The sequence below is a fragment of the Electrona antarctica genome (genome assembly GCF_951216825.1).
Source record: "Electrona antarctica genome assembly, chromosome: 7".
NCBI classification, from domain to species: domain Eukaryota; kingdom Metazoa; phylum Chordata; class Actinopteri; order Myctophiformes; family Myctophidae; genus Electrona; species Electrona antarctica.
In genome coordinates, this window is record NC_136812.1 from 54,812,219 (window position 1) to 54,884,307 (window position 72,089).

General features: G+C 42.2%; 1 protein-coding gene, 1 long non-coding RNA gene and 1 pseudogene across 3 annotated transcripts; 2 read left to right on the forward strand and 1 right to left on the reverse strand.

The window, feature by feature from the left end:
• Positions 1-5,516: 5,516 nt before the first annotated feature.
• LOC306926361 (uncharacterized protein) lies at positions 5,517-34,450 on the forward strand (the record flags this gene model as incomplete). Its single annotated transcript, XM_079505627.1, has 4 exons — positions 5,517-5,780; positions 20,030-20,206; positions 22,116-22,292; positions 34,209-34,450. The coding sequence occupies exons 1-4, from the start codon at positions 5,615-5,617 to the stop codon at positions 34,448-34,450; spliced, it is 762 nt and encodes a 253-aa protein (XP_079361753.1). The 5' UTR covers positions 5,517-5,614.
• A 1,709-nt stretch (positions 34,451-36,159) lies between these two features.
• Positions 36,160-37,688, forward strand: LOC306927200. Its single transcript, XR_013790501.1, has 3 exons — positions 36,160-36,281; positions 36,368-36,478; positions 36,766-37,688. It is a non-coding gene; the product is annotated as an uncharacterized lncRNA (long non-coding RNA).
• Positions 37,689-70,241: 32,553 nt separating this feature from the next.
• On the reverse strand, positions 70,242-71,125 carry LOC306926362 (mitochondrial dicarboxylate carrier-like; annotated as a pseudogene). Its single transcript has one exon. The product of its transcript is annotated as a mitochondrial dicarboxylate carrier-like (transcript).
• Between the last annotated feature and the right edge of the window lie 964 nt (positions 71,126-72,089).

Genomic DNA, 72,089 nt, shown 5'->3' on the forward strand with positions numbered 1-72,089 from the left:
CCCACGTACAAGAAGAAGTACCCCTTCACGCAACCCTATTGGGGTTTTGAATGATTCCAGAACACAACGTGGTTTTGCCTGTCGCTCGCTGCCGGCTTTCTATAGAGGGTATGCGCGTGACATCATCATCAAACCAGGAAGTTATGCAGGAACGCCTACTGAGTGGCTGTTGCTTTGCCACTCGATGTGCCATTCACTTTAAGCATGCGCATACTCTCTATTACGCATCGAGGTGACAGACAGGCTGACAGCCAGCCCAGTCCCAGAGCAGGCAGGCAGAGCGCGCCACGGGATGGTTATATATTTTATAATACATTAGGCTACATAAACGCTAGCGCCGCAAGGCTTTTTATTTACACCATGGTTTTACATTCACCATCGCTGATGAGCAGCGCTTTGTAGGCGAGGAGGGAGGCTTGTTCAGGAACTCCATTATATCATATATGGCTCTGCATTAATGTAATAAACATACCGGTATAAGCTGTGAGCCACCGTGAGCCATGATGTCATAAGTTTTGCGGATTCACCGTTTTGCCTGTTTACACGGAGAAGGGATAAAACGGCGTTCTCAAAGATTTCCACTCTGGAAGGTGGTTTCACTTTGTTGCGTTTTCACCTCCGGAAAACACCGTTCTCGTCTAAAGGGGACACCAGCAAACGATACTTTACCGTTTTCTATGAACACCGTTCTCGTGTAAAGACCACCTTATCCTCTCGGACCCAAAACCTTGAATATTTTGTTGTCGTTGGATATTATTTTGTCCACAATTCCATGCTGTAGGCTATATGTTGGTACCATAGGAGTGATAACAGGCAAATGTTGATCAAGATAACAATTCTTCCACATTCTCTAATTGTGTAGACTTCTTGTAAATTAAGTAATGTAGATGTTTAACAATAATTTAACTCTTGAGAACGTAAAATGAAACCAAATAGACCCGTATGGGTTCATTTGGATTAATTTTACGCTCTCAAGAGTTAAAGATGAAGTTACCTACTCTCCATCATTTAGCTGGGGACCACCTGGATCCCCCTCAAGGACCACTGGTGGTCCCCGGACCACTGGTTGAAAACCACTGCTCTATAGCAATGATTACTATCACAATATAGAGTTAGTAAATACTTATTTTAACATAACAAAACATTTTGCGGAGTCGTGGAGTAAAAATACAATATCTGAGATGTAGAATTGTACTTAAGTGACTTTACACCACTGCTGTGCAGTGATACATTATGTGTGTATATTATAAACAAACTGTTATACATAATGCTATGTGAGTTCATATGTACAGTATGTGTGGGAGCAGGTATCTGAAAACACATATTTACTTACTGTACCTGTGATTTGTGAGAATTGTTTATTTGCAATTTTTGTATGGAAATGTTTATAATGGTTTGTATTTTCCAGTGTTTGTGCAACTTTCTGTTAGTAGTAGAGTTGGGCATAATTGATCTGTGCAAGGATCTGCTTTGATCAGCTGTGTCAATTGAGAACAGGTGTTGAGTATAGGCCTGTATAATGAGCCAGGGTCACAGTGACTTCTTTCTGTAGTGACTTATGGCAGTACAAGTTTGGTTCTCAGTGGAAAGACAGCTCTGAGGTTAGACCAGAAACAATTATTTTACCGTTTTGTTTGAGTTTACACACTTTGGGAAAAAAAATTGGTTTTAATAAATGAAGAAACTGTACGTTGGAAGTGGACTTTAATCCTTTTGAAACGCGTAAGATACATTTTTGGGATTTTGGCACCTACAGTATGGAAACCTGATATGTCCAAAACTGTTACTTTTCAGCAGGGCTGTAGCTAACATTTTGGTTGCCCTACTCACAACTAGCTGTAGGTTATCCCCCCTGGCCCCCGCACGTGTTTGTTTTTCAGATTTTGATTGAAGGGACAGCCCCTTGAGATGCAGCATCTCATTTTCAAGAGGGACCCATAAACAAAATACAGAAAAGCATACTGTACAGTGTACACAAATACACAACATGCAGTACACAGATACAAACAGATATACAAATACATACATATATACACAAATAGCTTGCTCACCCTCTTCCACCTACACCACCAACCACGACCACATAATACACAATGGAGATAAGGTCACAGTGCAAATATTTCAGTGTCATACTTGGTTACAGTCAGGTTAGAAGCATAGACAAGTTGAGTCTAGATGAATGTAAGGTGAATGTAAGGAGGTCCTGAAGCTACTAAAATAACTAAATGATGAGATGGATCTAAGAGATAGAGGGAGGTTGTTCCAATCGAATGGGGCTTTGTTGCAGAAAGACCTCCGCATTGACAGTCATGCCGAAGCAGGGTCTCACTGGAAACTGTTGGCGGGGCAGAGTGAATGGATAGATGATGTCGGTTGGACACAGGGTGATGTGTGGACTGAGTGTGCAAATTTGACACCAACCACAGATCTTGCAGCTTTAGGCGTGCATCTCGTGCTTTGTCTGACTCAGCTCTCCGTGCACGTTGTTGTGCGTCACGCATCCGGTTGCGGTAGGCTCGGGTACCTTTGGGCATATTGGCATGTAAAAAAGGTGATCTGTAACTGCCATCTATTAGCCAATTTAATATTCTGTTGAGATGGTGATGTCAGAAGTGATGTCAGCGGTATCACCTTTTATCTTTGTCAGGCATGCCCAAATATGGGGTCTATGCAGATGTCAGAAGTCGGTGGGACAAACCCGTATTTAGGCATGCCCAAATATGGAGTTGCAGAGGCCTTGTGATGTCAGCTGTGGCCCGGGCAGAGGCCTTTTGTGGCGGTTCTGGACAACCATGGGTCCGACCAACTCGACACTGGGCACTGCACACTCAACTAGGGAAGTTTCATCACTAGTTCTTATTTTTTTTCATCCTATTCACCCATCATGTATATAGGTGAAAATAACAAAATGTGTGATAAATATGAAAAAGCTGCTCCTGTGGAAGTGTTATCATATATTAATTTACTTATATTGACCTTCTAAACAATTTAATATAGGTATGGTTTTGCCAACTCATTTCGTAATGAAAACTTTTCCGGCTCATGGACTAATTGATGTGTGTCAGTTCTGGCTTTGACCAGTAAAGTACTATAAACCTGAGCTCCCTTCTCCAGTGTTTTATTTCCTTATTAGTTGTGTTCATAGGCCACATACACAACAAAAACAAAATACTTTAACTTCAAGGTCTAATCTTCTTTTCAAGAAGATAGGCCTACTTTATTGTCATTTGACAAATAAGAAAAACAGTATTGACAATATTAAAGTGTTGCTGTAATGAAGACTCTGACTAGGACGTTGGGCTATATGACATATGACATGTCTAGTATGACAATCCCTATATTTGGCCGGTGCCGACCTAGTGCTGATATCAGATGATAGATGTGGTAGAACCATATATGGATAGATCTAACTGGCTTAGTCATAGTGACAAGCATAGTCGGAGAATATATAACAAGGGTCGGCTTCAGGGAGAAGGCAGAAGTCGAAGCATCCTGGTTTAAGTTCTAATCGGACACCACTGCGGGGGTCCTAACCTAAGTAATCAGAAATAGAGCCTTGAGCTATTTTATAGCTGCACTTGCTACTATTATTGAACATACAGTAGTACAAAGTTTTGTTTTTGTTTTGTTTTTACTGTCTTGTTTTTCCCTGTTGTTTGTATATGGACCCATTGTGTCTGAAATATAGTTTTCAATCAAAAGTTTTCAATCAATCACAAAACTGGAGAAAACACTTCAAAGGCACTGGCAAAGTATATTGCACTATGGAATAGTCTCAGGCATTTTTCTACATTTTACAGAGTCACCCGTCTACATTTCCTGGCTGCAAAATCATTAATTAGATGACAAATCCTGAGAAAGCTCTGCATTGATGCTGATGACAGCAAGACCACTTAAACGTTCCTCTCCCATTGATGAACGCAAGTATGTTTTAATGAGTTTGAGTTTTGAAAAACTACGCTCAGCAGAGGCAACCGTTACTGGAATAGTGCAATGCGTAGAGCAATGCAGAGGTTTGGATAATGTTGTTATCATACATATGAGAGTGAGACATATGAAGGACCGGGAAGTCTGGCATAATATTGTGAAATCCATGATCTCGACCGCGGTCGAAGAATGATGATGATGACTTCATATACCTACTACTACTACTACTACTACTACTACTACTACTACTACTACTACTACTACTACTACTACTACTACTACTAATAATAATAATAAATAAACTAAAGTTTTTAAATTGTTATTTTCATAATGGATTTAAATTTGGGTCCCGGGGAGATGACCAATTTTGTCTTTTGGTTCTCATCTTAAAATAGTTGGTATAAATTGTAGGCTCATTTATACCATATTTAACAGTAATCCAGACTAGGCTACTTTATGAAAGAATACTTTCAGTTTATTGATTGACATTGTTACTGCAGACAAACATACATTGAATCAGTTTACACACCACGGACTCAACCCACCACTACTTGAAGCTTGTTCTGATGCATGTGTGTGTTGCAACATGAAGTGTCTTTATTTGAGTCTATACTGTACTCCCATCTAGTGGTCACACTCTGTAAATGTCACCATGTGAAGTTAATTTGCAAAATGACTTCCACACAGACGCACACACGGTCACGGAGACCCCCACATGCATTATGTATTGTGCTGTCATGATTTCTCACAAGCTTTCAAGATTTGTCATGTCTGTGTTGTCACTGCTGTTGTATCCTACTGACTCACCTGCCAGTGAGGAGCCCCCACCACCAACAGTCCTTGAGGAGGTTCCAGCAAAATACAGTAAATACAACTTAACCCCTTTAACCCTATTAGGACAGCCTATTTAATAATAATAATAATAATAATAATAATAATAATAATAATAATAATAATAATAATAATAATAATAATGATTATCATGAACCTTTTTTTACCTAGAAATTGTGAATACTTTTTAATAGTATTTTTTTACACTAATAGGGCCCTATTTTGTGCCACCCCTTATCCCTAAACTTTTTTTTGCCTTTTTATTTTACGATTTTTAAACTTTTTAAAATAGTTCAACTAGCCAATAATCTACTTCGACACGTTGTCAGCTTGTAGATCAGCTATTTGAACTATTTTAAAATAGTACAAAATTGCACATAAGTTTAGGGATAAGGGGTGGCGCAAGATATAGCCATACGAGCACGACAGGCTCACACAGAACAACACAACAAATAAGTTATAGGCCTATCACTCTAGTAAGGGATCATATTTCCCTACTTGTTGCTTTTTATCAAGAGTAATTACATTACAAGTCATAGGAGCTATCTTCATTGTCGCCTCCCAGTTTTACACATACACAACACACAATATTATAATATTACTCAATAATTAATTAAATTATAAACCAAAATCTGCGAGCTCCATTGATGATGGTGGAATGGTGGATCCATGGAGCTGTACACGTCTTCTCCAGTAGGGGGCGGCAGGCGTCACCTTTACAACTTGGACCTGACGTGTTTGACCCGGAAGTCAATTCGTAGCTGCATTGTTTACGTTTTCCAGTCGCACGCAGCTCACTCGGAGCTACCGTTAATCGTTGTTCTCTTGTTGTTTTGAGTCTAATTCGACTTTTAATATGACTTCGCTACAAACAATGAGGTGTCTGATCAGCCAGCGGCTGTGCGTCGCCGCCGAAGAGATCTTTGTGATGGTGGAGAGGATTCTGACAGAATACGAGGAGCTGCACTTTAGGTCCAAACAGCAACAGACTGAACAACCAATTATGCAACCACACACCGCAGGTTGGTACAACCAATACAAAGGCACGTGTTTGTCTAGCTGAGGGAAAGGGGCTTGCTTTATGTAGCTACGGTAGACATAATAATGTAATAATACACACGGTCGGTCAAGTGCCACCGTTCTATGTATTGTTGTATCTAGTTTCCCTCCCTCCCCCCCTATAGCGTGTGCCAACGTGTACGTCACCAAGAGGGGGGCGGCGTCTAAAAGGCTAGGGACGGCCCCCTGGTGGGCATTAAATTCTAGCCCGCATCACTCAGAATAGAATGACGGTGGTATGTTTTTATAAATATTGAGCTCGTTCTTGGCGATAACATAGTGAACAAACACCAGGATGGATAGAAAGAACGTCGGGCCCAAATACATTACAAGGACAAGGAAAATGTTGTGAACAAACACGGCTGTGCTTAGATACTTTGTTGAACGTTATGTCTCTGCGCCCGTGCGCCGATCCAAGTCATTCTACGTCTTTTTGTAAACTCGTCAATCTGGGTTCCTTGATGCTGTCTCCATGCTGGAAAGCTGAACATCTAATTCCGTTTTCTGGCTCATTTCCTCGACGCGACCTGCTGTGGCACTTATTTACTGAGCAAGTCTGCACCATTGTGAGGTCAGTTTAGAAAAAGAACGTATACAAGCATACGGATGGTCGCTCAATGTAAACAAACCAGACAAGCCAGCAAGTATGGCGGAAGCTACCACGTGACACATATGTTGACGCCCCCTCCAGGAGATTTTGGTACACCCTATATATCTCTCTCTCTCTCTCTCTAATAGGCCAAACCTCATTTGAAAGAATATATTCATATAGTATATGACAGCCCTTTAAAATGTTTATAATATAAATTTACACAGCTGTGCTACCAATCAAAAAGTATTACATCATGTCAGTCTGTTTGCACGAATCTGGGTCAATTCAATTAAGCTTAAGCAGCAGGAGCTGCCTATAAACTCTATAAAGACAAAATACTTTGCCTGCTTTTTGATTGATTGATTGAAGAATTTATTAACAGTTTGCAGAATTACAGTACATTTCAAGCACAAACTCAATACAAAGGCTGTTAACTGTGAGTGGACGACCCAATTAAGCATTACACTTGTTTCCAATAGGGTCCACCATGTTCAAATCATCAAAACATTTAGAGACGTACAAATAGACACTTCTATAGACAGAACAGGAATTCATCATAAAGGAGGTAAAAAGGGAAAAGAAACATATACAGTGAGGGAAAAAAAAGAGGTGGGCGGTGGGGGGGATTCACGTTCAGCTCCGTTAATTTGTTTGTTTTCCTTGGAGGAGCTGCGTTGGGTCCCCAAGTCGGCTCCGTGGCCGTACCTTGAGTTGGCTGTGTGGCCGTCTCTTGTGTTGTCCTTGCGTTGGGTCCCCAAGTCGGCTCAGTGGCCATACCTTGAGTTGGCTGTGTGGCCGCGACCGTCTCTTTGTTGTCCTTGCGTTCGTGTTTGAGGGATTCCGATTTTACAGGGGCCAGTTTCGAATTGCAGTCGTCCGTAGGTGCCCTTTGAGAGCGGTTTTGAAGGAGTCAAGGGATTCGCATGTCTTAATGACAGTTGGTAGGGCGTTCCACATTTTGGTGGCATAGGAGCGAAAATAATTTAGTCCCTTGTTTGTGCTGAATCTGGGTTGTACATGGTTCGTTGCACTCCCTCTGGTGTTGTGGGTGTGGACTTCGTTAACATTAAGGAAGTATCTAGACAGGTACATGGGTATCTTGGTGGTGTATCGAATCTTGTGGACCAGACCCATTGCAAGATGCTGTACTCTGTCGTCGACCCTAAGCCATTCCAGCCTGTCGAAGTGGGCAGGGGTGAGGTGGGTTCGGGGGGCGAGGTCAAGTAGGAGCCTGACCAGTTTGTTTTGGGAAGTCTGGAGCCTGGTTTTAAGGGCCTTTGAGGTGCTGTGGTACCAGGAGGTGCATGCATAGTCAAAGAAACCCTGTACAAGGGCTCCTGTTAAGGTCTTCAAGGTGTTTTTGTTGACCAGTGAGGAGATCCTGTAAAGGAATCTTGTTCTATGGTTGATCTTTTTGATTACGTTGGTGGCCATTTTATCACCGGAAAGATTAGCCTCCAGGATGGAACCTAGGTAGGTAATTTCATCTTTACGTGTGATAACATTGTCACCCACTCTAACCAAGAAGCCATTTGCCTTGCTGAGATTACTATTAGAGCCAAAGAGAATGGATTCAGTTTTTCCCAGGTGTAAAGATAGTTTGTTATCAGCGAGCCAGGTGCAGATTCTACCGAGTTCAGAGCTGAGGGCCTTTTCAACCTGCAGTTTGTTCCTGTCCGAGACTAGCAATGCCGAGTCATCTGCGAACAGGAACAAGTTGCAGTCACAAGCTGAAGTCATGTCGTTAACATATATTAGGAACAGTAATGGTCCTAGTATGCTCCCTTGTGGAACGCCACAGCTCACTGGGAGGGGGGGGGGACAGTGTTCCATTCACCTCCACCATCTGTTCTCTCCCCTCCAGGTAGGATTGCATCCAGCTCACTGATGTGCTATCGAAACCAATTGCCTTTAGCTTGTTAACCAGTATGGAGTGGTTCACGGTGTCAAAAGCCTTTTGGAGGTCCAGCATGACCATGCCGCAGTATTTGCCAGCATCCACCTCATGTTTGATGTGGTCGCTCAAATAGAGAAGGCATGTGTCAGTGGAGTGGGACGTTCTGAAGCCAGATTGGAACTCGTACCTTAATTTATTAGTGGCAAGATACTTTTCAACCTGTTCATAGACTATTTTTTCCATCACTTTCGAGATGGAGCTAAGAATAGAAATAGGGCGGTAGTTGCCGGGGTCTAATTTACTCCCTTTCTTGTGCAAGGGGGTTACTTTGGCCAGTTTGAAATCTTGGGGGACCTGTCCCTGTTTGATGGAGAGGTTTACTATGTGGGTGATGATTGGAGCTATAGAGATGGCTGAGTCTCTGAGAAATTTGGAGGGAATATTGTCATGGCCTGTGGCCTTGTGGGGTTGGAGGGCACTCAGTTTCTTAATTACCTCATCAGTTGTTACCATAACTATTTTAAAATCGTCTTTACAAACACCTAGGTTTCTGTAGAAGGTTGTAATGTGCTCTACACCAAAGAGCCCAGAGTGGGAGGGCAGTTTGTTAACCAGAGTTGTTGCTATGTTTGTAAAGAAGATATTCAAGCAGTTGGCCACATCAAGGTTGTCAGTGATGAGAGTGTTGTCCGATTTGATGTTTATGTTTGAAAACCTGGTTTTTAGTTTCTGAGCGCAGCCTAGTTGATTGTTTAGTAGCTTCCAGAGCTTACGAGGATTGTTTTTGTTTTCCTGTGCTTTATCATTGATGACTTTTAGCTGATTTGGTCATGACAGTTACACTGTTTCTTAGCTTGATTCGTTGGGTATTTAGGTTGTTCAAACGAGCTTGGCGAACACTGTCGAAGCGCTTGGCTAGCTTTGACTTGCATTTTAGAAATTCAGAGCATTTTTTGTCTCTGGCTTTCATTGCAGCCAGTATGTCCGAATTCATCCATGGTTCCGAGCGGGTTTTGCCCCTGGTGGTTCTCAAAGGAGCCATGTTGTTCAGAACTGATGTATATTTGGTTTTGAAGCCAAGCCAAGCTTCGACAAGTGTGCTTTTAAGCTCATCGGACCAATACAATCCAGACTCTCCAATACTTGGTTAAAGACCTCACTAGAGTAGGTTTTGAGGTCCCTTGATATGACTGTTTTGTGGCAGCCGGTCTTAAGTTTTTGTATTTTGCGGGTACAGAATATCATAAAATGATCACTAAGCCCACATACAATAACCCCTTTCTTGGAGATTCTGGATTTGTCCGAGGACAGAATGAGATCAATGACAGTTTGAGTAGAATCACACACTCTAGTGGGTTGGGTAATTAGCTGACTGACACTATGTAGATCACAGAACTTACTGAATGACTTAAACACAGGTGCTTCCTTACGTTGCATGTCTGTATTGTAGTCGCCAATCAGGATTTTCTCTACACATTCCTCCCCAGCTAAGCACCCCTCAAGTAGAACCCATGTTGGTCAGGCGGTCTGTAGACGGTGCCCACTAATAACGATTTAGCCTTTTTTGAAAATTAATTCAACCCACACAGTTTCAATTTCATCATGCTGTAAGTCAGTACGAGTAACATATTCAGTGTCTTTGTGAATATACATACACACACCACCACCATGCCTGTTTCTGTCGTTTCTGATCAAAGAATAGTTCTCTATTTCAACTTCTGGGTCTTTGGTTGACTCATCAAGTTTAGTTTCAGAGAAGCTAATGATGTTCGCCTTACCGCATTGAAACATATGCCTGATTTCAGCCATTTTGGGTCCAAGGCTGTTGACGTTCAGGTGAAAGATATGTAGTCCGTTGGCTCTGACTATGGTGCTTATTTCCTCCGTGGTGAAGTAGGAGAGCGGAGGGCCATTGTTGATGTCTGTAGTAGCCGCGGGTTGCCGTGGGGGGAGGGTGGGGGGTGCGTGGGGGTCGTCGTGGGGTGGCGGGAGTGGGGGGTGGGGTCCCTCGTCCAGGTTTGTTGTGGGCTCTGGTGTGGTTGATTGAGCCATGGTGTCGACTGGAAAAATAGCAGGTAAAGTATCACGGTGTGGCCGATTAGGCCCGTCTCCAGCCGCGTTGTCCCCCGTGGTTGGATGTGGAGACTCTTCACGCCTGTAGATGGTGGTGTTGACCGTGTCTTGTGCCTCGACTGCCGCCGACGTTAGATCACTCCTCCGCATCCTGCTGTTGCCTGGGACGCGCTCGGCTCTTGCGAATATAATATCCACAACCGGGACGTCAGTGTGTATATTCAGCATGGGTGTGCAGGTTGGCTGGTGAGGAAGGATGTCAGCGGTGTTGTTGTTGTTGGTCGTCGCCTGGCTGGTCGACATTGGTGTTGCTGTGTCGACGGCGATTCCATTGTTCTCCACCGTTACCTGTCCACTCCGGAGCAGTCTTGTCATTTGTCGTGTGTTCACGGGACCAGGGTTACTTTCGATGTCGCCAGACAGTAACAAAGTAATGAGCCAGAAAGATCTCTTCACTTTGCTAAGCTGGAGCTTGTTTCTTCGGGCTACTAAGGACTGAATAGCTCCTATGCCGTGTCCAGGACGCTTACCATTGTTCTCGTTGTTTACGTCACTGACCAGGTAAAAGTCGCTGTGAGAATCAGGTTGAAAATCCCCTTTTACAGTTTCGTTTTTCTCCATTTCACCTCGATGTAATCCCCTTGGTATATTAAGATAGGAATCCGTACACCATAGGAGGAGAAAGAGAAAATGTGGAAAAAACCGCGACTTTGAGTCTGGAGACGCGCACGAGCGAGAGAAAACACGTCTTGCCATGGTGAAAGCGGAAGTGGCATTGCTATGTATGTTTATCATACCATTTAATTTTGCACCGGTGCAGACCGGTGCAAAACATAAATAACCGCCTACTGCAAATAGCAGCCTAGTTTCTTATAAACGCCCAGGGTCCAAATCGTTTTTGCATATTAACAGCTATTTGGGAAAATACGGTATAGTTACAAACATCGGTATCGGCCAAGATTTTCCACATTGGTGCACCCCTAATGTAAATTAAACGGTGATTCTGTAACCCACTTCATGTCACTGTGCTATTTATGTATATAATATTATAAAAGTATGTATTTTTTCATTCCCTTTCCCTTACCCCTGTTTGTAAAGTGGATCGAGTAATGTTGCCACAACGTACTGGGGCTCTGATTCCACATCCGTTTTGGTTGTTGTGAGACGTCTGCGTACTGATTCCAGATTGGTGGCTTGGCTTTCATAGTTTTGATTCCGTGGTCATTAATTTCGTCCTCCTTAGTGAGAGCATATCAGGACTTGGACAGATGGAATGACATCAACTGCGGTGGCGGATGCAGCACTGACTTTAGTCGTTAGCTCTTGGAAGGCAGCCCCCCACTCGTTTGCTGATAGAGTGCCTGGCAGGGTGTGTTCAGATGAGTAGGCGACTGTGGCTCAGGAGGTAGAGCAGGTCGTCCAATGATTTATGGGTTGGCGGTTCGAATCCCGGCTCCTCCTGTCTACATGTCGAAGTGTCCTTGGGCAAGACACTGAACCCCAAATTGCTCCTGATGTGCTGGTTGCTACCTTGCATGGCTTCCGCTGCAATCGGTATGAATGGGTGAATGTAATGCACTGTAAAGCGCCTTGGATAAAGGCGTTATATAAATGCACCATTTACCATTAGTAGGCATGCAGGGCTCTCTTCTGGTGAAGGAGGCTGTCAATCATGCAGGTACTATGTTGACATCCTGTTGCAGACGTTTGGCTTTTATTTGCAACTCGTCCTGTAGGCCTTCAAGGAATGAATAAGCCAGGGGGGAGCTCACTGTGACAAAAGCCCCTCGTGCACTATGAGCTATAGGGTGAGAGCGAAGCATCCCAGGCTTGCCACTTGTAGCTGATCCATAGAGGCATATTAGAGGCATTATCTCTTAAAATTACATGAAACTTTTTCTTGACAATGTTCAAGAATCTTCAGCATCTTCTTTATTGCGTCCTTGATAGTATCAGCAGTGTGTGAACCTCTGAACTCCTGTGCATGCAACCAGGGCTCCAGCGTGCGACTTAATAGGTCGCATATATGAGTTAAAATGTAATGAGGTCACACGGGTGCGACTTGCTGGAAGGATGAGTGGAGGGGAAAAAACATCCCGCAGTGCTTGGCCGTTCCATTGATAAAAAACATTGGACGTTCGCCTGGCGCCCAGTGTTGTCCCTGAACGTGTTCAAAGAACGATCGTTCACGAAAACCCACCAATAAGCCCTTCAGACTTGGATGGTCAGAGTGGCGCGATTACATACAAAGTCAATGCAAAGACGAGAATTGCACAAACGGGCACAGCGCGACCTGCCGCGGTACAAACTGGACGAACCGAGGCGAATATATATTCAGGTCTGAACGCAGCTTATCCGACACAAATTAACTAATCTTTCTCAGCTGGACAATTTCACTGGAGCGCATATCTAACTGCATGATAATCAGTCATCTACGCAGACAGCCGAATCCCGACCCAAACACTGAGTGAGGAGGTAAACTTGTTTGATTAAACATAATGTGCCACGAAAAATAGCTTCCAAAGCTTGTTATTTTTGAATAGAGGAGGTAACCTGTGTCCATACATGATGATCGGCCAACAAAAGACATCTCCCTCCCAGTGAGTGAAGCGCACTGATGCCTGATTTATTCCCTATTATAAGTGTTCCGTGCTGAAAATAGCTGATCTACAAGCTCACAACGTGTCACGTCCGCGATGCATTGTGAGCTTGTAGATCAGCACGCGGCGATATGCAGGCTCTGAGAACATCAATAAAAGCATGCAGCTTTCACAAGTTGGCCCATGAAGACAAGGAAAATGATTAAGAATTCGGAGATATTGTAAAAATTGTCACTTTATTAATCCCAAAGGTTTGGACTGCATTTAATTTTCAACACAAAACCTGACTTTCTGTGTGTGGAATATAAGTATTGCCTTTATTGACTGTGACTTTGTGTTGGGTTGAAACCATTTACACTTTTAGTATAACCAGGTAGGTTGCTGTTTTTTTTACACAGTGACCTTTGTAGGGGTTTTATGATTAAAACCTTTTAATGGTGGAAACCACTACATAAATAAATGGCGCCCGATGTGGGGGCATGGTCATGTATAAATACCACGCTATACAAAGAAAAAAATGGTGCTACCTAATTTGTGGTGGCGCTACCAAATGAAAAGGTAGGTGGCACCAGTGCTACCTGTGAAAAAGCTAGTCTGGAGCCCTGCATGCAACACCGCTCTCTTCAGGGTAAAGTCAGCGTCCACCCAGTGTGCAGTCAGACTCAGTAAGGACATTTATTTATTTATTTATTTGACAGGTACAAAGCTCATTAATCAACATGTCAGTTTTCACCTCAATGCATGAGTTTAGCTGCATCTGTTGTTAGATATGGTCTTATGTGTCTGAAATTGGATAAATTGAATTTGATTTTGTTGGCTACATTTTTAACATGCTTTTTGAATGTCAAGTTTGAGTCTAGTGTAATTCCAAGATATTTAAATTCTGATGCGAGGCGCGACGCAATGAATTAGGCTTAAAATAAATAAAACAACGATATAGCAATAGCAGAGAGAAACGCATGCTTGAATTGGTCTCAATTATTTTATTTAACAACAAGTTGCTTTACGCCCAGTTGTAGCTGCCTTCATGAACGCAGTGCCAGTGACGCACAAATAATTAGGCTTACGAAAAACAGGTCAACATTACATAAAACTGCCTGACATTTTGATGAATTGAACATGGTGGACCCTCTTGTAAACAAGTGTAATGCTTATTGGGTCGTCCACTCACAGTTAACAGTCTTTGTATTGAGTTTGTGCTTGAAATGTACTGTAATTCTGCAAACTGTTAATAAATATTTCAATCAATCAATCAAACACAGGCATTACCTCTCAAATATATAACCCAGAAATTGTAAACGAAAGGCATTTTGAAAACACCAAAAAAGCACCACCCGACCGTAACATGAATGAACTCTTAAATCAATCAAACCCTCTAGGCTGAGCTCTCTATGGAACAAAAAACGTAATAAACGTAACAGTTTGGCTACCATTCAAAACAGCACACGTCGCTGTCTGTCAAGTGTAAACGAACGGATTTTTTCTCCTCCTCTTGCCGTAACATTAAACTGAAATAAAGCGTCATTTAATCTAGGCCTTATGACGGCACTCACAGCAACAATGACGCGGCGCTTTCTGCGAGGCATGGCTCGCGGAGCAAAGGAGGAATTAAGGAATTAAACAATAGTATCAGTGCAATATTATAGTTAAAACTATACAGAAAATATTAAGGCATTACTTCTCTTATCATAATTATTAAGTAAACGAAAACAAAGTGCAGCATTACTTCTTTTTTTTAACATAAATAAAACAAAGTGCATGCCTGTGTGCTCTGTGCTGTGCCTTCATTTGAGGCTAAATAAAAATAAAAGTATAATTAAAAACTAAAGAAAACAATAATTAGGCTTAATAGGCTACTGAGCTTGCCAGGCCTTGATTGACACAATGACGACTCTACTCACTGCTGTTGGTTTGGACCCGAACTTCGTTGTGTGCCAAAAAAAACAATGTGTCTACATTCTTTGGCAACAGGCAACTTCTATTTTTGTTGACAATAAATCCCGCTTTGGAGAAGATGCGCTCTGACGGGGTTGAAGTGGCAGGGATAGAGAGAATCCTCTTAGCTACAGTTGCCAATTTGGGATAACGTGGCGCGTTGTCTTTCCACCACGACAGTGGTCCGGAACTCGCTTTGGATTTGTCTGTAACAAAGTCATTCAGTTCTCTCTCTGCAGTCGGCCCCTCGTCCTGATCTCCCTCGGATCCATCATCATCATCGTCGTCCATTGAGAGGAGTTTACGTGTTCTCTCTCGGTCCGTTATTTTAGCCCTCTTAGCCTGTGAATCCGTGTCACTGCCACTGGCCTGGCTGTCGGCGTCACTCACGGCCTCCTCCCGGACCCTGATCGCTGGTCTCACTCTCAGGCTCTCAGCCAACGTAGTTAGCTCCGTGCGCACGGCTTGCTTTTCCTCGTCAGTTAGCCACTTTAACCTCTTGGAGCGGGGATCGAGGGCTGCGCCCAGAACAGCAGCATCAGTCGGGTCTGAGAATTCCCACCTCCTATTAATTTCCTCTGTCAGTTTACGTTTCAGAGCTTTTGTGGCGGGACTGTCGCCAGCTCCCACTGTGAGATAATTGTTTTTAATCTTTGACAGCATTGGCAGTACTGCTGATATGGACACATTTTCCTCTTTAGACAGCATTTCAGTCAGAGTGACAAAAGGCCCCAGCACGGCACCGGTATCCTCTGCCATGGCCCACTGCTCCGTTGTCAGGTCGAGACTCCGGTCAGCTCTTTTGGTGATGCTTGGATCAGACAGGACAGCGGAGATTGGCCACCTTTGTTCACAGAGACGCTCTAGCATAGAATATGTGGAGTTCCAGCGTGTTGCGACATCTTGAATGAGGCAATGTTCTACGATATTCTGACTCCGCTGTTTCTCTGTTAAGGCCGCAGTTTTGGTACAACTTTTAAAAGGCGGACACCAGTCGCTTTCCAAATCCCACGGTACGGGTTACTGGGTCGTGGTGTTTTAGTGCTGCATTAATGCAAAGCTGCAGTGTGTGCCCCGCGCAACGGACCCCCTTGACATTCTCCCAACTCTTCTCCTTTCAGTGTATCGAGGCACACAACCATATTAGATGCATTATCGCTCACGACAGCGACCCTCTTCTCTGCAGGTATAGCGTATGCGTCGGCTACTTCTCCAAGTCTTGTTGCAATGTTTACACCTGTGTGAGCCTCCTCCATTATCTTGGTCTCTAGCACGTAGTTTTTCATTTCCCAGTCGCTGCTTATCATGTGAGCTGTCACCGTCATGTATCCTTCCATTTTTATACTGGACCATATATCCGTTGTGAAACTAACTGCAGAGCACTGATCAATTTCACTACGAACTATATTCTTTATGACTTTGTGTTTTACAGTAAGTTCACTTGAGACATACTCTCTCTTGGGTACAGTATAGCCTGGCTCCACTATTTTCATGAAACGTTTAAACCCTTTTCCTTCTATCAAGTTTATTGGTCTCATGTCCATGGCAATAATTCGAGACAAGTCCAGCGGTTATGGCACCCTTCCTGCGTTCCGTAAGTGTCCTCACTGTTGACTCCAATGTTGTTTGTGTCGTGCTGGAACCGGCAGATGCACCGTCCAGATTTATCTCATGCACCTAAAAACATAATGATAACAATTAGCCACGTGTCTAACCTTAGCCCTGGGCTATTATGTTTCGCCTCCGAAGCACGTTTTGTTTATTATGATACTTACATGTTCCAAGTGATTCTTCAAACTCGTCGTGGACTTGTGATACGCCAATTTCTTGTCACATATTTGACACACCACTTGTTCTTTGTTATCTTGGCATATTCTAAAATGCAACCACACTTTTGATTTCTTTTGGGGCGGCATGGCTGCAGCTGTTCTTGTTGACTTCCTTGTTGTTACCTGCACGAGTGAGGGGGGAGAGGGGAGACGGCGTTGCGAGGTCTGCGAGGCGCCAGCATGCAGCATGGCTCGCGGACCAAATGGGGCCGGCTCGCGGACCAAAAGCGGCCGCCTTAAAAAAAAAAAAATATTGAATGACTATTACATTTTTTTATTTCAAGATCGATTCCCGTGCATATCGATCGATCGTCGATTAATCGATTTTTTTGGGTCAGCCCTAGTTCAGATGCAAACATGAGTTCCTCAGCCAGTCAGATACATGGACCATGGCTGCAGTTAATTTGTCTGCTGCTAGTTGTTTGTTTTAGCATGTATATAAAGAACTGTCATCAGCATACATTTGTATGGAGACAGTTGGACAGAGGGAAGGCAGATCATTTATATATAAACCAAACAAAATAGGGCCCAGTATTGATCCCTGAGGAACTCCAATGCCACAGTTAAGATATGCTGACTGAGCACTACCAACACGAACACTTTGGTTCCTGTTAGTTAAATATGAATGCATCCATTTGACTGCTTCTGTAGAAAAATTAAATGAGGAGAGCTTTGACAGAAGTACCTGATGGTGTACAGTGTCAAATGCCTTTTTGAGATCCAGAAATACTGCACCCACTATGCCACCCGCGTCTAACTTTGACTTTACACCTTCCAGAAAGTAACAGTTAGCTGTTTCTGTTGAATGGTTGGAGTGAAAACCGAAGTGGGTGCAAAGGATTGTGGTCCGAGTTCAGGTGGGCAGTCAGTTGTTGGGCCACCCATTTCTCAGCCACTTTGGACACAATGTGTCTATAATTTGCCACATTTGTTTGGTCCCCAGCCTTAAAAATGGGTGTTACAATAGCCGTTTTCCATGTACTTGGAAAAATGCATCGTTTGATTGATAGATTTATCAAGTGAGCTATAGGACAGATTAGGGCGTTTTTATGTGTTTTTAGAAAGGTTGTGTCCATATTACAAACATCCTTTGCTTTTGAGTCTCTTAATGAGCTTTACCACTTCAGATTCGGTAATCTCATCCAACCTGAAAATGGGCCTGTCATCCTTAATAGGATCACAAGTCCAAGTTCTAGTAGAGAAGCTTTGAGCCAGCTCCTCAACAGAATTTATAAAGAAACTATTACAATGATTTGCAATCACATCATGATCTAAGGTTAATATTCCATTCACTTTAAGTTTGAGTTCCTTTGTTTTGTGATCCTTATGGCATGCTTGATTACCCCTTGTGGTATGTTCTTCAATTGCTGAAGAAGGAGAACCAAGTCATGTATTCTCATTTATCTGAGATAATGGAAAAACAAGATCATATTGAGAGTGACCGAAGGGACATGATTCATAAATTACAATCCAAAGAGGGAACAAGATATAAGACATACGAAGCCATCAACCCAGATCTATTTATTCACCCACTCTATACCAGCACCAGCAGTACACCTTACATTGAGGACTATTTGAGGATAACCTTTACACGGTTTCGGTTGTCCGCTCATAGACTGCGTGTGGAAATGGGAAGATGGAGCCACATACCACCTGAACAGCGGTTTTGCCAATGTGAGACTGGTATACAAAACGAACAGCACATACTGGTGTGTCCCCTCACACAAGATATCAGAGTGAAATATGGACATGAGGGTATTGATTTGAGCTCACTCTTTGTGGGCACTAACAGAGAGACTTTGCGTATGCTACATGCCTGCCTGTCACTTGTGGAGCAATAGAAAGCTCCTGTTGTAAAGGGATTCTGTATTGTATATTTTAATGTATTGTACCTTTTAAAGTTTTTGATTCATGGGTTTTTTATTATTGTTTGGACCCAATGTTTTATACATTTGTGTCAATAAAGTAATAAAGTAAGCCAGCCCAGAGTGAGAGTTTGTGGCACCGCTGCATGTGTTGAACTTCTCCCGTTCCCCGATGCTGCTGGGACTCTGGGAGCATACCATTATAACGAGAGGAGGGGGTTTCCACTTTCCACCCGGCCGCTGTTACGATTACGATTTTGCTGGCCCAAATTGATTCGCATTTTGCTCACACTAACATAATTTCTCTGTAGGTTAATATTATTTTGCAAAAGAAAAGATCACCGCAATAAATCGCCTCATAAAAATATTCGGCGATAGGCTCATCCAAATTACGATTGCCGATATATTCGTGTCGTCACCCAACCCTAGTGCTCTGTTATGGCTTTTGCCTTCTTGTTCTCTCTTGGGAGTTTTTCATGCTTTTCAAAGTCACCGTTTGCTGTGGGGGGCCATTGTGTTGTCGCTTCTTATTTTCTGCCACTTTTAGATATTCCTTATGTAGCAGCGGGTGCTATTTGTAAAGAAGTTGGTGGTGTTATTATACCTAGTAGAATCTTTGCCGTGATGAAACACATGGCGACCCATTCAGGGGAAAACCCCTTTACTCCTATATGGGGAAAAGCCTTTAGGTGTACCGTTTGCAGCAAAATCTTGGCTCTCAATTCTACTCTAAAAGAACACATGCGAGTTCATACAGGGGAAAGACCCGTTAATCATACATGGTGAAACCCTGTTAGGTGTACAGTTTTTTGCAAAAGCTTTTCTTGTAATCGTATTCTTTAAAAAAAACATGCGAAAATTCATACAGGGGTAAAACAGTTTACTTGTACAGTTTGTGAACGGCGCTTCAATCAAATTTGTAATTTGAAGAAGCACATGAGGACTCATACGGGAGAAAAACCCTTTAATTGTACAGTATGTGAAAACCATTCAGAAGATGCACATGAAGACTCATATAGGGGGTTAACAAATGGATGGATTTAGATTTTGGATTTAGTGTTCTAGGGTTAATTCACCCACTGCCAACGATTTTCCCGTTTTTGTTCTTACTTTGAGATATTTTGGCCAATATCCGATATAATTAATTGCTGTTGTGGCCGATAACTGATATTACCAATGTCTATATGGTCTCATTCTGTATTAAAACATATATAATAATTTTGTCCATTCTGAAAAAAAAACATCTAACAGGGTGCCTGCACTGCAGGCTCTGGCAAGTCAGATTTAAAGTGTTAAGTATGGATATACGGTTTCCAAAAACCTGTACAGACGAGTTGGGCGTGCCCCCCTAGACGATTTATGTAGGTCCTATTGAAAATTGTTGTACATTGCTGACGTTGCCTCCTCTCTCCTCCCTCTAGGCCTCACACCTCCCGTGTGTAAAGAGGAGGTTTCCCCTGAACAACGGGAGAGGAGCCCCAGTCTGGTCCAGGAGGAACCACAACCTGCGCAGTTCAAAGAGGAGGAGCTACTTCAACAACCAAATGACTCTGAATGGCCACGGTTGACGTCACTAGCAGTGAAAAGTGAAGATGATGGTGAGAACAGAGAGACAGAGCCTCTGGCCAGTACGTCCACTGAACACACGAAAACACGAGTTCACAACCTCTCTTCACACTGTTCCGAATCTGACATCACTGAAGACAGTGATGCATGGGTGGAGCCCACGGACGATCAGTCACTTGTAAACACATTGAAATCACAGAAGAGACAAATATTGTCTTTTAGAAATAATCACATGAGGACTCGTGCAGGGGAAAAACCCTTTACTTGTGTGGTTTGTGAAAGAAGCTTCCGTTATCATATTTGTTTGCAGAAACACATGGAGACCCATACAATGGGAAAACGTTTGTACGGGTGTACCGTTTGTAGCAAAATCTTTGCTCTCAATTCTACTCTAAAAGAACACATGAGTGTTCATACAGCGGAAAGACTTGTTAATCATACAGGGCAAACCCCTGTGAGGTGTACAATTTGTTGCAAAAGCTTCAATCAAAATTGTAATTTGAAGAAGCACATGAGGACTCATACAGAAGGAAAACCCTTTAATTGTACAGTTTGTGAAAAAACTTTCAGAGAAAGTCATCATCTGAACATGCACATGAAGACTCATACCAGGGGGAAACAAACTTGAGGTGTAGTTTGTGGCAAATCCTTTTTCCAAATCCATTTTCCCATTGACATGTTTGACTGTCAAGGTTTCAGCTTCCAGGAAGAAACCCTAAATACAAAGGGAATGTTATACAACGGAAAATAGTTATAGTGATATTTTATACCTTATTTTTGAGCAAATTCTGTTATTTGAGCAGTAACATGCTTTTTTCAAAGACACTGGAAATAAGGTTGTGGTGTATTTTTTTTAATGAGATATGAACATGTATATTAATTATATAAATTATGTCAATAAAAACTAGCCAAAGTCAGCCGATGGGTTTTTCAATGGCTGATGCCGATATTTAGCTTATAAAAACCTAGAAAGTTGATTCCTAATACGTTTCTGGGTGATTTGTATGGTATGACAATTTGGCAAGTGTTTCAATGTGTTATGGAACCTTGAAGAAACACCAGCATATCCACAGAGGAAGCTAATCTCTGGGACTGCTGGGCTAATCTAGGCATTTAGCAGATGCAAGACAAACATTTAAAATGTGTTTTACCCATTCAGGACGGGAACCCATTGTGGTGTTTTAAGCATTATGTTATACTTTAGCTATTGGAAAAATAGATCTACAAGCTCAGTGCTGCACTGAGTGTCGTGCTACGAGCCCACCTAGTTATTATGTTTGTGTCCCTTTTATACCCATATTTGGAGTCCTTTGACAGGCATGCCCAAATTATGAAAGGCGAAAGTATCTAGCGGCTGGCCCTGGAAATGATTGTTACTTCAGGTTCACCAAACCAGCTGGTGGCTCTTCAAATTAAGGGCTTAGTAGGCCCCCCGACGCAGGCTGGTCAACGGGTGCCCCCCCCCCCCCCTGCAAACCCATAGCGGTTGTCCAATCCACTTTATTGATATAGCACGTTTCAAAACTCAAGGTTTACAAACTGCTGTACATGACAATGAAAACCAATTACACCATAGCTAAAATACAGAAAAACAACAGCAAGAACACAGTACAAAACGGTGAAGCAACTGAGACACATCGCTGAAGAGTACAAGACGCAGCATCGTCAGACAGTGAAGCAAAACATAACACGGACCAAAGGAACGCAAGTGGGGTTAAAGGCCACGGTAATGAAGGTGGGTCTTTAGGCGAGACGTGTGTGTGTTGGCAGCAGCCACCACCGGGCGTTTGCCAAACTTTGGTCAACTCAACTGTCATTGCATCTCTGTATTTATAATTGTTTTTGCGTGGGTGGCCGTGTGCCCCAAATGGCTGTGGGACCCAACGCAAATATAGGTCCTATTGTAAATTGCTGACGTTGCCTCCTCTCTCCTCCCTGTAGGCCTCACACCTCCCGTGTGTAAAGAGGAGGTTTCCCCTGAACAACGGGAGAGGAGCCCCAGTCTGGTCCAGGAGGAACCACAACCTGCGCAGTTCAAAGAGGAGGAGCTACTTCAACAACCAAATGACTCTGAATGGCCACGGTTGACGTCACTAGCAGTGAAAAGTGAAGATGATGGTGAGAACAGAGAGACGGAGCCTCTGGCCAGTATGTCCACTGAACACGCGGACAATCAGTCTGCTGTAAACACACCAACATCACAGAAGAGTCAAGTGGAAGGACAAACCTTGTCTGTTAGAAATAATCACATGTGGACTCGTGCAGTAAAACACTTGACTTGTGTGGTTTGTGAAAGAAGCTTCCGTTATAATATTTGTCTGCAGGTTCACATGGCGACCCATACAAGGGAGAAACGTTTGTACGGGTGTACCGTTTGTAGCAAAGTCTTTGCTCTCAATTCTACTCTAAAAGAACACATGAGTGTTCACACAGGGGAAAGACATCATACAGGGCGAAACACAGTGAGGTGTACAATTTGTTGCAAAAACTTTGCAACAACTTGTCATTTGAAAAAGCACATGAGGACTCATACAGGAGGAAAACCCCTTTAATTGTACAGAAAAAAAATGTTCAGAGATGGTGAAGATGCACATGAAGACTCATACAGGGGGGAAATAAACTTGAGGTGTAGTTTGTGACAAATCCTTTTTCCAAATCCATTTTTTTCAAAGACGCTAGACACTAAATAAGGTAAATTGATATCAATTCGGTCAATAAAAATTAGTCAAAGTCAGCCGATAGGCCTATGTGTTTTTTGAATGGCTGATGCCGATATTTAGCTTATAAAAACCTAGAAAGTTGATTCCTAAGAGGTTTTTGGGTGATTTGTATTTTGGCTTGATTGCCCAAAGTTGGCATTTGTGTTTCAGTGTGTTATGGAACCTTGAAGAAACACCAGCATATCCACAGAGGAAGCTAATCTCTGGGACTGCTGGACTAATCTATGCATTTAGCAGATGCAAGACAAACATTTAAAATTGGTTTAAGGGAGGGCCGACCGGCGGACCACAACGCCATGCTCATGTGACAATATGGTCCAAGGCTCAGTTTAATCCAGAGGGCCAATAGGGGGAGACAAAATAGACAATTGGCTCATTGAAGGCCAAGTGTGCTGTCGGATTCTGGATTATTTAGAGCAATGGTTTTCAACCCTTTTCATATCCGGGTCCATTATTTATTCGACATTTGAGCCATGGACCACCATTTGCTGACATGTATCCTCTCAGACCCAATACTTAGAATATTGTATCATCGTATAAGATTTTGTTCACAATTCCATGCTGTACCATTAGGAGAGATAACAGGCACATGTTGATTAAGATACCAATTCTTCTACATTCTCTAATTTTGCATACTTCTTAAAGGACCACTTCACCACTTTTCAACATCTCTTCATATAATTGGTCCTCACTAATGTTCATGATAAAACACCACCATTTTGTCCTACTCAGTCTGTGTCTCATAGGAGGGCTTTGGGCAGTTCGGACACACGTCCACCAGTGACATCATCATTAGGCAGATTTTTTTTAAAACAAGATTTGTTTTCAAATATATTTAGATTTTTATTATCGTGAGAACGAGGGCTTCAACTTTTGCATTGCAACTTTTCAGGAAAAGAAAGCCTGCCGTTTCTATTAGCTTGGATTCACCATCGATGATGTCACTGGTGGACGGGTTTCTGAACTGCCCACAGCCTTCCTATGAGACAGACTGAGTAGGAAAAAATTGTGGTATTTTATCATGAACATTAGTTAGGACCAATTATAGGAAGAGAAGTTGAAAAGTGGTGAAGTGGTCCTTTAAGTAACGCAGATGTTTAACAAAAGCATTGTTAACCCCTTGGTTTCATTTTACACTCAAGAGTAAAAGATCTATAAGAAAGGGTCCATTTGGGTACCAACTCTCCATTTAGCTGAGGACCACCTGGAACCCCCTCAAGGGCCAAGTTATTGGGGAACATCTTATCAGCAGCAGCCGAGAACGCCAGGGGCAGAATGAGAGATGCTAGAGATGCTCTACTTTAGCCTATTTTGTGCAGAACTATGAACAACTGAATATGTGAATCGTTGCCATTTCGCCTATTATATTATATTTGAGCCACTTCGTGATGCCTATACACGTGATCTTTGTTTTTACATGCGCAAGCAGAGCGCGCAGATATACTGTAATCGGCTGCGTATGACGGTGGCGTCGCTCGGCCAATTAGGGACCAAGTATGTATTGGTTGCGTCGCTCTGCCAATCAGGGACCAAGAACGGCGATCGGCTGGGTATATATATATGTTGGTACATTCCACCAGCCAATGAGAAACCACTGTTTTCGAGCCTAAAATTATGATAATTGCTAGGGTTGGGCTGAGCCTCGGGCCAGCCCAGTAGGGGCCCAATTAGGACTGGGCCTTAATTTTCAGGCCCGTTGAGAACTAACAGCTTTGTGTGTTTGTGTGTATGAGCAACAGAATGTCCTCAGCTGATTGGCTGAGCAGAGAATGTGATGTATGATGATGTACGATGATAAGAGCGCCCCTCACTTCACACAAGTGTGATTTTTTTTATATTTTTTGAGGGGCAATAGCCCCCCCTATACGCTGGTTTAATGTTTGTTTTGTAAACGCATTGACAATGAAGGGAAAATTTACGTCACAATGTGTCATTTGTCATATTGTCTCTTTATTGTTAATGGCGTTTAATGTTTATGTTGGCACCGTTTTTTACATCACCATTACATCACCTAATCAACATGAGTTAGACTTTAATATATTAGCGCCCCTCACTTCACACGGGTGTGATTTTTGAGCGGTGTGAGCCGCTCCTATGCACAGCTTTATGTGTATGTGTGTCTGTATGGGCACAGAATGTGCTCATATGATTGGCTGAGCACGGAATGTCATGTATTTATGATGATGTATGATCATCACACATCATCACACAAGTGTGAGTTTTACTTATTGATCATGTATGATGATTTAGTCACCCACTTACGTCATTTTCCATTGGCTTGGCCTGAAAGTTTATACGGACATGAGAAGTCTGCATAGACTTAGCCATACACAATCATGCAATCATGACGTCACTGGGCTAGCGCCCCTCAACATGTGGTTGGAGCTTCTGTCTACTAACCAAGTGCATGGGACCTGTCGGAGGTGTGTCTTGAGAGTAACTGAATCATTGAAACGCTTGTCACACTGTCTACAGTGATAAGGTTTTTCTCCTGTGTGGATTCTCTGGTGTTTCTTCAGATTACCCGACTGATTGAAACTCTTGCCACATTGTTTACAGTGGAAGGTCTTTTCTCCGGTGTGGATACGCTGGTGTCTTTTCAAGTTGCCTACATCGTTGAACGTTTTGTCACACTGTTTACATTGGAACGGCATTTCTCCAGTGTGGATGTGCTGGTGTCTCTTCAGCATCCATACCTTGCTGAATATCTTGTCACACTCTTTACAGATGTGGGTTTTATCCCCCGTGTAGGGCAGCTGGCGTGTCTTCACTTCTCCTGGTTCAGGTGAAGTCTTGGTAACCTGTCGATGACTGTACAACTGTGGTTTGACTGCATATCCTTGCGTCGGTCTCGTTACAGAGGTGATAATCTTCTGACCGGCTGCTGAGGGGATTTGTTCGTTTCTCATCATTCGGCAGTAGAGGTGGTTGTGGCTGCTCTCCATGTGTTTAAAGAGGGACGTCCAGGCATGCGTACACTCAGAACAGGAGACGTGCGTGAGGAAATGTTGGGACTTCACTCCTTCCATTAGCGGTAGTTCATCATCAATGGTCTGCGATGGTGACGGGAGTTGTCTGTTGGTGGTGGACGATATTCTCCCCTTAGATGTGACCGTCTCCCCTTCTCTCTGTGTCTCTCTCTTCACACACTCTATCCCTGTTTTAACTTCTTGAATTGCCTGTAGGACCCCCTCGATCTTTGTAGCAAAGTCACGTTTAATCATGTCCAGTTTTTTAATAACGTCCGCATTCTGAGTCATTTTAACTGCAGACATTCTAGGATTGGGAGAAGGTTGGATTGCTGATTGGTCTAATCTAGGTCACTAGGATTAGGTGTTTGATGTTTCAACGGTGGATTTCGAACTATGTGCTGACTGAATGTGTGTCTGCCTTATACAGTTGCTTGTTTCATCGTGGTGACCGAGGTCATGTTGAGTAGTCCATGTCCAAATATGGTATCTCAAGTCGACTGTTATGCCCAAATATAGAGTCTATGGCCCACATTTATCAATTGAGTGTAAAATCTGCCCCAAATTCGAGTGTAGGTTTTGTAGTACACTCACGTCGCCACGGCATTTATAAAGTGATCGCAAACAGCTGTTCCTTCATTCCGTTCCGACGTTAATAAATGTGACGGCTGAAATCTATCTGGCACGCCCTATGAAATCAAGCCTCGCCCTCGTTTTTGCGACATGAACTGCAATACGACCTGGAAACCATGGTTACTAGGCATGTAACGATATATCGTATATCGATATATATCGATATTAATCCCGACGATATGAATCGATTCACTGAAATAAAAAAATCGATAAATTATATAAAATTTAAAAAACGGTAATTTCTCTTTAAAATATATATATTTTTTAATAAAGTGAAAAATCGTATCGTGAACCTCATATCGTGATACGAATCGTATCGTGAGTTGAGTGAATCGTTACATGCCTAATGGTTACAGGAAAAAAGTTTCCCCCGCTTGCCTTGCTGCCCGCCTCACCCCCCTCTCTCATACACACACACACACAGAGACGCACGCACACACACGCAAGCCCAACTGGTGTGTTGTATCTTAAATAAATAAAGAACGAACACCTGCATGAATTAAATAAAGCTGTAGGCCTACCCTGTCTGTTTCCCTCTCACCTCGCTTGCCTTGCTGTCATGTCCACGCACGCACGCACGCACACACCTCAAGGCTACATGACACATCGCATCGCCATGAATGGAATACGTTTGTAGGCTAGGCCTTAATTTTACCCATTTGTGTGCAGTGCACGGCAAATTTTCAGCATGCAACCAAGTATAAAATGACTTATACTAGATCTCTTGTCCACTAGTCCCTTCCTAACATTTTAGTCTAGTTTTTATCTGTTGACGAAATTGTCAATACATTTAGTCTTAGTTTTAGTCATCATAGCTTAGCTTAGTCAGTGAAAAAAAGGTAGTCGACGAACATTTTGCGCTTGGCCAGAAGATATCAAAGCTCTACTGATTGGCCAGTATGAGATGATGCATGATGATGTACGATGACGAGTGCCCCTCACTTCACACAGGTGTGATTTCTTTTTAATACTTAATCAGATATATAATGGCAGCGGAGTGCAGACTTTTTCCTTTTCTGCTAAAACCTAAAATATCTAAAACCACATATTACACACGTAAAGACTCCCAGGAAAGTGTTCTAAATCGTCATTAACCTTTTTGCAAAAAGGGTGAACTTAACTTAGGACCTGGTATTAATTGTTGTGGTGTGTTGACATGTTACATGTTAGGTACTTTATGTGTGTTCTTTTCAGAAAGGTCTTCACATTAATTATGAACATCTTGTTCTGTGAACTATACAGTAACAAGAACTGCTTCATTTTACATCCTGCATACCAAACTACTACTACAAGGAAGACAATAGGAGTATTAATTGTACAGTCTACACACATTTTACTTGAACAATTGTTACCTCGAACATGACAGGAGTACGCATTCATGTAGTTATGGTGTGTATAGTACATGCTGTCTGTTGTACTTAGCCTGTAACTACATGTAAATCTAGTGGAGAATAGTTGTGTGTAAGTATGGTGACACATATCCCTTATTGAATAGTATTTGTGGACATGAAGTGAGTTGATATGTTATCTGACAATTGGTATGAATGGATTTGAAACATGTGAGACATGTCTTTCAGATTGACCTTTTACTATTGATGGACTAATACAGTAAGCATGATACAACTGTACACTCTATGGTTTACATGTACATACCAGTTGTAAAGCCTTTACCTTTAGGCTAAACAGCAGGGCAACTGGGATGTACTTTAGTATGACGCGTGCCATGCATGATTATTTAATCTCTTTTGGATATGCCTTTTATTAAACAACGTCCACTTTCTTGCAGCAGTAAATCTCTTTTGGATATGCCTTTTATTAAACAACATCCACTTTCTTGCAGCAGTATTCAAAACCTAAATAAAACTGTGTAAACTTACAAAACAAACAAACTGAACTACCGACCACACGTGGTCGAAAACTGTCGTCTTCCCCTGTCGCACCTGAGTGCCATCACCGTACTGCCAGGTAATAAGGGTTGCCGTGACAACCACCCACCACTTCATCTGACTGATTGACATACGTCATCATTTAGGAAGGACACATCATTTGGTCATTAATTAATTTCAATAAATAAAAATAAAAATAAAAAAGAGCATTTTGGCTCCAACACACCGGCCCCTAATTGGGAGGCCGTGAGCAATTCAATCCAATATTTACATAATGGAGCCAATAATTGAATGCCACAGATGAAAAACAGTCTAAGTCCACACTATTGATCCATAATGTATAAATGATAGATAAGGGTTCAGGACAACGAGGCCTTTTCGTGGAGGGGTCAGAATGAAATTTGGACTTGGACTGTTTTTCGTCTGTGGTACTCAATTCATACAAAATAACTCAAAAACAATCGAATAGAGGTTTAAGTGTCTGCTTCGTGGATCAAGCAAAGCTTGGTTACTGGTCTATCCAGTGTGCTGGTTTTTGTTTTCACCCCCCGTGCAGAACGCACTAGTCCTTTCCGGTCGGGGTACGTCTCCAAGACTCTTCCCAGCAGCCAGGAACCACGTGGAGCTGTCGCATCCGCGATCTGCACTATGTCTCCAGGGACGAGAATTCTCCTCTCCTTGCTCCACCTCTGCCGCTCCTGTCGCAAAGGTAAATACTCCCTCAGCCAGCGCTTCCAGAAAAGGTCAGAGATGTACTGAACCTGTCTCCATCTCCAGAAAAGGTCAGAGATGTACTGAACCTGTCTCCATCTCCAGAAAAGGTCAGAGATGTACTGAACCTGTCTCCATCTCCTTTTGAGGTAAAGGTCAGACTTCTCAAACAATCCTGGTGTTAAATGCTGGTTTCCTAATGCAGTTCGAATACGTTTCATTTTCCTGTTCAACCTTTTCCACATTTTCCTGTCTCAGCTGGGTTTTTTTTTGTCCAATAGAGTCCAATAGAGCAACTGACCTCTTCAACCTTTTCCAGTCAGAAAAGTAGTTGATCAGTTGGTGTGTGGCACTTGGTGTATCAATCATTATTGTGTTGCTGTGGTCCTTCTTGACCTCGGGATCATCAGCAGCAATGTTATACTCCAAGGTACCATCTGACTAACCAATCAGGAAGTAGACAGGCAAATCGACCAATGACAAAGCTTCTAGGAAAATCTTTGAATGCAGATTGCGGCCCCTAGATGTGTTACCTATTGATGGCTGTCTGAATACCAACACGAATAAAAAATAAAAAAGGTCAATACAATTTTGACATATTATTGCTTATAGCAGTATATAACAGCTTATAACAGTTTTGGACATATGTCCAAAACTGTTACTTTTCAGGATTCAAATTTGAAAAAAGAAAATAGGCCTATCTTGGAAACCTCATATTATGACAAGAGATTTTCTTTTTCATGTAGGCCTATTCATTGTTTATATGGATTTACATAAAACATTGACATTGATGGGTTTTCTTTTACAGCAATATTTCCCCTCCAGTAGAATTATGTGAATGTTGAAAATGCCATCTTGATACCCTCCTGCGCACTCAGATCAGCCAATGCAGGGAAGCTGGAAGTACCCTCACTAAAAACGCCGGGACAACGCTCCACACGTCCCAAACTCTTCTCCCTTCTGGCTCCAAAACTGTGGAATGCACTCCCCGTTGCAGTCAGAACTGCACCATCACTCCCAATCTTCCGCCGTAGTCTGAAAAACCACCTTTTCAGACTCCACCATGGCCCATAGCACTTACCCTACCCCCTTAGACAGCACTTTTTAGACTTAGATAGCATTTGATACAGACTTATAGCATGTTATGTAGACAGCACAATAATTGCATTGTATGTAGTCATAGCACTTCATAGTATATATGTACAGCATAGTATAGTATATATATGTATAGTTTATATGTACAGTGTCATTATATATATATATATATGTTCTAGCTACGTTCTTAGCTTACGCATAAATAAATGCTTTTTATATATGTGATGTATTCCCATGCTTTTTGTTCTTGCTTAATGTAAATCGCTCTGGATTAAGAGCGTCTGCTAAATGCCTAAATTGTAAATTATTGATAGACCCGTCAGCAAAAGTTTGATTTGCCTTCAATGTATAGATGTCAGAGGATTTTGATAACTCTGCAAGCCTCTTTCAGCCTCTTCCAACCTGGCCTGACGATGTTGGCCATGCCATTAGATAATTAGCCTGGCCCAGCCAGCGTGCAACAGCATGAGCTAATGCTAACGGTAATGGTGGTCTGCGATCTGGGAAAATGGAAGTGAAAGTGAGTGAAAATGGCCAGAAGCCTTGGCAAGGCATAACTATCCTTTGCTGCCACCGTGTTGCAGAGAAATAGTTTAAATACAAAATACTTGATATTTCTAGGTCTACAGCCACCTAGACATTCTGGGCCCTATTTTGCATTTCTTAAGTACCAGATCTTATGACTTAAAGGGACATGATGTCATGGCTCATTTCCTTCCTGGACTACAATTCCCATAATGATTTGGTGCACTGCTCCTCCTTGTGGATAGAGGGAGGGCTGTCTTACTGAGACAACATGTAGTCCAGGAAGTAAGTGAGCCCAGTGTCCATGACATCAGAGACACTGGGCACACTGCTAGAATCTAAAATATCTAAAACCACATATTACGCACGTAAAGACTCCCAGGAAAGTGTTCGAAATCTTGTAAACGTCATTAACAAGTGTCCCTTTGTTAGAAGACACAGGTTGTGAATGTTGTGGAATGTTTTTGAGGATTCTTGTCCCGTTATTAATGGAGGTGAGAATGGATTAGGGTACCCTGTTGCTGAATGGATGGAACAAACAATTTACATGTGATCCTTTTAGTATGATAAGTAGAGTGCATGTCGCCTACTCTACGCCTATTGGGATTTGGGAGTCATTTTCATTCAAATGATTTAGACTTGGAAATAGCCAACCCGTTTCCACAGCTAAAGTCATGTTCTGAATCTGACACTGAAGACAGTGATGAGTGGTAGGAGACTGCATGGATGAATCACAAAATTCAAGTTGCTCCATGACCTAAAATCAAAGTCACTCCACGATGGGAGTCGCACAAGGAAGAAACGTTTTAGTTGCGCAGATGCAAAATGTATAATCGAAAGGAACATCTGAATATGCACACAATGATTCATAAAGGGGAAAAGCCATTTACTTGCACAGTGTGTGGCAAAGACTTTACTCAACATGGTAATCTAAAATCACACATGATGACAAGTAAATGGTTTTTCCCCTGTATGAGTCATTACATTACATTACTGTAATGTAATGTAATGTAATGACTCATACAGGGGAAAAACCATTTACTTGCAACGTTTGTGGCAAGGGCTGTAGTCAAAATGGGGAATTAAAATAAGTTAAGAACGCATGGGGACACATACAGGAGAAAGGCCCTTTGGCTGTAAGGTTTGTCTCGGATTTAGTCGGATTAAATCTAGTAAAAACACACATGAGGACTCACACAGGGGAAAGGTGTAAAGTATGTGGCAAAAGGTTTAGTAAAATTAGTAGTCTAAAAAGCACACATGAAGACATACAGAGGGACAAGCTGTAAAATGACGAGAAAATGATAATCTATTTTCAACTTTTTTTAAAATCTATTTTCAACCTGCTGATAGGTTATTGATAGGACAATGTCAAAATCATTGTCTGTCCACATTTGTGTGTGTTCATTTCATTAAGGTATTCACATTAATTATGAACATCTTGTTCTGTGAACTATACAGTAACAAGAACTGCTTCATTTTACATCCTGCATACCAAACTACTGGAAGACAATATAGGAGTATTAATTGTATAGTCTACACACCTTTTACTTGAACAAGTGTTACATTGAACATGACAGGAGTACGCATTCATGTTACGGTGTGTATACATGCTGTCTGTTGTACTTAGCCTGTACTGTAACTACATGTAAATCTAGTGGAGAATAGGTGTGTGTAAGTATGGTGACACATCCCTTATTTCATAGTATTTGTATGAATGAAACATGTGACTTTGTGACACATTAGGCTACTTTCAGTTTGGCCAGTTACTCTTGATGGACTATTGAGTCAGTTGTGTGTAGATGTGTGTGGTTTACATGTACAGTAAGCATGATGCTACTGTACACTCTATGGTTTACATGTACACATGCCAGTTATAACACCAATTATTCCAGTATTTATGGTAGGCTATGGGGATTCCATATTTATGTAACTTGTTCGAAGAGTAAGAACACACAGGTTGTGAATGTTGTGGAATGTTTTGGAGGATGTTTTGCCCCATTGTTAATGGACAGGTGAGAATGGCTTAGGGTGTTTAACCCTGTTGAATGGATGGAACATCAATTTGCATGTGATCCTTGTAGTATAAGTAGAGTGCATATTATCGCCTACTCCTACAGTAGGCCTATTGTGTGAATGGAGTCTAACATGCATACAGGATAGGGGATAATTTGCATTTAAGTTATTTAGACTGGAACATACTTATCCTCCTGCAACACCATCTGAAAGGGGACAAAAGCAACTTGATCTATTTTCCATTTCTACATTAGGATTTTACAAGGTTAAACATTAACTAAGATCACTGCACACATAGACAATATATACAGTCATTCTATGAAGTCATTCTGTCATGGTCAAATAGATATTTCACACATGCATGTTTATAGAGTGTATCTCTGCGTAGGGCATTATAGTACCCTCATTTTCATCTGAGGGAGGTACAAATTATTTCTTTGGCCCATGCGGTCGTGGAATGAACTACAGACCAGACTCAAATTGGCACCAGAAATTCCCCTGAGAAGTTTCAAAAGGATCACCGCTGGTGTACTGTCCAACAATGTGCTATTGTCTGTTCTGTAATATATTTCATTCATATCTGTCGATTGTTTTTGCTCTTATACGTAGCATTTTTGTTTTCTCTTCCCTGCTTGTATTATTTGTTTTGTTATGATTCCTGAATATGTGTTTTCTATTAAGGCAACCATCCGAGGTAGAACAGGAAAGTTACATATAGTGCAGCTTTTTACTAAATCTGAATGTCATTATAAAATGTTTTATTTGCTTAATGTTTTATAGAAAACACATTGAATTACCTTGTTGTTGGGAGCAGTGATTGGCCTGTTTTGTGCTATTGTTAGCGTGTGCCACACTCTCACTCTGATTGGACCATCAGGGCCCTCTGTTAGTATTTAACAAGTGTTTGTTCTGCTTGGTGTCACATTAATCTCTGCTAGTTGTTAAGAGCTGAACTTACTCTGCACTAGCTAGTTAGTTAACTTTATGTTTCTTATTATGCGGTTTAACTGTTTGTCTGTATAGGTCAGTTGAGCATTCCCTAAAATGGTTGCATTGGCAATAGTCAATAGTTATTTGTGGCAGCGGTGGCCGAACGGATTGCGGAGCGGTCTTGATACCGGAAGGTCGCATGTTCGAATCAGCGGTCCGACACGTTCAAATTACCACCGCTGAAGTGCCCTTGAGCAAGGCATTGAACCACTACCATGAAATGTTCTATGAGCAGGGCCTGGCTGGAAACAAGTTATTGAGCTTAGCCCAGATACCCTGGGTAAATATAGTAACTTTGCATAGTGCTTTGCATAGTGACTTTCAGACTTATTTCAACAAAAGCTTTAAACAAAGATTAGAGCAGGGAGTTTTAAGGATGCTGAATATATGCAGGTTAATTTTACTGAATGAGTTTCCAACATCAACTACACAATCATATTAAATACTGCAATATCATTCAAAAGTTGAATTGTTTTATCTTTTGCCTAGACGTCCTGCTCCTCCCTGTGTGTAAAGAGGAGGTTTTTCCTAAGAAGCAAGATGGGAGCTCCAGTCTGGTCCAGGAGAAACCAGAGTCTCCACAGTTTAAAGAGGAACAGCAGGAGCTACTTCAAAGATCAGAAGATGCTGATGGATCAATGCTTATATTATTATCAGTGAAAAGTGAAGATCGTGATGAAAACAAGACAGGCTACCTTCACCTCCCTGTGTGTAAAGAGGATGTGCAGTAGGAGAGAACCTCCAGTCAGGTCCAGGAGGAACCCAGTTATCCACCGATTAAAGAGGAACCCAATGAGCTACTTCAAAGATCAGAGGAGGATGGTGGATCAAAAGAGACATTACTAGCAGTGAAAGATGAAGATAATAACGAAAACATACAAACAGAACATGTAGCCAACACCTCATCTCAACACAAGGAAACACACGCTGATGTAGAGGACTGCGGAACATCACAACCAACTAGTGATGATCAGCTCCTCCTTTCACACTGTTCTGAATCTGACACTGAAGACAGTGACAAGTGGGATGAGACCATGGTTTACCAGTCAGGGGTAAACACACCACACAATACACCAAAACAAAGTCACTCCATAATGAGTCACACAGGGAAGAAAAGTTTTAGTTGCACATATTGTGGCAAAATGTTTAACCGAAATGTTTATCTGAAGAAGCATACAATGATTCATACCGGGGAAAAACCCTTTACTTGTACAGTGTGTGGCAAAGGCTTTAGTCAACATTGTCATCTAAAATCACACACGATGACTCATACAGGGGAAAAATCTTTTGAGTGTAAAGGCTTTATTCGCATAGATAAGCTAAAAGCACACATGATGACTCATACAGGGGAAAAGCCCTTTACCTGTACAGTTTGTGGCAAGGGCTGTAGTCAAAATAGGGACTTAAAACGACACATGAGGACTCATACAGGGGGAAAGCCTTTTGAGTGTTGTGGCTAAAGGTTTAGTAAAATATGAAATATGAAAACGCACATGAAGACACATACAGAGGGAGAAGCTGTTAAATGATGAGTGCTTTTTTCAGAGAGGCCAATTGAGTTGACACATAATTCTCACCAAATTAATCCAGCTAGATATATTCAACATGATTGACTATAAAATGATAGGTTACTGTGATAATGTGATCATTTATAAACCCATTCATTATCATATGAATTATTCAAGATCATGCACTAGTGGTGTAGTAATTGTTGATGTGTGATGTCACCACACACAATCCCTTATTTTGATCATTTGTTTAGATTCTTTAGCGTTGTTTGTCCTAATTGAATGTTGAATTGTAAAGGCAGGGTTTACTCTGTAAAAAAATGCATGTTCATATTTTATTGTTTTTCAAATAAAGGTTTAACAGCTATGGTCCTTTATGTGTGTTCATTACAGAAAGGTCAGCACAACACATTGGAGGAGGAGTTTCACCTCCTTTAATTATCTGGCTGCTGTCTGTTCACTCTCAATCTGACTGATTAAAATGTGTGAAAAAAACAAGAGCTGCTTCATTCTGTGATCAGTATGGACAACACTTCTCTAACAGATTATGAGGATGAAGCTTTCCTCTACTCTACAACCAATAAATTGACAGCCAACACAGACTACTGGATATGGTTTTACAACCAATCGTCAAACTAGGTAGGTCAAATCACTATAGGCCTACTGCATTGGGCATTGGCAATAGTGTTATAGTTATAATAACTTCATTTTAAACTGGTCTTATAGAGCGGGAGTTATGAGGATGCTGAATATATACAGGTTTATTTTACTGAATACAAATATTAAACACTGCAATATCATCTTGATCATTATGTAGCAGTATGGGCGTTGGCTTCCACTCTGCCCATTCTCCTCCCAATAATCAGTGGGCTGATTGCTTGCAGTATATAAGCAGCACACACTCTGCCTGTGTTAGCATCTCCTCAGTTGGTGTTCCTGAATAGAGCTGGCCCTTTGGACTTCAGCATGCCACGCAGTCCCACTGTGTGTGCAGGTCCTTCATGCATCCCTCAAACAAAGCTGGCCTGATGGGCTTCAGTATTGTTTGACCCAGGTATGCTCTCGTGCCTGCAGTCAGTGTATATTGTTATAGACTAGAGTTATGGTCATGAAATTGACCGGTTGTCTCTTGCTTTTTAGTCTGTGCGTTACCGTCCATCTCTGCACGGACGGCACCCCCCTCCCTTCTCGGGTTGTCTACCCTTTGTGTGTGCCTGGAGGCTGCCTGTGCATCTTGCCCCTAAACGAGTGGTAGGTTTGTTTGTGTAGTGTAGATGTTTGTTGTGTAATATAATTGATCTTAACTTACGCCTTATTGAAATGGCCTGGCTGGTAACACTGCCAAGCCACACTTCTGTTTTGCCTTGCCTGAATATAGTTTCAACTTTCAACACTGACCAACCACTGATCAAAGGAAGATTCATTCTGATTATGTTATGTGAACTGGGAATGCCCTGATCAGACACTGTTTATTGTGGAAATGTGTTTAAACCTGTATGTCTACAAATTCCCTAATGCATTTGATCTCTCTTTGTTAGCTTTGGTGCTGAGGCCCCAAGTCTGGACCAGGCGACGCCCGTCCCAGTGGTAGTGGTATGCCCTTCCCTTTTTGTGTGCCATTCAGATTGTTTTTATTTGTTTTTGTGTGCTGTGGCTTGGGGTAGCTGGTTCCCTATCACCCTTGGAAACCCTCATCACCAGTCCCAGAGTGCCACGATGTGTAATTCTGAAGTACCGTAATACAGTTTTTAACCTGTTTATGTCTAGTGTTTGTATACTTTTGTACGTTATTCCACGCCTCTGCCTCCAATCCTTAACAGTACAACGCACCTTGTGGGGAGTGATCATGTGCTCAGGAGGTTTACTTAGCTCACCCAAAACTATTTCCTATGGTGCAATTGCCTAGGTGGTGTAGTTGGCTACCTTAATTAATACCCCCCTGCTACAATTACAAAGACAAATTGGACCTCGATATAGTGTTGTCAGCATTCAACCGTTAATTGTTATTCAACATGATGGACTATGACTGTGTTGTTTGTCATGTATTGGTACCTGCAGCTGATAGAATAAGAAAAAAAGTAATATTCATTATTCATTAATATGCATGCACTATAGTGGTGTATTTGTAACTCACTGCTGTGTGTTGATGTATGTTGTTTGGACTAACAGATTATCATGGCATATTTTCATCACTTGGTTTGATAATTTGTTTAGATTGTATTTTTATATTCATATAATGTATAATGTCAACTATACAATCGTGTATAATGTAATGTCAACTATTTACAAAAAAAAACTACTATGTTCACAATCAATTGTTTTTCAAATACATGTTTGACAGCTACAGGTCCTTTGTGTGCGTGTTCATGACGGTTTCAACAATGTGCTATTGTCTGTTTTGTGTTCCACATTTGAAATGCCAATACTGTGTACTTTTCTTAATAAAGATCTATGTACATGAGCAACCGACCATCATTGTTCACTCAACTGAACACTTACCTTTTCAATATATACTTCAGGTCTCCAACCCTGTAATTGGGAGTGGCATAGTAACTGTGATACTAGGAGTACCATTTAGTTACATAAAGTTATGTTATTTCAAAAATATATTATTATTCTTTCATTCGTCCCTTATTTGTTTTGTAACGTAAAACATGTGTTCTAAATTTGAACGTGTCCAAAACTCTCTCAATCTCAGATGGAATGCTTGGCTGTGCTACGTCGTAACCCACACACAATCTGAGGCTGGGGGGAAAAAGCCTTGTGTTCTCTGGGCCCTGGTCATGGAATAACCTACAGACTCAAATTGGCTTTTGTGATTTAAAAGAATGCCATGGGCACACGTTCCATACACAGCTAAAATATGCATGTTTGCTGCTGCCTTTCATTGAGATATTTTAAATGATTCTTCTACACAACGACAATGTATTATCTTTATTGCATTTATTTCATTCATATTTGCTCTTATAGCATTTTTGTTTTCTCTTCCCTGCTTGTTTTATTTGTTTTGCTATGATTCCTGAAGATGTGTTTTCTATTAAGGCAACCAGGTTCAAATCCGACAGGAAAGTTACATAGTGCAGCTTTTTACTAAATCTGAATGTCCTTATAAAATGTGTTGTGGCTGATAATAATTCCCAATGAATTACTCATGCCGGCAGGCTAAACCTGGGAGCTAAAAACAATCTTTAATGACGCGCCACAAACAATGATAAAATGATTCATAGCCAAACAAGCTTTAAAATGTTTATATAGTTATTCAGTGCACAAAATATCACAATACAATTTCCAATAAATATATATATGTAATAAATATGTGCAAAGAAGCCAATTTAAACAGTGAGCAAACAAAACGTGAATGAACCAAAATACCAATAAAGTGCGAGTGCGGTCAACAAAAAGTATCGCTCCCAGCTCACCCTGCCTCAAAGTTCAAGCATCCTGAGAGTGAGCTGGTAGACACCTATATTTGTGACCCGTCTGGTGGCCACCCACAGAGGCGCTCCCACCAATAATGGAGCGTCAATGCGGTGCCCACACCCATCACCAACTAAGTGAGAATAACCATAGGCTAAGCACTCTTTGGCTCCTACATTCCGGCCCCTAATTAAGCCTGGGCATTAATTACACACTCATTAATATGTAGGAGCACATGATTAGCCTTAGCAAAACTTACAATAGTTCCAAAATAGAAATTCAATGTAAATTCAATTCATAATGCATAATCGATTGTGTCTTCATCCATATTCTCCTCTCCGTCTTGCAAATAGAAACAAGGAGAACGAGAGAGAGAGAGAAAAAGGTTTAAAGAGCTCGAGAGCTCCAAGCGAAAAAGGATCCAAGGAGCATGAGTGCTCCAAGTGAGAATTAATCTCTCTGCTTCCTGAAGCTACGGAGGTCTGCGTGTTCTCATGTAGCTTCTCTCCATGGAGACCTGGCTGAATAAGAAGCCTCCTATTCTGAGCCAGATCCAACGTCCTCTTGAACCTGAGAAGCCAACCAACCATATCTCTCAACCAGTACCAAGACAGAATGTAACTGGCGAACAGCGTGTTCAAGTCTGCAGGCTCATTGGCCTGAACTGCCCTCACGGACACATCGTCTGGAGAGAACTTTCCAGAGAGATTGAGTTGTTCTGGCCACTCCATTTCACCTGATATCCAAGTATTGGACCTTGAGGATTCCACACTGGTCCCTCTGTCTGTCATCACCACCACTGCAGCTGTCAACTCCATGCAAGGAATTGTGATGGATTCCAGCGCCTTACCCAAGAGCAAAGCACAGTGGGCCTGATGAAGTTCCCGCAGCCAGGCTGTACACTCCTGGGCAGCACTAGCTGGTAAGGCATCACTCCAGCCCATCTGACTTCTGCACAGGCTTTTGGCACTTAGCACCACAGGTGCAAGGAATCCCGTGGGATGTTCAACCTTCCTGTTGTTCTGCAACCGAACGTCCAACAACTGAACAGACATTGTGGCAGACCCTGAGCTGAGGTCTTCTGTAGACCATGTAAGCTGTTCATCCTTAGTACATTCAGGGACGTCTGCCTTCGTCTGCTGCTCCCACAGCTGGTCAAGTCTGGCGACCGAGATCCGGTTGACGGTGACGTGACTCACACAAGCGGTGTCGGTTTTGCTGCCCCCTCCTATGGGACCATTCACGGTCCAACCCAACATAGTTCTGACCGCATAAGGACCACCGTCAACACTCCTAACCACCTCCCACGGCTCCAAAGCCTTGGGAACATTGGTGCCAATGAGAAGATCCACCCCTGAGTTGATAGCCGTGATGTTGATGTGCTCAAGGTGCGGCCAGTTCCGCAGATCTTCCTGCCTAGGAATGTTACCTTTGTGTACAGGCATGTTCTTCTGCGTGAAGACTGCAGGAAGCTCACAGAAACAATCTGTGTCCAGCCCAGCTACCTCCAAAAACACAACTTGACTGCTGACCACCTTCTCCTGACCCATTGTCCTTAGGAGAATGTCAGACCTTTTTCCTGAGAGGTTCAGCCGCTTCATGCGCTTCAGAATGAAGCCGAGCTCCCAAGATCAAGAAATGCATAGGTCACCAACGTCTGACCTTTCTTGGACTTCATCCCGAACGGTAAGTGTCGTATCTTATGACACGAGACCATACAAACTTAACCAAAACGGGAGAGCAAGAGAATTGTGTGAGACACGGCAGACAGCAGATTAGATGTTCCTCAGAGATGTTTTATTTCGAAGTATACAGCATAGCAAAGCATGGCATAGGCTCCTCCGGCGGCCTTACGCCGTCCCAGACTGACTGACAATTTGACATAGAAATCAACTTGCTTAAGTACAGTTTTACACAATACACATAGCTCCAGACAGCTGGCCCCCTAGATAGGTAGAGACCCTTTGATCCATTTCAACAGTGACCACTTTGAACCCCTGTTTTAGCATTTGATTGCTCTAGGTGTGAGTGTGTGACTCAGGAACTGAACTCAAACAAAAGGCACTGAAGAGCCATCCACACCCCGGGGGTCCCGAGCCAAGTGCTTGAAGTTTGAGACAAGCATCTCGGACCGACACCTCCAAATAGGATGAGCTAAAATAGGTCTACTGCATGTAAACACATGTCACATTTTGTAAGAGAACATGAGATATTGAAGAATTATGGATTCATAATTCACCACATTCCCCCTTTGACAAACTCTAGTCTGTCACTATGAAATATGAAACCATAATTATCTTACCAGTTACCACCCCCCTTGATCCTCAGTTTAACAATACACTCAAGACACCAGAATAACAGCATTACAGTACAGAACTTCCCAAATGGTTTTCAAACACAGACATTCAAGATTACACAACTCGTCATAAATGATTTCATTTACAGTAAGTACAAATACAATTTCGTATCAGTAAATTAAACCCTCTTCAAACACTGTATTCGGCTGCCAATTTAATCACTATCCTGACAAGTAATCTTAAACAATGAATAATGGAAAATGATTAGTAAGTTACAATTAGCTGACGTTTAAACAAGACATTGCCGCTTTCAGGAAATTTAGGACGTGCCATAACATATCTATACGTTTATAATGCTTTAAATAAAACTCTGCTCCACTAAGGTATATAGAACATACACACCAAATCACATGAAACTCTCTCTTTGGAGTTTCACAGGACCAAAATCAAAATAAGTCTCCAGACCTATCCTGACCATAAACAAATACATTAACAGGCCAGAGTTTAAGCAATATTTAACTAATTAATACTCTCTTCACGTCTCTAGGAAAACACCTATTTGATTCACAATTAGGCTACTTATGAACCAACTTACCTAATTATACGACAAAACATACCAACATGAGGCCTATTTTTTCATGTTGAAACAAACATGACGCACAATTTTGAAAACAGAGAGAAGGAAAGTCCATCTTTTCTCTGTACGGACAAAGGAAATTCTTCTGTATTCTGCATTCCGTTACCTCAAAGTTCGCTTCAGCCACGGACCAAGTTGAGAAAATGTTCACCGCTGTTTTCGCTGAAAGCTCTCGAAGCAAACTCTCATCATCTCATCATCTCTCCCCCCCACCCAGCTCTGAAACAACAGAGATGGGAAAACGAGAAAGAAAAGGCAACATCTTCATCACAGACCCCTGCTCAGGTCCGCGAAGGCCCTCAGCTTGCGTCGTCAGTCGGCCACGGAAAGCCAAGCCACCGCCACGGAGATGTGTCCTTCTTCGGCACGTGACGTGCGTGCAATGTGTGATCAGTACACTGCATACTACACGGCCGCCGTTTGACACTGTCCTCTTGTCCACCTCGAAATGAACTCCCGAAAGTGGAAACCGCCGCGCCAAGCGTCGAGTGGTCGCCTCACCCCGTCGTGGACCTCCGCTGGCGTCCCCGTGCCGTGCTGCGCTGCATCGCTCCCCTGCTCGCCGTCCCCCGCGTAGAGTTGATGATCGAAGGCCCCCGTGTGGCTGTCCGCCCCCCGTCGACCGCTCCCCCTGCCCGCTAGCTGGAAAGAGACGCAGGCCGCCGCTGCGCAACACTCCTCATCGCGGTGGTCCGTCGTCATCCTCGTCCTCGTTCCGCTGGAACCCGTCGTCGCCGTCTCTCACAAAAACTCGCTGATTAGACTGAATAAAAAAGCCGCCGATTCTTCTCCTAACTGGTGTAAACACCATGAAGGTCGGGATCGCGCACCATCTGTCGTATCTTATGACACGAGACCATACAAACTTAACCAAAACGGGAGAGCAAGAGAATTGTGTGAGACACGGCAGACAGCAGATTAGATGTTCCTCAGAGATGTTTTATTTCGAAGTATACAGCATAGCAAAGCATGGCATAGGCTCCTCCGGCGGCCTTACGCCGTCCCAGACTGACTGACAATTTGACATAGAAATCAACTTGCTTAAGTACAGTTTTACACAATACACATAGCTCCAGACAGCTGGCCCCCTAGATAGGTAGAGACCCTTTGATCCATTTCAACAGTGACCACTTTGAACCCCTGTTTTAGCATTTGATTGCTCTAGGTGTGAGTGTGTGACTCAGGAACTGAACTCAAACAAAAGGCACTGAAGAGCCATCCACACCCCGGGGGTCCCGAGCCAAGTGCTTGAAGTTTGAGACAAGCATCTCGGACCGACACCTCCAAATAGGATGAGCTAAAATAGGTCTACTGCATGTAAACACATGTCACATTTTGTAAGAGAACATGAGATATTGAAGAATTATGGATTAATAATTCACCACAGAAGTATGGCAAGTGTGCAGTCACTCTCTCCGGCCCCAGTAAGACCACTGGACTGCACTGTGATCAAAGCGTTCTCATCCGCTACCTCTGCTTCTCCTGGTGCTTGCACTGAACTATCCTCTTCTTCAAAGTAGATATGCAACATAGTGGGATGTCTCCTACTGCACACGTTGCACACAAGGCGTTCGTAGCATTCATGGTTTCTGTGCCCAATGCACATACATCCAAAGCACAACCCTTTATCTCTCAAGAAGGACATCTTCTCAGCCAGTGTCAGATCCAGTGTCAATTTTCGTGTTGACTGTAGCGACAGTAGTCGCAAAACTACTTCTCTTGGTTTCGGAAAAGTACTGAAGTTTAGCAGGCCTCACTTCCTTCCTCGACACTGCAGGGTAAGAATCCTGGATATCTCCAAACAGTGGGTCGCTCGCAATCTTCACCTGCGCTTCAATAAATTCAACAATATCACAAAAGGTGGCTCTGCGATGCAACCTTTCCTGTAAACTGAAGGCGACCTCTCTCCACTTCTCCCTGAGCTTATACGGCAGCTTCCTAACAACTGTCTGCATGTTAGCGGGGACATCCAGTTTGTGTGTGACTCAAACTCTCCCAGGGCGTTGCAACAAGCCCACAGCAAGAAACTGTATGACTGGAGAGCTTCGACATCCTCTGGCTTCAACACTGGCCACAAGAAAACCTTATCCATATAAGCAGAGGTGATCTTCAGCGGGTTGCCAAAATACTCTTTGAGTAAGGATTTGGCCCGGTCGTAACCACTTTCAGGGGACATGAACTGACAGCTTCGAACCATATTTCTAGGCTGCCCTTTAGTATACTGCTCAAGAAAGTATAAGCAATCCTTAGCACTGCACAGTGTTTGAAGGCTCTCATGAAGGTTTGGTATTCCAAAGGATCAATTTACAATTTACAATTTAGGCATTTAGCAGACGCTCTTAATCCAGAGCGACTTACATTAGGCAAGAACAAAAGTATGGGAGTACATCACATATATAAAATGCATTTATCAAGAAACATGCGTAAGCTAAGAACGTAACTAGAACATATCTATATAATGACACTATACATATTAAATATACATATATACTATACTATGCTATACATATGTACTATGATGTGCTATGACTACATACAATGCAATTATTGTGCTGTCTACATGACATGCTATAAGTCTGTTTCAAATGCTATCTAAGTCTAAAAAGTGCTATCTAAGGGGGTAGGATAAGTGCTATGGGCCATGATGGAGTCTGAAAAGGTGGGTCTTCAGACTACGGCGGAAGATTGGGAGTGATGCTGCAGTTCTGATTGCAACGGGGAGTGCATTCCACAGTTTTGGGGCCAGAAGGGAGAAGAGTTTGGGACGTGTGGAGCGTTGTCCCGGCGTTTTTAGTGAGGGTACTTCCAGCTTTCCTGCGTTGGCTGATCTGAGTGCGCGGGAGGGTTTGTAGGGTTCAATCATGCTTGCAAGATATGGGGGAGCCATACCTTTGGTTGCTTTGAATGCCAGCATCAGAGTTTTGTATTCTGTGCGGGCAGCGACTGGGAGCCAGTGCAGGGAGCGGAGCAGGGGGGAGACATGTGAGAATTTTGGCTGGTTGAAGACCAGACGAGCTGCGGCGTTTTGGATCAGTTGGAGAGGCTTAAGTGCACATGCCGGTAGGCCAGTAAGGAGCGAATTACAATAGTCAAGTTTTGACAAGACTGTTGTCTGGATTAGGAGCTGGGCTGATTCCTGGGTGAGGAACGGTCTAATTCGTCGTATGTTATAGAGTGTGAACCTACAGGATCGAGTGACAGCTGTGATGTGAGTTTTAAACGAGAGCTGACTGTCCAGGACAACACCAAGGTTCCTGGCTGTTGGGACAGACGTTACCAGGGCGTTGTCTACGGAAATAGTTAGCTCCCGCATAGGGCAGGACTTAGCTGGGAAGAAGAGAAGCTCAGTCTTGTCTGGGTTCAGCTTGAGGTGGTTGGAGGACATCCACTGTGAGATGTCAGCCAGGCATGCAGTGATGCGCTCTTCCACCTGAGTGGCAGAGGGGGGGAAGGATAGAAACAGTTGTGTGTCATCGGCATAGCAGTGATAGGATATATTGTGAGCAGAGATGATAGTGCCAAGGGATTTGGTGTACAGTGAGAAAAAGAGCGGACCAAGTACAGATCCCTGTGGGACCCCAGTTTGGAGGGTTCGGGGGGATGATAGCAGACCTTTCCAGGAAACCTGGTAGGTCCGGTCGGTGAGATAGGAAGAGAACCACTTTAGTGCTGTCCCGCCGATGCCTAGATCCGCTAGGGTGTCTAGGAGCAGCTGGTGGTTCACTGTGTCAAATGCCGCCGATAGGTCTAGGAGAATCAGGACAGCAGAGTGGGAAGCAGCCTGCAGCATGTAGTGCTTCTGTGACTGCCAGCAGGGCAGTTTCTGTGGAGTGTGCCTTCTTGAATCCTGATTGGTTGGGATCCAGCAGGTTGTTCTGTGAGAGATGGAGAGAGAGCTGGTTGGAGACAACACGTTCAATGCTTTTAGACAGAAATGAAAGGAGTGATACCGGTCTGTAGTTCTTGACATCTGAGGGGTCAAGGGTTGGTTTTTTGAGGAGTGGAGTTACTCTGGCTGACTTTAGGGCAGATGGGAAGCAGCCTGAGGTTACTGAGGTGTTGATGATGGAGGTGATGAAGGGGAGCAGATCAGGTGCGATGGTCTGGAAGATTGGAGACGGGACAGGGTCGAGAGGACAGGTGGTAGGTCTAGTGGATGTCACTAGTTGTAGGACCTCGTCTGGGGAAAGAGGAGAGAAAGAAGACATGCATGGTAAGTTGGGGTTAGTGTTGGTTGAGTCAGATGCCACTTTATGGGGGAGGGGGGGAAAGGAGCTGCTGATATCGTCAACCTTCTTCTCAAAGTAGTTGACAAAAACATCAGCAGTGAGGGATGCAGGTTGAGTGGGGGGAGGGGGCTTAAGGAGGGAGGAGAAAGTGGAGAAGAGTTTCCTTGGGTTAGAAGTACAGGATTGGATTTTGGTGTGGTAGAAAGAGGTTTTAGCAGTGGTTAGTGAGAGGGAGAAGGCAGAGAGGAGTGAGTGAAAGTGGGAAAGATCATCAGGTAGCTTTGTCTTGTGCCACCTTCTTTCGGCTGCCCTTAGAGGTGTTCGTTCAGATCTGAGAGTTTCAGATAACCAGGGAGCCGGTGGACATGAGCGAGCTGGCCTGGATGAGAGCGGGCAGTGTTGGTCGAATGCCGATGAGATAGAGGAGAGGAAGGATGAGGTTGCAGTGTTAGGTGAGAGAGAGAGGAAGGACTCCAGGGAGGGTAGAGAGGAGAGAATAGAGGATGAGAGGGAGGAGGGGTTTAGGGACTTGAGATTGCATCGGGTGGTGGTGTTCGGAGGGTTAGTAGGTTTGGGCGGGAGGGTGGAGAGAGAGAGGGAGAAGGTTATGAAGTGGTGGTCAGACCTGATTAAGGGGGTAACAGAGAGTGTAGAGGGAGAGCAGGCTCTGGAGAACACAAGGTCCAAAACATTACCAGCCTTGTGAGTGGGAGGGGAGGGAGATAGGGAGAGGTCAAATGAGGCCAGAAGGGATGTAACGGGAAGATACTTCTCTGCTGTAGGTAGGTTGAAATCACCCAGTAGGATCAGAGGGGTGCCATTCTCCGGAAAGGAGCTGATCAGAGAATCTAGTTCTTCCAGGAAGTTCCCAAGGGTTCCTGGGGGGCGATAGAGCACAATGAGGGTTAGGGGGACTGGTTGTGATATTGAGATAGCATGAAATTCACATGTGGACAGAGAAAGGTGAGAGAGATTTAAGACACGGAAATTCCATTTGGGGGACATTAGTAGTCCTGTACCCCCCCCTGCACCTGTTGGGCGAGGGGTGTGGGTGAACTTGTGTGAAACAGAGAGGGCGGCGGGGGTAGCAGTGTTATCTGGTGTAATCCAGGTTTCAGTCAGAGCAAGGAAATGCAGAGACTTGAGGGAGGCGTGGCCTGAAATGAATTCCGGCATTTTCTTCTTGGTAGCTGCGTGGCAGTTCCAGAGGCCTCCCTCCACCACAATGTGGTGACTGGGTGAACGAGCTGGATCACCATCGAAGACTTGAATGTCACGGCGCGGGAGAAAGAACAAAGACTGCTGTTCAGCCAGAAAAGAGGTAATCTGGTTTTGTTTCTCCAAGATAGATATCAGCTGACCATAATCGGTACTGACTTGAGAATTTGCTTGGGGGTTATGCGTTCCAGCACTTTGTATAACCCTAACTGTCTCAGACCTGGGCTGCGACTGCAGCCCCACATGATTCACTTTAGGCCGAGCATCCAATGAGTGAGGATGTGGCTGCTGCTGTTCACCTGTCGACGTATACTGAGGTATCTGACCTACATGCTGCCCCACTGACACAGGCGCAAACGTCTCAGCATCAACATTCAATGTAACCTCTTGTCTATTTTTCTTGAAGTAGGAATTCATGCCATCTGCTCTACTAGCTGCAACACCCGACACTCGAGAGGTGCCAGAGACTTTCAATACGTGGATTTTAGCTGTTGATGCTGCTATCTCTATCTCCAAATCTAGCTGCTCTTTCTTCCTTCTGAGCTGCACCTCTTGCTCTTCCAGAGCCTGTTTCTCATTGAGCATCTTCTGGCGAGCGAGAAGAGCTGTCAAGTCTGCTTCTGCTATTACGCATGCAGATGCAGTAGATGAGGCAGTGGTACTAGTGGACCTACACTTACTACCTGCAGTGCTCTTTTCCCTTGATGCTTCAGCTGCAACATTAGAAATGCTATCATCTGGGTTAACATCATCAACAACAGAGGTTCCCCCCTCATCCTCGGGTGGTTCTGAAACACAGCAAGAATTGTCATTATTCACTGCACTAGACATTTCAGCATGAGGTGGGTGTGGCTGATGTGAAGTAGAAGTTAACGTTTGCATTTTTCCATTAGTGTCTGAAAGCCAAATGTTTTGTCTTTCTTGTGTGTCGACATAAGAACCTGGCCTTGAACTTGATTCCATTTTAAATTTGCATTAAATGAATCAAAATACAAAATCATTTGTATCCAAATCAAAAGTAAATACAAAGTCATTTGCATCCAAATAGTCAGCATACACATCCCTTTAGTGTGTGTGTGTGTGTGTGTGTGTGTGTGTGTGTGTGTGTGTGTGTGTGTGTGTGTGTGTGTGTGTGTGTGTGTGTGTGTGTGTGTGTGTGTGTGTGTGAATGTAGTAATTTAATGAAGGCCATTGTTCCCCTCTAAACTGCCTACTTAATCTAAACTATCAATGCAGACCCTATGTCTTCAGCATGTAACGATAGGTATTTATGTGCCTATATATCTCAATTAAGAGACGGCACTCCCGGGCCACCCGGTCCGCGGGTATTAGAAAGCGGGCCGACCCGTTCATGCGCAGGAAAAACAACAAACAATAGCCTACAACCGGAGCTATAGGATAAAGAAGCTTCGCCTACGGGGAACAATAGCAACCTGTGCGTGTGTGTGCGTGTATCGGCTGTGTTTGGGCTATGCGTGCGTGCGTGTAACGTGGACTCGGTATGACGGTATGAGTCAAACAAACAAATTAACTGAAGACTGAATGCAACCTTATGCTGCCGGTGCTCGTCCATGCACGTTCCAGTTTCCTTATTTGAAGCGCTGCGGCGAGCCAGGTAACTTTCCGACGCCAACAACGCTTCAGATACTTTTTTGTTGACAATGTTGTGGCTGATAATAATTCCCAATGAATTACTCATGCCGGCAGGCTAAACCTGGGCGCTAAAAACAATCTTTAATGACGCGCCACAAACAATGATAAAATGATTCATAGCCAAACGAGCTCATAAGTTTAAAATGTTTATATAGTTATTCAGTGCACAAAATATCACAATACAATTTCCAATAAATATATATATGTAATAAATATGTGCAAAGAAGCCAATTTAAACAGTGAGCAAACAAAACGTGAATGAACCAAAATACCAATAAAGTGCGAGTGCGGTCAACAAAAAGTATCGCTCCCAGCTCACCCTGCCTCCAAGTTCAAGCATCCTGAGAGTGAGCTGGTAGACACCTATATTTGTGACCCGTCTGGTGGCCACCCACAGAGGCGCTCCCACCAATAATGGAGCGTCAATGCGGTGCCCACACCCATCACCAACTAAGTGAGAATAACCATAGGCTAAGCACTCTTTGGCTCCTACAAAATGTTTTATTTGCTTAATGTTTTTTAGAAAACACATTGAATTGCCTTGTTGTTGGGAGCAGTGATTGGCCTGTTTTGTTCTATTGTTAGTGTGTCCCGCACCCTCACTTTGATTGGACCATCAGGGCCCTCTGTTAGTATTTAACAAGAGTATGTTCTGCTTGGTGTCACTTTAATCTCTGCTAGTTGTTAAGAGCTGAACTTACTCTGCACTAGCTGAAGCATTAAGTTTTGTTGTGCTTAATTTGACTAGATTTCCAACGTTAGTTAACTGACTTTTGTATTATTACTATCTAGTATCAGTCTCATTTCATTTCTAATTTCAAATCAAGTTTTGAGTTATGGATTTACTACAAACATTGAAGTCCTTGATCAACCAGAGACTATCTGCTGCTGCTGAAGAGATATGTTGGATAGTTGAAAGAATTCTAACAGAGTACCAGGATGAAGCCTCCCACATCAAGCAAGAAACTGACAGTGACCGCCAACGCAGACTACTGGATATGCTTTTGCAACCAATCTTCAAACTACACAGTGCAGGTTAGTCAAATCACTATACACACTATACTAAATTAATTGCTGTCGTAAAAAATAGAAGAAGGTGAAATATATGTAGTCAAATGTTTCTTATTATGCAATTTAACTGTTTGTCTGTATAGGCCAGTTGAGCATTCCCTAAAATTGTTGCATTGGCAATAGTCACAATAGTGTTATAGTTATAGTGACTGTCAGACTTATTTCAGACTGGCTTTAAACAATTAGAGTGGGGAGTTTTAAGGATGCTGAATATATGCAGGTAATTTTACTGAATAATTTTACAACAGCAACTACAAAAAACATATTATTAAACACTGCAATATCATGCAAAAGTTGAATTGTTTTATTTGTATATTTTGCCTAGACGTCCTGCTCCTCCCTGAGTGTAAAGAGGGGGTTTCTCCTAAGAAGCAAGAGGGGAGCTCCAGCAGAAACCAGAGTCTCCACAGTTTAAATAGGAACAGCAGGAGCTACTTCAAAGATCAGAAGAGGCTGATGGATCAATGCTTATATTATTATCAGTGAAAAGTGAAGATTGTGATGAAAACATGACAGACTACCTTCACCTCCATGTGTGTAAAGAGGAAGTAGTCCATGTGCAGCAGGAGAGAACCTCCAGTCAGAGCCAGGAGGAACCCAGTTATCCATCGATTAAAGAGGAACACAATGAGCTACTTCAAAGATCAGAGGAAGATGGTGGATCAAAAGAGACATTACTATCAGTGAAAGATGACGTTGTCGAAAACATACAAACAGAACCTGTAGAGGACTGCGGAACATCACAATCAACTAGTGATGATCAGCTCTTCCCTTCACACTTTTCTGAATCTGACACTGAAGACAGTGACGAGTGGGAGGAGACCCTGGTTGACCAGTCAGGTTTAAACACACTTAAATCACACAATACACAACATATGGATGACCCCAACCCCCAAAGCAAAGTCACTCCATAATGAGTCACACAGGGAAGAAAAGTTTTAGTTGCACATATTGTGGCAAAATGTTTAACCGAAATGTTCATCTGAAGATGCATACAATGATTCATACCGGGGAAAAACCCTTTACTTGCACAGTGTGTGGCAAAAGCTTTAGTCAACATGGTCATCTAAAATCACACACAATGACTCATACAGGGGAAAAACCTTTTGAGTGTAAAGTTTGTGAAAAAGGCTTTATTCGCATAGATAATCTAAAAGCACACATGATTACTCATACAGGGGAAAAGCCCTTTACCTGTACTGTGTGTGGCAAGGGCTTTAGTCAAAATAGGGACTTAAAACGACACATGAGGACTCATACAGGGGGAAAATACTTTTGAGTGTAAAGTTAATATGTTAAATAATGACTGTATGTACATGTATCGGGAATGTATAAACTCATTCATTATCATATTAATTAATTCAAGATCATCCCTTATTTTGATCATTAGGCAAGGTTTACTCGGTAAAAAAATGCATGTTCATATTTTCTTATTTTTCAAATAAAGGTTTAACAGCTATGGTCATTTATGTGTGTTCATTACAGAAAGGTCATCACAACACATGTTTCACCTCCTTTAATTATCTGGCTGCTGTCTATTCACTCTCAATCTGACTGATTAGAATGTGAGAAACACAGTGAATGGAATGATAGGAGCGACACACTGCATTAGCATTAAAACGTTAAGGCTGTACCCTAGCCCTTTTTTTAGGACTCGAACTTCGGCAGGAATTTTCGAGCGAACATCCGGACCATTTGTTTCTAATTCATTTAAAAAATAACCTTTGAGATGTCTCGATCAGAGGGCAGCGCGTCTCCCCTGCTCTTTATCAATCTCTCTCGTCTCTCCCAACACACACACACACACACACACACACACACACACACACACACAGTCAAGCGGCTCCGCGAAAACAGCTGATCTGCGAGCTTGCTGGCAGACGACAGCGTATAGTTTGCTCGTTAGCTGTCACTCGTTCATTTGTTCCACCTGTGTAGAAGCGCATTGAAGTGGGCACAGGGCAAAAGCAGAACCTCTGTCACCGTGACCGTTTTGCTTAACAATGATCAGAGTTCACTTCTTTTCAGCAATAGGCTATGTGATGCTAGAGAGCATATGCTAATATATTATGGCTGCTAAGAACGGTTCCCTCTATCAGCGATCATGCTGGTGTGTGTGTGTGTGTGTGAGTGAGTGAGTGAGACGCGTCAGACATTCCATTCAATGGAACTCTTTTGTTCTCACAGAACAAGGTGAGAAAGGTCAATCACCTCAGCTGTAGGCCAATCAGCAAATTAATGTGCAGTTGTGCACGGGAGACTTTGGAGAGGGACAGAAGAACAAGGAGACATTTCTTTAAAAGAGCATAACTTCTGACAGGAATGCACTAGAAACCTACTTTTTTTTACATGCTCATATCGCATTCTCGCCGAGATATATTTTCGAGTAAATAAAAAAGGAAAAAAATAATATTTTTGTTTTAATAAAAATAATACAAAATAAAAAAAACGAATGGTTCAAGCACATTAATTAAGATTCGAGTGCCAACCCTAACGAGCGAACATTCGAACCTTGAATGTTTGGGGACAGCCTTATAAAACGTACCAGTCAGCATCAATGAATACTTTGTGTATACTTCACTGCAGTCTGAACCATTTTGACTCCAATGTTGATCCTGAGTTTGTACATAGCATGTGTTTGTAAATTTCACCGTAGTTACAATGAACAAGCAACAAAGTGCATTAAAGATAGACACACTACTTAAGTACTTCATTGGTCATTGGCTTACTGTTCTAATCATGCCATCTTTCTTTTTCATCAGGTCAGTAGGAAGTGCTGCATGGAACCTGTTAATTTGATTTGTTCGTTCATGAGTCGCACAGTGTGGAAAAGACTCAACAAGGTCATCTAAAATCACACATGATGACGGATACAGGGGAAAAAAACATTTACTTGTAACGTGTGTGGCAAGGGCTGTAGTCAAAATGTGGAATTAAAATAACACATGGGGACACATACATGAGAAAGGCCCTTTGTGTGTAAGGTTTGTGTCGGATTAGTCAGATTGGTAATCTAGTAAAAACACACATGAGGACTCACACAGGGGGAAAGCCTTTTGAGTGTAAAGTATGTGGCAAAATGTTTAGTAAAAGTAGTGGTCTAAAGGCACACATGAAGACACACAGAGGGACAAGCTGTTAAATGATGAGTGCCTTTTTCAAAGAAGTCAATTGGAGTTGACACATCATTATCACCAAATTAATCAGCTAGATGTATTCAACATGATTGACTATAACATGATTGTTGTTGGTTTTTATTGTATCTTTTTCAACTTGTAGTAATACCTGCTGATAGTGCAATGTCAAAATAATTGTGGTGTAGTAATTGTTGTGGTGTGCTGACATGTTATCTCATCACTAACTACATGTAAATCTAGTGGAGAATAGTTGTGTGTAAGTATGGTGACACATCCCTTATTTAATAGTAGGCTATTTGTGGACATGAAGTTAATATTGATATGTTATCTGACAATTGGTATGAATGAAACATGTGAGACATGTCTTTCAGATTGACCTACTCTTGATGGACTATTGAGTCAGTTGTGTGTAGATGTGTGTGGTTTACATGTACAGTAAGCATGATGCTACTGTACACTCTATGGTTTACATGTACACATGCCAGTTATAACACCAATTATTCCAGTATTTATGGTAGGCTATGGGGATTCCATATTTATGTAACTTGTTCGAAGAGTAATAACACACAGGTTGTGAATGTTGTGCAATATTTTGGAGGATGTTTGCCCCATTGTTAATGGACAGGTGAGAATTGATTAGGGTGTGTACCCTGTTGTTGAATGGATGGAACAATCAATTTGCATGTGATCCTTTTAGTAGTAGAGTAGAGTGCATATTATATTTTGTGAATGGAGTCTAACATGCATATAGGATAGGGGATAATTTGCATTTAAGTTATTTAGACTGGAAAATACGTATCCTCCTGCAATCTGAAAGGGGACAAAAATAACTTGATCTATTTTCCATTTATACATTAGGATTTGACAAGGTTAAACATTCACTAAGATAACTGCACAACATTCTATGAAGTCATTCTGTCATGGTCAAAAAGACATTTCACACATGCATGTTTAAACTCATGACATGGTTGAATAGAGTGTATCTCCGCGTAGGCCGCAGGCAATATAGTACCCTCATTTGCATCTGAGGGAGGTAAAACATTCTTTCTTTGGCCCAAGGTTGTGGAACGAACTACAGACCAGACTCAAATTGGCATCGGAAATTCCCCTGAGAAGTTTCAAAAGGATCACCACTGGCGTACTCTCCAACAATGTGCTATTGTCTGTTTTGTAATGTAAAACATGTGTTCTATTTTGAACGTGTCCAAAACTCTCTCAATCTCAGATCAAATGCTTGGCTGTGCTATGTCCTAACCCACACACAATCTGAGGCTGGGGAAAAAAAGCTGTGCGTTTTTTGGGCCCTGGTCATGGAATAACCTACAGACCAGACTCAAATTGGCTGGGAGAATGCCATGGGCACACGTTCCATACACAGCTAAAATATGCATGTTTGCTGCTGCCTTTCATTAAGATATTTTAAATGATTCTTCTACAACGACAATGTATTATCTTTATTTCATTAATATCTGTTGATTGTTTTTGCTCTTATATAATTTTTGTTTTCCCTTCCCTGCTTGTTTTATTTGTTTTGCTATGATTCCTGAAGATGTGTTTTCTATTAAGGCAACCAGGTTCAAATCTGACAGGAAAGTTACATAGTGCAGCGTTTTACTAAATCTGAATGTCCCTTTGTTTTGTTCCCGCACTCTCACTCTGATTGGACCATCAGGGCCCTCTCACTCGGATTGGACCATCAGGGCCCTCTCACTCTGATTGGACCATCAGGGCCCTCTCACTCTGATTGGACCATCAGGGCCCTCTCACTCTGATTGGACCATCAGGGCCCTCTCACTCTGATTGGACCATCAGGGCCCTCTCACTCTGATTGGACCATCAGGGCCCTCTGTTAGTATTTAACAAGAGTTTGTTCTGCTTGGTGTCACATTAATCTCTGCTAGTTGTTAAGAGCTGAACTTACTCTGCACTAGCTGAAGCATTACGTGTTGGTTCTTTTGTTGTGCTTATTTTTACTAGATTTCCAAAGTTAGTTAACAGACTTTTATTATTACTATAGTATCAGTCTAATTTTTTTTTTTAAACTAGCTGAAGCAGTATCAGTCTAATTCATGGATTTACTACAAACATTGAAGTCCTTGATCAACCAGAGACTATCTGCTGCTGCTGAAGAGATATTTTGGATCGTTGAAAGAATTCTAACAGAGTATGAGGATGAAGCCTTCCACATCAAGCAAGAAACTGACAGCCAACGCAGACTACTGGATATGGTTTTACAACCAATTGTCAAACTACACAGAGCAGGTTGGTCAAATCACTATACTGTAAAATCTCAGTTTGAATTGTTGTCTTAAAAAAATCACACCCGTGTGAACTGAGTGGTGTAAGGTTTTATATAGCATGATCAGCTGTGGTCTGACGTAATGTCTGACGTTAAAGATCTTTGGCTAGGTAGACTCGTCTTCTGATGTGATGATTTGTGACCATGAAGTTGATTCAGCTGGAGTTTTTGTCCGATGTGAGGTATTATATAAGGCAAGGTATTATATAGCCTGATCAGCTCTGATCTGACGTAATGAAATCACACCTGGATGTGATTTCACAACTGGCTTTTTTTGTGCAGAGAAAATGACCATGGTTGCTACGGTCATCCAGTTCACCCGGGTGTGATTTAATTACGTCAGAAATTATTTTGAACATAGCAACCATGCTCATTTTTTTCTGCACACAAAAGCCAGTTGTAGGAGTGGTTTACACCACTCAACAAAAACAGTCAATATAGAACCAGAAGGTGAAATATAAAGTAGTAAAAAGTTTCATATTATGTGGTTTCGTAAGTATGTGTTTGCACAGGTCATTTTGAGCATTCCCTAAAATGTGATTGTTCTATATTGAATACATTGTGTGATGTTGCAGTGGCAATAGTGTTATAGTTACAGTGTCTTCATTTTAGACTGGTCTTATATAGAGCTGGGAGTTTTAAGGATGCTGAATATATACAGGTTTATTTTACTGAATACAAATATTAAACACTGCAATATCATCTTGACCATTATTGAACCACATTACGGTGTTGTTAGCATTCAGACTTTAATTGTTATTTGTATCTTTTTATTTTTAATCTTTTGCCTAGATGTCCTCCCTGTGTGTAAAGAGGAGGTTTTTCCCGGGAAGGATAAGTGGAGCTCCAGTCTGGTCCTGGAGGAACCAGAGTCTCCACAGATTAAAGAAGAACAGCAGGAGCTACTTCAAAGATCAGATGAGGCTGATGGATCAATGCTGACATTACTATCAGTGAAAGGTGAAGATCATGATGAAAACATGACAGACTACCTTCATCTCCCTGTGTGTAAAAAGGAGGTGTTCCCTGAGCAGCAGGAGAGAACATCCAGCCTGGTCCAGGAGGAACCAGAGTCTCCAAAGATTAAAGATGAACAGGAGGAGCTACTTCAAAGATCAGAGGATGATGGTGGATCAACAGATACATTAGTGAAACATGAAGATGATGATGCAAACATACACACAGAACTTGTAGCAAACACTACAACACTGCTCTTCTCTTCACATTGTTCTGAATTTGACACTGAAGATGGTGGATCAAAAGAGACATTACTATCAGTGAAACTTGAAGATGATAACGAAAACATACAAACAGGACCTGTAGCCAACACCTCATCTCAACACAAAGAAACACAAGCTGACTGTGGAACATCACAACCAACTAGTGATGATCAGCTCCATGACCCCAAAGCCCCAAAACAAAGTCACTCCATAATGAGTCACACAGGGAAGACAAGTTTTAGTTGCACATATTGTGGCAAAATGTTTAACCGAAATGTTAATCTGAAGATGCATACAATGATTCATACCGGGGAAAAACCCTTTATTTGCACAGTGTGTGGCAAAAGCTTTAGTCAACATGGTCATCTAAAATCACACACAATGACTCATACAGGGGAAAAACCTTTTGAGTGTAAAGTTTGTGAAAAAGGCTTTATTCGCATAGATAATCTAAAAGCACACATGATTACTCATACAGGGGAAAAGCCCTTTACCTGTACTGTGTGTGGCAAGGGCTTTAGTCAAAATAGGGACTTAAAACGACACATGAGGACTCATACAGGGGGAAAATACTTTTGAGTGTAAAGTTAATATGTTAAATAATGACTGTATGTACATGTATCGGGAATGTATAAACTCATTCATTATCATATTAATTAATTCAAGATCATCCCTTATTTTGATCATTAGGCAAGGTTTACTCGGTAAAAAAATGCATGTTCATATTTTCTTATTTTTCAAATAAAGGTTTAACAGCTATGGTCATGTATGTGTGTTCATTACAGAAAGGTCATCACAACACATGTTTCACCTCCTTTAATTATCTGGCTGCTGTCTATTCACTCTCAATCTGACTGATTAGAATGTGAGAAACACAGTGAATGGAATGATAGGAGCGACACACTGCATTAGCATTAAAACGTACCAGTCAGCATCAATGAATACTTTGTGTATACTTCACTGCAGTCTGAACCATTTTGACTCCAATGTTGATCCTGAGTTTGTACATAGCATGTGTTTGTAAATTTCACCGTAGTTACAATGAACAAGCAACAAAGTGCATTAAAGATAGACACACTACTTAAGTACTTCATTGGTCATTGGCTTACTGTTCTAATCATGCCATCTTTCTTTTTCATCAGGTCAGTAGGAAGTGCTGCATGGAACCTGTTAATTTGATTTGTTCGTTCATGAGTCGCACAGTGTGGCAAAGACTCAACAAGGTCATCTAAAATCACACATGATGACGGATACAGGGGAAAAAAACATTTACTTGTAACGTGTGTGGCAAGGGCTGTAGTCAAAATGTGGAATTAAAATAACACATGGGGACACATACATGAGAAAGGCCCTTTGTGTGTAAGGTTTGTGTCGGATTAGTCAGATTGGTAATCTAGTAAAAACACACATGAGGACTCACACAGGGGGAAAGCCTTTTGAGTGTAAAGTATGTGGCAAAATGTTTAGTAAAAGTAGTGGTCTAAAGGCACACATGAAGACACACAGAGGGACAAGCTGTTAAATGATGAGTGCCTTTTTCAAAGAAGTCAATTGGAGTTGACACATCATTATCACCAAATTAATCAGCTAGATGTATTCAACATGATTGACTATAACATGATTGTTGTTGGTTTTTATTGTATCTTTTTCAACTTGTAGTAATACCTGCTGATAGTGCAATGTCAAAATAATTGTGGTGTAGTAATTGTTGTGGTGTGCTGACATGTTATCTCATCACTAACTACATGTAAATCTAGTGGAGAATAGTTGTGTGTAAGTATGGTGACACATCCCTTATTTAATAGTAGGCTATTTGTGGACATGAAGTTAATTGATATGTTATCTGACAATTGGTATGAATGAAACATGTGAGACATGTCTTTCAGATTGACCTACTCTTGATGGACTATTGAGTCAGTTGTGTGTAGATGTGTGTGGTTTACATGTACAGTAAGCATGATGCTACTGTACACTCTATGGTTTACATGTACACATGCCAGTTATAACACCAATTATTCCAGTATTTATGGTAGGCTATGGGGATTCCATATTTATGTAACTTGTTCGAAGAGTAAGAACACACAGGTTGTGAATGTTGTGCAATATTTTGGAGGATGTTTGCCCCATTGTTAATGGACAGGTGAGAATTGATTAGGGTGTGTACCCTGTTGTTGAATGGATGGAACAATCAATTTGCATGTGATCCTTTTAGTAGTAGAGTAGAGTGCATATTATATTTTGTGAATGGAGTCTAACATGCATATAGGATAGGGGATAATTTGCATTTAAGTTATTTAGACTGGAAAATACTTATCCTCCTGCAATCTGAAAGGGGACAAAAATAACTTGATCTATTTTCCATTTATACATTAGGATTTGACAAGGTTAAACATTCACTAAGATAACTGCACAACATTCTATGAAGTCATTCTGTCATGGTCAAAAAGACATTTCACACATGCATGTTTAAACTCATGACATGGTTGAATAGAGTGTATCTCCGCGTAGGCCGTGGGCAATATAGTACCCTCATTTGCATCTGAGGGAGGTAAAACATTCTTTCTTTGGCCCAAGGTTGTGGAACGAACTACAGACCAGACTCAAATTGGCATCGGAAATTCCCCTGAGAAGTTTCAAAAGGATCACCACTGGCGTACTCTCCAACAATGTGCTATTGTCTGTTTTGTAATGTAAAACATGTGTTCTATTTTTGAACGTGTCCAAAACTCTCTCAATCTCAGATCAAATGCTTGGCTGTGCTATGTCCTAACCCACACACAATCTGAGGCTGGGGGAAAAAAGCTGTGCGTTTTTTGGGCCCTGGTCATGGAATAACCTACAGACCAGACTCAAATTGGCTGGGAGAATGCCATGGGCACACATTCCATACACAGCTAAAATATGCATGTTTGCTGCTGCCTTTCATTAATATATTTTAAATGATTCTTCTACAACGACAATGTATTATCTTTATTTCATTAATATCTGTTGATTGTTTTTGCTCTTATATAATTTTTGTTTTCCCTTCCCTGCTTGTTTTATTTGTTTTGCTATGATTCCTGAAGATGTGTTTTCTATTAAGGCAACCAGGTTCAAATCTGACAGGAAAGTTACATAGTGCAGCGTTTTACTAAATCTGAATGTCCCTTTGTTTTGTTCCCGCACCCTCACTCTGATTGGACCATCAGGGCCCCCTCACTCTGATTGGACCATCAGGGCCCTCTCACTCTGATTGGACCATCAGGGCCCTCTCACTCTGATTGGACCATCAGGGCCCTCTGTTAGTATTTAACAAGAGTTTGTTCTGCTTGGTGTCACATTAATCTCTGCTAGTTGTTAAGAGCTGAACTTACTCTGCACTAGCTGAAGCATTACGTGTTGGTTCTTTTGTTGTGCTTATTTTTACTAGATTTCCAAAGTTAGTTAACAGACTTTTATTATTACTATAGTATCAGTCTAATTTAAAAAAACTTTCTGCACTAGCTGAAGCAGTATCAGTCTAATTCATGGATTTACTACAAACATTGAAGTCCTTGATCAACCAGAGACTATCTGCTGCTGCTGAAGAGATATTTTGGATCGTTGAAAGAATTCTAACAGAGTATGAGGATGAAGCCTTCCACATCAAGCAAGAAACTGACAGCCAACGCAGACTACTGGATATGGTTTTACAACCAATTGTCAAACTACACAGAGCAGGTTGGTCAAATCACTATACTGTAAAATCTCAGTTTGAATTGTTGTCTTAAAAACAGTCAATATAGAACCAGAAGGTGAAATATAAAGTAGTAAAAAGTTTCATATTATGTGGTTTCGTAAGTATGTGTTTGTCTTTGCACAGGTCATTTTGAGCATTCCCTAAAATGTGATTGTTCTATATTGAATACATTGTGTGATGTTGCATTGGCAATAGTGTTATAGTTACAGTGTCTTCATTTTAGACTGGTCTTATATAGAGCTGGGAGTTTTAAGGATGCTGAATATATACAGGTTTATTTTACTGAATACAAATATTAAACACTGCAATATCATCTTGACCATTACAAAGACACATTGAACCACATTACGGTGTTGTTAGCATTCAGACTTTAATTGTTATTTGTATCTTTTTATTTTTAATCTTTTGCCTAGATGTCCTCCCTGTGTGTAAAGAGGAGGTTTTTCCCGGGAAGGATAAGTGGAGCTCCAGTCTGGTCCTGGAGGAACCAGAGTCTCCACAGATTAAAGAAGAACAGCAGGAGCTACTTCAACGATCAGATGAGGCTGATGGATCAATGCTGACATTACTATCAGTGAAAGGTGAAGATCATGATGAAAACATGACAGACTACCTTAATCTCCCTGTGTGTAAAAAGGAGGTGTTCCCTGAGCAGCAGGAGATAACATCCAGCCTGGTCCAGGAGGAACCAGAGTCTCCAAAGATTAAAGATGAACAGGAGGAGCTACTTCAAAGATCAGAGGATGGTGGTGGATCAACAGATACATTAGTGAAACATGAAGATGATGATGCAAACATACACACAGAACTTGTAGCACACACTACAACACTGCTCTTCTCTTCACATTGTTCTGAATTTGACACTGAAGATGGTGGATCAAAAGAGACATTACTATCAGTGAAACTTGAAGATGATAACGAAAACATACAAACAGGACCTGTAGCCAACACCTCATCTCAACACAAAGAAACACAAGCTGATGTAGAGGACTGTGGAACATCACAACCAACTAGTGATGATCAGCTCCTCCCTTCACACTGTTCTGAATCTGACACTGAAGACAGTGAAAAGTGGGATGAGACCATGGTTGACCATTCAGGTTCAAACAAACTTAAATCACACAATGCACAACATATGGGAGGAGATAGTTTGTCTTTGAGCAACAAGCTGCTCCATGACCCCAAAGCTCCAAAACAAAGTCACTCCATAATGAGTCACACAGGGAAGACAAGTTTTAGTTGCACATATTGTGGCAAAATGTTTAACCGAAATGTTAATCTGAAGATGCATACAATGATTCATACCGGGGAAAAACCCTTTATTTGCACAGTGTGTGGCAAGAGGTTTAATCAAAAGGGACATCTGAAGACGCATACAATGTTTCATGCAGAGGAAAAGCCCTTTATTTGCACAGTGTGTGGCAAAGGCTGCAATACCATGACCCATTTAAATGCACACATGCAAACCCATACAGGGGAAAGGCCATTTAGTTGCACAGTTTGTGGCAAAGACTTTACTCAGCATGGTCATCTAAAATCACACACGATGACTCACACAGGGGAATGGCCTTTAACCTGCACTGTTTGTGGCAAAGGCTGTAATCAAATGCGTGATCTAAAAAAACACATGAGGACTCATACAGGGGAAAAGCCCTTTGAGTGTAAGGTTTGTGGCAAAGGATTTAGTCAAATGGGTGGTCTAACAAGACACATGAAGACTCATACAGGGCAAAAAGACACATGACACTTACAGCAAAATACAAATTTCACACAGGACACATACAGAGGGAAAATATGTTGTGGCAAAGGCTGTATACTTTATAATACCTTGCACATGGTGACTCATACAGGGGAAATGCCATGTACTTGCACCGTTGACATGCAGATGACATCTCCCCTGTTGATTCTCATTGTCTTGTTACTAAACGTGGTAATCTAAAATCACACATACAGGGGAAAAAACATTTATGAGCCCTTGCCACAACGTTTGTGGCAAGGGCTCTAGTCAAAATAGGGAATTAAAAGAACACATGCAGGGGACACATACAGGAGAAAGGCCCTTTGGGTGTAAGGTTTGTGTCGGATTAAGTCTGATTAGTCAATTAATCTAGTAAAAACACACATGAGGACTCACACAGGGGAAAAGCCTTTTGAGTGTAAAGTATGTGGCAAAAGATTTAGTACAATTAGTGGTCACTTTAAAAGCACACATGAAGACACACAGAGGGACAAGCTGTTAAATGATGAGTGCCTTTTTCAAAGAAGCCAATTGGAGTTGAAACATAATTATCACCAATGTATTCAACATGATTGACTATAACATGATTGTTGTTGTTTTTTTTCATCTATTTTCAACCTGCTGATATGTTATTGATAGGATGTCAAAATCACTGTCTGTCCACATTTGCCCGGAATAAAGAAACTAATTCATTATTATATTAATTCAGAACCATGCAATAGTGGTGTATTAATTGTTGCTGTGTGTTGACATGTTATCTCTGTATTCAACATGATTGACTATAACATGATTGTTGTTGTTTTAATCTATTTTCAACTTGTAGTATTACCTGCTGATAGGGCAATGTCAAAAGAATAGTGGTGTATTAATTGTTGCGGCATGTTGACATGTTATCTCATCACAGGCAATCACTTATGTTGATAATTTTGATTAGATTCTATGGAGTTTAACATATATGTTCATATTTTCTTCTTTTACAAATAAAGTTTTGACAGCCACAAGTACTTTATGTGTGTTCATTTCAGAAAGGGCTTCACATTGTAGCCCATCTGATCCCCGTAATAATAGAGGAGAGTTCGCCTTGCTATTAGTTTGAGTTGTGAAGCAATTAATTCCCAATATCAGCACTTAACTAAAACCATAAATAATAAGTGAAAACCTTCTTCAAACCTTGGAATCACTTCAAACAGACACCAGGACATAGATTAAATGCTATCAATTGGGGCTTCATTCAGGTTCAAACAAACTTAAATCACACAATGCACAACATATGGGAGGAGTTAGTTTGTCTTTGAGCAACAAGCTGCTCCATGACCCCAAATGTTTAACCGAAATGTTAATCTGAAGATGCATACAATGATTCATACCGGGGAAAAACCTTTTATTTGCAGTGTGTGGCAAAAATCACACATGATAACTCATACTGGGGTAAAGCCCTTTACATGTACTGTTTGTGGCAAAGGCTGCAATACCACAAACAATCTAAAATCACACATGATGACTCATACAGGGGAAACACCCTTTGAGTGTAAAGTTTGTGAAAAGGGCTTTATTCGCAAAGATAATCTAAAAGCCCACATGATGACACATACAGGGGGAAAGCCCTTTACATGTACAGTTTGTGCAAGGGATGTAGTCAAAATAGGGACTTAAAACGACACATGAGGACTCATACAGGGGAAAAAGCCCTTTGGGTGTAAAGTTTGCGGCTAAAGGTTTAGAAAAATAGTAGTGTGAAAACACACATGAAGACACATAGGCCTTCAGAGGGAAAAGCTATTAAATGATGAGTGCTTTTTTCAGAGGAGCCAATTGAGTTGACAGCATGATTGATAAAAATGAAATTTTATCTATTTTCAACTTCTAATATTAACTGGTGATAGGTTACTGTGAAATGACTATATGCACTATAGTGGTGTAGTAATAGTTGATGTGTGATGTCACCACACACAATCCCTTATTTTTTTGTATCATTTGTTTAGATTATTTGTCGTTGTTTGTCTTAATTTAATGTTGAATTGTATGGGCATGGTTTACTAGTGTAAAACATGTTCATATGTTCTTGTTTTTCAAATAAAATGTAACAGCTCTGGTCCTTTGTTTGTTCATTACAGAAAGGTCATCACAACACATGTGTTTCACCTCCTTTAATTAACTGGCTGCTGTCTATTCAATCTGACTCATTAAAATGTGTGAAACGGTGAATTGAATGATAGGAGAGTCACATACACTGCATTAGCATTACAATGTCCCAGTCAGCATCAATGAACCAGGTGTGTACTTCATTACAGCCTGAACCATTTGACTCCAATGTTGATCCTGACACAAGCTGAACTACTTAAAGGGGCATTCCACTCATTTTCAACATTTTACTATGTTGTACTAGGTCTGAAAAAAAACATTAACATGGTGAAACACATCTTGATGATGTCATCAAGATGTGTTTCACCATGTTAATGATTTTTTTTCATAATTACAGTTCTAGGAAACACAAAATGGGAGGACTTTCTTTTATTATTTCCACACAACAGCTCTAAGGTATATTAATGACATAGTAAAATGTTGAAAATGGGTGGCTTTCCCCTTTAAGTACTTTGGCACTTAAGTAGTTCAGCTTATTATTTTCCATCATTGTTCTAATCATGCCATCTTTTCATTTTTCCTATCAGGTCATTAGGTGCTTGAGGGGAAGTGCTGCATAGAAAGTTAATTTGATCTGTTCAATCAAGTTTGACAACACTAACAAGAGCTGCTTCATTCTGTGATCCGTATGGACAACACTTCTCTCACACAAACAGCCTTAAAACACACCAGAACAGTCACACTGGAGAGAAACCATATGAATGTGATCATGTGGACAACACTTCTCTGAAAAGTCAAAACTTAAAAGCAACCAGAGAATTCACACTGGGGAGAAACCATATGGATGTGACCTTTTACTTGAACTATTGCTACAATGAACATGACAGGACCATGTCTTATAAGGTTGCAGAACGCATACTGTACATTGTACTTACCCTGTATAGAACTGTATAAATAGAACAGTAATTGCGTGTAAGGTTGGTGACACATCCCTTAGTCATACTATTTACGATATTCCACCCAGACGTTTGTGGCAGCGGTGGCCGAACGGATTGCGGAGCGGTCTTGATACCGGAAGGTCGCCAGTTCGAATCAGCGGTCCGACACATTAAAATTACCACCGCTGAAGTGCCCTTGAGCAAGGCATTGAACCACTACCATGAAATGTTCTATGAGCAGGGCCTGGCTGGAAACAAGTTCTTGAGTTTAGCCCAGATACCCTGGGTAAATATATTTTGGAATTTTACAATAGGCCTACAATTCTTTAAAGGCCGTTTACTCAAAATGAGTTTTCCTCATACCTGGGACAAAGAATCTCCACTTCAGTTGCACTCACATACACCAAACTTTCCAGTCTTATTCATAACTATATTCTGCAGATATTTACAGATGGGTTTGTTGATATATCATTCACAGCCTGATTTACATCACAATTTATACCTAAAAACATGCCGAAAATTGGGGTTTTTAATGCCTGTTGACACTATTTTCTGATTTGTGGAGTGATAATTAGAGATATCTAAAATCCCTTCTGTAATTTTCTTTGTCTCGAATATGTCAACAAAATGAAACAATCATTTTGAACCTGGCTTTATCTGATCTTCAGATTTATCGTCCCGAAATGTATGCAAATTAGCGCATATAATGCCTAATTTGCATATTTAAACATATAATTTCAGAAAACTTGTAATACAAAAAAATCTTAGTTTTAATATAAGTAATCAACTGGAGAAGTTGCATTGTGATAGCTATTAGTTAACTTTTTTTCCCTATTCACCTACCATGTCTCACCTTAAATCAAGTCATGTAAATACTATAGCATTTTATTTTAACAATAAGAGCATTAGAGATAGCTCTCTTAATAGTTGTTCCTCCATTCGGAGGACACTGTTGGTGCCACTTTCACAACCCACATGGCGCGCTGCTTACTAAGCATGAGATGAGTGTTGAGTCACAACCATTAAAGAACGTTCTGAAAACACAATAACAAGCCAACCAGATATTGTTGAGACTTGGAAGCCTGGCAGGCTGGTACAACGGTGTCGACTTGTGTGCCGAAAACAGATGATCCACAAGCTCACGGCGTTGCGTGCACTGTGAGAATACATGGGCTTCAAAATAAAAGCAATGCGGTTTTAGGCCACCCATAATGTAATGGAAGTATGTTCTATTTTCTAATTATCAAGTAATCTTTCGCGGGCCGGTCAGAGTCAGCCCGCAGGTCGTATTTGGCCCGCGGGCAGTACGATGCCCGCAGGCATTTTGCTGCGAGGGGTTTTATTTTATTTATTTCATTCATATCTGTCCAGCTTGATTTAATGTGTCACATTATGCTGTTGTAGCGCTTCAATTTCCCTTCGGAGATTAATAAAGTATATCTCATCTCTCATCAGCTCAGTCTCTCTCAACCAGTTCATTTTGGTTTGCAGTCCTGTCCCTGCAGTCTTGTGTTTTTGTCTCAGGCCAGCTCCACCATGGTCGTCGCTTGGCAGGAGGCCCGAAAAAGCGCTACAAAGACCAACTAAAGACTGCCATGAGGAAATGCTGCCTGAACCCGACTCAGCTGGAGGTCACTGCAGCTCAACGCACCATCTGGCGGCACCTCCTCCAACAAGGAGTGCGCAAGCTTGAGGAGGACAGAGGTGATCGACGGACCAGAGAAACGTCAAAGGAGACATGAAGCCAGAACCACACCCCCAGCCAGTGCTCTTCCCTGTCCTGTTTGTGGTAAAACGTGTGGATCCTCTTTCATGTCACCTAGGAGGAAATTCATGTGATCAATCACAGTTGAGAGATTGCCTGATACATCTGGTATGAAGCTACAGCAGCTGTCAGACAACACATGGCACAGGCCAGATTTAGCTGCGTAAATCAGGTCTAAGCCCATGCGATTCTGTAGTATCATCACCCTCGCAGACTTCTCGAAGGGCACCAAAGATTCAAATCCCTTAACAGTGTAAGCGGGACAAGAAGGACAGGAGCGCAGATTCCGCGCCAGTTCGGCGGTAGCGCCTGATAATAACTGCTACCACAAAGCCACACCATGTCAGTATAGTTGAACCGATTCAAGACAGTCAGAGAGCAAGTGACATTAAAAACCTTCCCACACCCCTGAAGTGAGCCGACATAACAGGAAATGTCATACCCAGGGCGTGTGAAACAGACAGGGAACGTCTCAGTGAGGAGACGTTCATCAATCTGGCCAACCGGGTTGTAAACGCGCCAATTCCTTGCCTCTCTGTAGAGCAGACCTGGGCATTATACGGCCCGGGGGCCAAATGCAGCCCTTTGGCTGACTCTGACCGGCCCGTGAAAGGTTACTTGGAAATTAGAAAATAAAACCTACTTTCTAATTTTACCCGTCGTTATGCGTGGACTAAAGCAAAATAAAAGCAATGGTGCTTTTATTTTGAAGCATGTTTATTCATGTACACGCAACTTTCCTGCCGTGAATTGTGTGTGTGAAATTGACAACCTGTTTTTCGAAAGGCAACCTCAATTATTCATTGCCTAATAATAACATATACTCTTACCAGCTTGTCAAAACAATACCATTTACTGCTTTTTATATAGAAATGAAATGTATATTACTCAGAATTTAGTTCAGCCTTTTTCTCTTTCTCATTTGGCCCCTTGGGAAAAATAATTCCCCACCCCTGCTGTAGAGGGAGGTTGAATTATAACTACGAATCCTTAACCCATTTAGACCGTACGATGTGTGGGAACGTCATAACTAATCCAACCGACAGGTTTTCATTGATATCAAACGAGAGAAAAATATTCTGCATTTTTTTCTTTTCTTTTTTTGGAGTTGGCCTCCTGGGTCATCATGATGCCTGTGGTCAGTGGAGTAGGTCACATGGCGTATCTGTGTGAGAGTGTCAGTCAGCGTAGCTTTGCGATGGGTCTGTGTGTTCTCATAAGTTGAATTCAGCAGTCCGGACAGCGGTGTGGGACTGGGAACTATTTCTAGGAAAGCAGGACCACAAGGGTCTGTACCTGAAGCCCAGATGCATAAAACATACCAACCTTGGTCAGATGGACTGGCATTCTTAAGAGTCAACAAAATGTGAGTGATGTCCTTAGTGATGGATAGTCTCTGTCTCAGTTGTGTGAAGTTAGAGGGCAACAGATAACCCCACCGCCCATCTGTCGACCAAACTGCTTGGCTTCCAGCTACGGCACGCAACCTGTTCATAGTCATCCTGCACATAACACAAGTAAACCGGATACTCCAACGGAGCGGGCGCACTGACAGGACACATATGCACAAACTTCTATCATTACAGTGGAAGTGACACCATTTCGCAGAGTAACATTACCGGCGAGAGATTGACCTGGCTTCTACCCCCTGTTTCCGCGTACCTCAGCAGATCTCTTAGACCTGACAGACCGTAGGTCGGACAGTAGTGGCTGGTATGGGATGTGTTGAAGTTCAATTCACTGAGAAAACTGTTGCGCTTTTCTTTGTCCCTTTTTCAAACTTGACTACAGTCTCAAAAACATAGAGGGAAACTTGACAGAACACGACTCGCTCACTGTATATAAAAAATGACACCCGTGTGAACTGAGTGGTGTAATATAGCCTGTCTGACGTAATGAAATCATGTCTGACGTAATGAAATCACACCCGGGTGAACAGGGTGAACATAGCAACCATGCTCATTTTTTCTGCACTAACAAAGCCAGTTGTAGGAATCACACCCGGATGAACAGGGTGAACATAGCAACCATGCTCATTTTTTCTGCACAACAAAGCCAGTTGTAGGAGTGGTTTACACCACTCAAAAATGAAGGAAAACTCATATACAAAACATTTTTTCCTTTTATTTTACCATGCTCATAAAGTGCTCAAATTGCAATTAAAAAGCAAGCAAAACACTTTATGAGCATGATCAAATAAAATGATTTTCTTTTTTCTTAAGTCTATGGGAGTTTTCCTTCATTTTTGAGTGGTGTAAACCACTCCTACAACTGGCTTTGTTAGTGCAGAAAAAATGAGCATGGTTGCTATGTTCACCCTGTTCACCCGGGTGTGATTTCATTACGTCAGACATGATTTTTGAGTGGTGTAAACCACTCCTACAACTGGCTTTGTTAGTGCAGAAAAAATGAGCATGGTTGCTATGTTCACCCTGTTCACCCGGGTGTGATTTCATTACGTCAGACATGATTTTTGAGTGGTGTAAACCACTCCTACAACTGGCTTTGTTAGTCTGTGCAGAAAAAATGAGCATGGTTGCTATGTTCACCCTGTTCACCCGGGTGTGATTTCATTACGTCAGACATGATTTTTGAGTGGTGTAAACCACTCCTACAACTGGCTTTGTTAGTGCAGAAAAAATGAGCATGGTTGCTATGTTCACCCTGTTCACCCGGGTGTGATTTCATTACGTCAGACATGATTTTTGAGTGGTGTAAACCACTCCTACAACTGGCTTTGTTAGTCTGTGCAGAAAAAATGAGCATGGTTGCTATGTTCACCCTGTTCACCCGGGTGTGATTTCATTACGTCAGACATGATTTCATTACGTCAGACAGGCTATATTACACCACTCAGTTCACACGGGTGTGATTTTTTTTTATATACAGTGAGCGAGTCGTGTTCTGTCAAGTTTTCCTCGAAGTTCAAGTCACTCCATTTTGGAGAACACAGGTGTAGTTGTTATCTTGGTTCAGGTTTCAGGTATACAGTGTTCCACTCTCTTTCTGGGTCTGTGGGTCAGCCAGACATTTTCAGCCACTGTGGTGAAACCTTACGCAAACCAATGCGTACTATGTTTTGGGTCACTGCAAGTCACCATGAGTATTTGGCTTCCAGTTTCCACACAAGAACTGAGAAGATGCACATCATCATTTTTCGACCGCGGTCGAGATCATGGATTCCACAATGCTATGCCAGACTTCCCGGTCCTTCATTGCCACCCCCAGTTCCTGCCTACTGAAGCACCGGTCCTTCATTGCCAACCCCAGTTCCTGCCTACTGAAGCATGTGTCCCTAGCGATGACATCAGGGAACGACAGCTTTCTACCTCTGGTCCGCCCTGAGGCAGGACTCCAGAGAAGAAGGGAAGATAGACAGGGAAGATGCACAGGGAGAGAAAGAAAAATGGAAATCTACAAAACCCCATGAAACTTCACTTAATTTCCATTCTTCTGCACTTCTTCGAATCCTTGTGATTGGCCAGAACAGAGCAGGGACCAGGGATTTGGAATGGGCAGTGACAGCCTGTGACACATTGGTTGACCTTGCAGGGGGTGCAGGGACTTTGAAGGTCAGAGGTCATCCACAGCATGCTCAGGAGATGATGATGATGATGCCAAAGTAGTTCTTGAGCTGCTCCAGGAACATGAAGGTGAGCACTGTGTGAGGAATCAATCGTATCCCAGCCGGGACAAGACCCTTGTAGAACGCCATGGTACCCAGTTTAGCTGTGTCTCGCACGCAATGCATCACCCCCGAGAACTCTCCTTTAGAGTTCATGAGCCTCGTCTTCGTCACACAGGAATGTAGCACAGCCTCCAGCAATGAAGCTAGAGAGGAAATGTGTGAGCATGTTGTCTCCCATCAGGCTTGTTCCCACCACCAGCTGCTTGGCCTGGTCATAACATGCCAGTTGTCCCACGGTGACCAGTGCTCCTCTGCTGGAGGCCACGGTAGCTCCAGAGAACAGTTTTTTCACACCCTCTTCCCTGAAGACTCTGATGAGTCCATCGACAGCGTGTTTGTAATTTATCCTCAGCTCTGGTGGTAGCTTAACATCATTCTGCATCCGGACATTCACCATGTCTGCTGGCGTACCGACAAAACCACCAGTGAAACCGCCAAAAGCTCCCAGCATGACCTTCTGGTAAAACGGCATGGGGCCTGTGTTAGTGCTGCCCAGCATGTCTCTCACGGTCTCATAAATAGCAAATCTAGTCAAGGAATAGGACAGCTGTCTACAAAGAGAGGCAGAGAGGCCATTATATAAAGCCAGCAGTCCGTCATTCTTCACCACATGGACAGCCATCCCCGTCATCCTCATCTGCACCTCCTGCTGTGTCTGCAGATGCACCTTGATGAGATCCAGAGGATGCGTGCAGCATGCGGCCCCGCAGGAGGCGAGCCCCCCGAAATACCAGCGCGACATCCGTTTTTCCGTCATGTTTTCACTTTCCACACAGACAGACAGACTACAGGAAACGGCGCTACTGGACCGTACCAACCAACGCAGTGACTTCCTCCTATATCTAATGTATCAGTCAGTGCCTGGCAGTGCTGCCACGCTGCCACACTTAAGCACGCGTGTAGCTTTGTGGTTCTAAATGATAGACTCGGGACTCGTTAATCTTCAAATATACCGGGCAGTCGCGCGCACGCACGCCACATCATGTCCCAGCACATCACGGACGGTGGATGCGTGGAAGCTTCTGCGTGCATGCAGGGTCAGCATGTGATAGGAAGGACTCAGGAGCAGATCATTCAGAGGGTGGGGAGGGGGTTGTGTCTTGTCTGTGAGAGCTTGCGCGCCCAGCCTTAAAATTTGAGGTCCGGGCTTAACTTCCGCTCACTCGACCCATTGAGTTATAATTGTACTTCCGGCAGTCTTCCGGATGCTTCAAAACGCCACTGAGCAACTTCCATCAAAATTAATAGCAGGGGGTGGGGCTAACACTCCGGTGCGGTCTCTATCCTTTTATTACTCTATGGTTCTACCACATCAATTTGATGTCAGCACTTGGTCAGCCCGGACCAAATATAGGGATTGTCATACTAGACATGTCATATGTCATATAGCCCAACGTGTTAGTCGGATATCCCCATGTATGGAGATTAAATATCCAATGAGCAACTCTCCAGCCACTCTACCCCTGGAGTCCACAGTCAGATCTGATCAGAAGTGATTGATATCCTGGAGGAGTTGTGGAGAACTGACACAGACCAACTCTTATACTACAGAGCCTGATGTGGAGCCACTAACTGCTGTGAATGATTGGCCAAAGAGAACAATAGAACCATATCTCTCCACCAATCACAATCTAACATACTGTGCTCCACCCCTCCCTCCCCAGACATGCTCATGCAACCTTCTACAAATAAAGTGGTAATAAAATGTATTTATGACAAAAAATTATGTTTTGTTAGATTCAATATATTAACCTA